Source organism: Diplotaxodon limnothrissa, linkage group LG20 (assembly GCF_057381915.1).
Source record: "Diplotaxodon limnothrissa isolate DT_005_m linkage group LG20, D_limnothrissa_male_GT1.1, whole genome shotgun sequence".
In the NCBI taxonomy this organism is placed as follows: Eukaryota; Metazoa; Chordata; class Actinopteri; order Cichliformes; family Cichlidae; genus Diplotaxodon; species Diplotaxodon limnothrissa.
In genome coordinates, this window is record NC_140615.1 from 17,500,321 (window position 1) to 17,554,247 (window position 53,927).

The window sequence follows — 53,927 nt, forward strand, 5'->3', positions numbered from 1 at the left end:
TCCCTTATAGTAACTGGCGATACCTCAGCATCTGGATGCGATACACAAAGCCCCGTTACCTTTTCTGGTATTAACGGTGCCACGGTTCTGGGTAACTGACGGGACAATTTCAAAGAGTTAAAGTGTCAGGAAGGTTTGTGTCACTGCTTGGAAAAACTCAGGCTTCCTGTTCACATAGTGTTGGGTTTTTTTCCTCCTCCGGTCTTTTCCTGAGGTGGAGTCTTCCCTTGGATGTGGGAGGAGACGGGGGAGAGTCTTATAGCTTGAAGAGCAGAGACTCCCTCCAGGTTAGTGTTCATTTGGCTCATACACAAGTACTGGCTCACTGGCAACTCGCAGCAGCTGAGAACAGCTTTGCACGCTCGGAGCTGCTGCCTGCTTCCTTCAGCCTGACACGTTCAGTATTTCTTTTTGGGTTTCCTAGAGCCGGCTAACAGCTTAAAGAACGTAAGTAAACTTTGCTTTTTCTCCTGTTTGAGCACAGTCAGCAGTGTGTACACGTGGGGGTTGTTTATCTAAACGGAGGGGAGGGCTTGTTCCTCTGGCAGGTATCCACAGGACAGGTCACGCTTCAAAGTTGTCAGTTTATGGAACGATTTGGTTTTCTTTTCCCTGTTTTATTAAAATGACATTCAGTTCTGGATGAAATCCTGCATTATCACAGCGGGTGCTATTGTCTGTTTCTCTGTCGCTGCCGGTACTTCCTTGTCCTTGAGTTGGGTGCCAAACCTAAAAATACTGGTCTTGATTATAACTTTTGGCAGCTCTGCTCCAGGACTAATTTCATTCTCTCAGCTGTAAGGGGCTGCGAAGCTTCACGTGTACTGGCAGAGCCAACAATATACCCTCCCTAAAACTGAATTTAAATTCTTGTTGTAGAGCAACGTGTTGTGCTGACTGTTGTCACTCCAGAGGTGCTTCATTTTATCTCCCACATAATATCTCTCTTTAAACAAGTTGACTTTTCCCCACTCTTTTTTTTTTTTTTCATGAATGATTTTTAGGCTTTCAGCACCAGTGTGAGAGCTAATCAAGGATTACACAAAGGGTTAAAGGCAGAAGAATGTGTCCTGTGTGAGTGTGTCTGTACATGTATGAGTAAAACACTCCTTGTATCCAAGCCAACTCTGAGGCCTAGCCACTGAGGCGACTCCAGTGACCGCTCTCCCTCCTGTGTGTGTGTGTGTGTGTGTGTGTGTGTGTGTGTGTGTGTGTGTGTGTGTGTGTGTGTGTTCTTTATCTGACTAAGGACAGCGATGGGTGATTGTGTCTGGAATGTGTTCATCACCGTGTTGAAGGGGGGATATTTTCTCCTCCCTTTTCTTCTTGTTTTATTTTATTTATTTATTTTCGGTTGCTTTCAGGCTCTCCCATTACAGCAGAGGTGTGTGTGTGTGTGTGTGTGTGTGTGTGTGTGTCTCTTTTTATGGCAGCAGATGACTGTGCTTAACACAGCTGCATACTAAAAGGACATAACTACCATGTAATTGCAATAGTAGGTATATTTACTTTAATGCTTTAATACCCCAAGGTGTGAGTGTGCGTTGTCTAATAGATTAGCTCCAGCTGACTGAGGTGGGAGTAGTTGCCCCCAGCCACTGATGCAAACTCCGATCAGATGGGGGGTGGGTATATCATAGTGGATTCTGTAATCAGCAAAAAATCTTTGCTGGATCAGAGTTATTTTTATCATGCAGCAATGGCAGAATGTCTTCAGGCATTGTAAAGTCAGTGAGTGGTAGTCCTGCATGTTAGTACCCAGAATAGGAGGGAAAAGAATTGTCCAAGTTCTTACAGTTTGTTATATTTCTGGGGGGAAAATTATAATAAAAATGACAGTGCTGAATCTTTTTTCTGCATCATAAATTTAAGCCTTCACAGGCATATAAAGGTTGGCAGTGGGCACTTGTATAGGCTATGTTGTAGACCAGGGGTCCCCAATCCCGGTCCACGAGGGCCAGTGTCCCTGCAGGTTTTAGGTGTCCTTGATCCATCACAGCTGATTCAAATGGATAAATGACCTCCTCACATGTCTTGAAGTTCTCCAGAGGCCTGGAGGCCTGGTAATGAACTAATCATGGGTGTGTTGACCCAGGGTGAGATCTAAAACCTACTGGGACACCGGCCCTCGTGGACTGGGGACCCCTGTTGTACACCCTACATACATTCTGTACAGAAGTCTGAAGTGGCTGTGGTGAGACTCATTGCACATGTAAAGGAAATCAAGGGTCATTATAAATTCTGATGCTCTACCTCAAGCGGTTACAGTGTGCTTAAACTATATAAATCTCACAGATATTTAACATTTCGTGACGATTGGAGGGTGGCGCTCTGAGATTACAATTGAGCCGTGTAACTCTAATGAGCTCTAAAGTGAAAATAGAAGCACAGCACACAAGTAATTTACATACCACTGAAGGGTGTGAGCCTCATGGGACCCTCCTGAGGGGGGGTCATAGGTATAGTTTACCCCCCACTCAAGAGAGTCACACCAATAAGTGTGAAGTGCCTCTTGACAATATGTAGTTTAGGATCACAGTTGTTAACAAAATATGCATTTTCTATCAGTGGTTGAAAGGGTGAAAAATGGCTAATGATATGCAAATATCATGCAGTCTAATTTATATACCTACGTACCTTTTGCACTCGAGCTCAGGAATAGTTCTTAGTTTTAAAACCTAAACTTCATGGGTATCAGACCTTTAGCAAAAATACACTAGAACTCAGGCAGCAATTTTAATTACACTCTAATGAACTAATTGTGGTCAGAACTAGCTAAATCAATAAATCCATAAACTCAACAGTCTTGTTTGCACTGCTGCCTGCTAACGTCCGCCACCTCTGTTCAAATCAAATCAAATCACTTTTATTGTCACATCACATGTGCAGGTACATTGGTACAGCACATGTGAGTGAAATTCTTGTGTGCGAGCTTCACAAGCAACAGAGTTGTGCAAAATACAATAATGTAAACAAGCAAAATACAAGAATGGCTACATCTGAAACTAATAAATATATGTACAATATATAATAGTATATGCATTTCTGGATGTGTATACTAAATATTTTTCTGTGTGTGTGTGTGTGTGTGTACACATATTTTACAAATTAAATAGAGTAAACAATAAATAAAATATATAAAATATACAGAGTTGAGACATGTTCACCATATTACAGTGCAAATTCGGGTTAAGAGTTGAATTAGCTAAATTGTTATAATGCCTTAACTAACTTGGTTGTGTTGCTAACCTGACTCACTATAAGAATCTGTTTATGTTAATGTTGTGTCTGTATGCACTGTTTATGTAGTCTTCTATGTCTGGCACATCTTAACTTGATGTCAGCTTAAAAGGAAGTTGGAGTAAAAGGCAGATGTTTCATTTATATACCCGTTAGATGTTCTTATCATCTTCTTTGCATACACTTTACACACTGTTCTTACTACTTACTGCACTCAAATGATCCCTATATCTATTTTTTCCCTTTATTTTACAAATGTGGACACATCACAGATGTTCTGTATTTGTCTTCACAGCTTGGCTTAGTTTTCCCAAGGGAGGACTCAGCCACCTGCTCTCCTGTGATTACCTACTCAGTCAAAACTCTCTTCCTGACGTGAACACACAAGCACACAGACACAAGAGTTCATTGGTTTGACCTCCATTTTCCCCCCTCTGGTGTAATTGTACATGGATGTGTGCGTTTCCTGGGGCCACAGACACAGACAGATATGGGCAGAGGTGGAGGAGGGGGTTTAAGGGGAGACGGACGGATGGATTGACAGAAGCGGGGAGATCCAGGGGAAAAAAGACGAGCTGGGTGCTATAATAACTGTCGGTTTATGGTTCAGTGGTTGTTTTTGCAGTCGACTCGACTTCTGTCCGTATAAAAACAGTTGCATAACCTTGTCCAGACACTTCAGTCATGCATGTCAGTCCATCCAGCCAGGAGCAGTTCTTCAGTTGGAAACAAGCAACGTGGCTGAAGCTGATAGCCGCTCAACAGAATAACAGCAAGGTCTGACGCTGTCACGACCAACTGTCTGTCTTCATTATCATTCTTTGGAGCTCCCTAAATCAGCCCTAAGGGGAGTGGTTGATAACTTTTTGAACCCTTCTTTTAAGCTCTCTATTGATTTTTAAAAACTGAGGCTGAGTGTCCCAGTGGGATAATGGGCAGGGGCTTGTGTTGCATTAGTTTCTGTCCAAGCTTGGTCTGATTCTCATCAGGTTATCGTTCATCTGGAAGCCACAGGGAGGACACCAGCTGAACCCTGCACTGAGATGAGAGATTTGTTAATACGATCCATCTTGCTTACTGTCCCGTTTCTTGACCTTTTGTTGAACTGGGTTTTGGTACAGATAAATTCAGGTCTGGTCCAAATAGATAAACTATAACTCTGTAGACCTTCCTTTGGCTTAACTTGCAAACAGGTTTGCACAGCAGGTGAATGATTTAGTTATAACTAAATCAGGGATAAGTGCGCTCAGTCATCTACAGAGCTAGGAGCAGAAAAAAAACTGCCTGAGCAGTCTGAAGCATGTGACTTTTGGCTCACTAGATCACTTACCCACTCACTGACTTCATTATTTGTTTCTATGAGCATGGAGCATTGTTTGTTTTGCTTTTTTCTTTTTTCCCCCTTCCTGCACACTTTGGATTGTAGTGCAGCATTTCCATGTGGGCTTCCTTGCAGTTGACAGTCGGGTGTTCACAGGCTTCAGGAGCAAATCGGGAAACTCCAAGTGTCCAGAAATAGATGAGCTAAGTTCACCGCGAAACAGGGTCAACCTGCGGGAATTGCCCACAGCCGAGGACGTTTGTTTGGTTTTCTCTTTCCCACTCACGTTCTGTTGTGAAATAAATCCCGGCTTCCTGCTCATCCCTCCAGTGGGTGAAGCAGCTGAGTAGTCACTGTTGATGAACTCACCACCTCTTTCCTTCCATGCTGGGGTAAAGCTGACAGGCTCAAAAACTGAAGGATTTGAATGGTATCGCATGGAGCTGCACTCTGGCTTTGAGTCAGCATCAGGAACTGTTTAAGACTCAGTATGATTCATTCTTATTGTGAGGCTCACCCTGGATGGGAGGTTGACACTATCTCTCTTAGTTGGGCTTTCTCTTGTTTTCTCTGCTATTATATATTTTCTAATCTTGCCTATTCTCACCTTTTCCTTTTTCCTCCTCCCCCACCCTCCTACTGCAACCCGTTTCCTCACGAGCTGCTACTTATTCAGTAACTTGCTAGAAAATATTGGCGAAGCAAATTGCTCCCATTCATGGGCTCTCTCTGTAATTACACTTAAGCCGGCGGCACGGTCAAGTCAGCTGTGGTAAAATGCCAGTCACTGTTTCCTTTCAGCTGCTTTACAACATTTGTGCGCGCAGACATTTTGGGCTTCTCTCTTTGATTTCAAACATTCTGTTATTCACCCCCCACAGTCACTCACACGCCATGAAACGCAGTCTCTCTCTCTCTCATGCAGACATCATAAACCATGTTGTTGGCCACTTATATGGTGGTTAGAAAACTGAACGTAAAAACAGTCCGATTCATAACAACTCAGCGGTTTGCATAGTTTTGTGATGATAATCACAATGCGCAAGTTTCCATTGAGGAATAGGAATATCATTCCTCGGCCCTTTGCCTTTTTGGAGACATCATCAACTGCAGTTACAGAACATGAACGGAAACCAAGAGGCAGAAAAGTTAAGAGAAACGAGACTGAGCGCTGCTGCAACGCTCAACTCGTGGACCGGTGGGGACGAGAGGCTTAATGGTGCCGTTTGCACACACATTAGTCCCATTAGCAGAGCGGCTTTTAGCCATCTGACCCCTTTCACTGGAGAAGATGAATGACAATAGCTGCTGTTTTTAAAGTAGTGACTATCCAGGCTCACAGTATTTGCATGTGGACGACTCTTCTCATTGGCAGGCTCAAAGGAAGGAGGGTAACTGGGTTAACATTTACATAGTTAAAGCAAATCTAATCTCCATGAAGAGGGAATTCATTTAGCAGCTTGACGATAATTGTTGTCAGTTGTTGGAACTCGTTCTCCTTCACTAACAATATCAATGCACAAACTGTTGAGCGCAGAATGATAACAAAAAGACTGAATAAAGGGTGGATCAGGGGATTAGAGTTATCAGCAGAGGTGGGTTTATGCTGGTGTGACAGGGATCTCCTGCCCCCTTTGTGTCTGTGGGATTTGTTCACACCAGTAATTGTGTATAAGTGTATGTTAGTCATTAGGAGTGATAGAAATCAATAACCACGCTTTAAAAAGACAAAATGTGTAGACTTTGGATCACAAGCTGTTTGGCTGGACATTTTGGGACACAGTGAAATAGAACAAATACTCCAGCAAAGGTTGGCAGTTCTTACAGAAATTAGTGTTTTTAAAGACATGAAAAGACTCTAAATCTGGAGCAAAGGAGGTGTGTTTTTTCCTCCTCTTGGCAGAGGGCTGTGTAAGTGTAATGACAAGGCCACAGCATACTAAAACCGAGGTGGCTGAGGTTTCTGTGACCCAACGTTTGTCTTCACCGTTTCTGTTAAAGCATTTTCTCTAAGATGAGTTTCTTTGAGTAGATTCAGGGACAAGAAATTCTATAATTACCTGAAACCTTTTAACCTTTTAGCTGTTAAACTACTAGTTAGTTTGTCATGAGGATGATGAATGTAGGAAAACAACAATGTGAAAGAAAGAGATCCACATGCAGCAGCAGATCAGTGATGTTTTACATATGTTTTATGGCGAATTCCTCAACTTACACAGTCAGATGAAAGTGCTAATCAGCACAGTGACGGGGAGTGTGTGAGTGGCTCCAGGTGGGTTGTGGTCTTCAGTGTATTTACTGTTGTGCGCTGCAGGCATTTACATTAGCGGGTGGAGCGCCACCATGGTGTCACATAACTGGACGTGTTGTGCGTTAAAGCTTAACCGTGTTAAGTTGCATTGAGCGCTATGATAAGGATGAACATGTGGAAAAAATACAGTAGAGCTGCTTCCCTGCAGTGGTTTGAGCTTTTTTAGGACACCAAGACAAGTCTGTGCTGACGTCATCTCGTGACTTTGTCCGCTAATCCACCTCTCCTTTCTTTTCCTACTTCAAGCTCACTTCAAGCTTTCTCTGTATTGTGTTTTTCATGAAAGACTCTTTATTTTATTATTATTTTTTGTTCCATCCCCTGAATGCATATATTCCCAAAGGCTTTGTGCAGAAGCTTCAGGTCGTCTCACTCATGCTTGGGAATCTTTTTTTTTTCTTTCTGTTTTTATTTTTGTGCTGCAAAAGTGTTTAGTTTGAGTAGTTTGAGGTAGGCTATTTTAAACTCTTCTTTGGTCTGTTACAAGATGAAAGCTAAGCGTGTGTGTGCGTTTTTCTTTTTAAGTGTAAGCTGTCAGTTTTTCTCTCTCGTCTGCTGCTGGTCTGCTGTTTGTGGATGTGAGCGTGAAGAGGGAGTCAGACGGGGCGAGATGTTGGGGGAAAAACAGGGTCACATGTTGAGGGAGACAGGGAAGGAAGACGGCTATAAAAAGATTAATTAAAAATGTGTGGATAGACGTGCTGGAGAAGAGGTGGAGGTGGGGGAGGGGACGCACCGTGCTGTCTATCTGGATGTGATGTAACCCTGGAGTGTAAGGCTGTAAATGATAACATGCAGCAGGGAAGAGGTGTGGAGGAGGGGGAGAGTGGGGTTGTTTTTTTTTTTTTTTTTTTTCTGTGGAATTGAAGGGGGAAATAAATGAACAGCATGTGTGTTAGCAGTGTTTTAAAGCCCTGAAACTGAGAGAAATAATCCACAAGTTAATTGTGCTCCGGCAGAGGAAAAACTTTGTCCCAGTTCTTTGTTTAAACTTTGTTCTTACACTATTTTTCTTTTCTTTCTTTCTTTTTTTTAAAAGCTGAATCAGGTTTGGTTTCGGTGATCTTCATCTACTTTGTCTTCATTAGGCTAAAATGCAAACACACAAACAGCCACACAAAGAGCTCAGCAGCAGGAACAGTTGTGCAGGCTTTCAGTGGTTTTTGTTTTGTTTTTTTTTTCACATGTTTTCATAGCACCCCACTGAGCTTGATGCAAGTCAATGTAAAAATTGCATCTGCGGTGCCCCTCTTTTCCCCCGCCGTCCCCTTTCTCTCCCCCCCTTTCTCCCTTTCAAAGAATTTTCATTTGAATGAAAGCCCTGCCTCAGTTTTGTTGTGCTTGAAAGGCAGGGGGAGGGGCCCAATTGGTCAGGATCTCCTTTGAGCCTAGCCAATGCGAGCACACCTCTCGCCTCCCAGCCCGCCCCTTGTACCCCTCCGAGTCTCCCGGCGACATGCGATTGGCTGGCTGGGAGGAGCCAGACTCTGTATTAAAGCCTGTCCCGTCTGCTCCACTTCAGTGTTAAAGAGAGTCCCCGTCTGTCAGCCAGAGAAGTGTGCGTGCATGTGTGAAAAAGAGAGAGTATGTGTGGATGCGTTATGGTATTAAGCGGTGGAAAGAAAGTGGAGGTTTATCTGACTTGGACTTGTTTCTTTCTAACCCTCTCCAGGACTACAGGGCGCTCCTGCTGAGTTGCCGGCCGGCTTTTTGGATCTGATCACAACTGGACAGGCGGGCTGGGGCTAAACAGAGGATTGTAAAGAGGATCAGAGAGACTGTGGTGTTGTCTGAGTAACTGGCGACTGATCTACAAGACTTGCCTTTTGGATTTAAAGAAACAAAAAAAAGAAAAAGACTGACCCTGACCCAGTCTCTCACTGTTCTGGATCACAGCTGAGTTAATAGAGGTGGTCTGCACAAGGCTGGTGTGGAGGATCTGACCCCAACTGACCCTGTCTCGCAAGTAGCCTTTCACTGAGCCCGGACTGGGAAAAGGGACAAATAAAAGTGCAAGAGAGGTGTCGTGGAGGACAGACGAAAGGCAGAGGAGCAGCACAGCGACCGGTAAGGAAGTTAAATGGGGTTCTGAGAGCACGGGTGTGAGAGGGGGAGGAGTGGGGAGAAAAAGAGTACAAAAGAGCCCTTTTTTTGTTTCCCTTAAGCTTAGAGAGGATGTGTGGGAGCTCTAAAAGGATGTTCACTGACCATTAAAGCCAGGTGTTTGCCTGCCTCTCCTCCTGTCAGCTAGTGTCTGACCATGAAGCTGTAAAACTGTTTTCACATACAAGTGAATTATTTTATGTTCCAATTACTTGTAACTCATGGAAAATCTCTATTTTCTCTGTCCAGCTCGTGCAGAATGCCAGTGGAGACCCTGCGGCCCTCAGATGGCCGTCTGGCCGGGGTCCCCTTTACCTCTGCCATGCCTTTCAGGATACTCAATAAGGGTCCGGATTATTTCCGCCGACAGGCTGAGCCCGGGGCCCGCAAACTGAGCGCCGTGGAGCGCCTGGAGGCCGACAAGGCCAAGTATGTTAAAAGCCAGCAGGTGGCACTCACCCGCCAGGCCCCCATCCAGCCTCCAATCATCCGCAAGCCCCTCGTCCCTTCGGGGATGATGATCAACACCCCTCCAGCCCGGAAAGTTAACCGATCGCCGGCTGAGGGGGAGAACACTGCAGGCAGGCAGGGAGCAGGAGACAGGAGACGACCTGCTCTAAACTTGGATATTCTAAATAACCTAATCAATGACGTATGTGATGGACCATCACATTGTTCCCAGTCCTCTTCCTCCACCTCCCCTTCCTCGTCATCTCCGTCATCGGGAGCTAAGAGCATCAGTAGCAGTCTTTCAGGAGAGCAGGAGAGGAGCAGCCGACTCTCCAACAACCTCAAACCTTTGAATCACGCCCTCGCCAACTCATCGTCCACCTCCTCCTGCACCTCCTCTCCACTCAACAATCATCTTCGGACGGCGGCAGCAGAAGTGACTCGACGTCCACCCCCTGTGCCAGCTCGCGCACCCCGCTTTGGCGTTCCAGTTCCCTACAGCTCCCCTAACTCGGTGACAGTACGCAGGGTGGACGTTCGGCCTCATGCTGAGATACGGAAGCCCCAGAGAGCTCAGCTGCAGCCACAGCTCAGGCCCAGACAGACACCCCAGGGCCAAGTCGCACACCCCCAAGTCCCACCCCCGTCACCCCCTCCCCCCTCCCAGAATCAACCGCAACCCCTCCCTCAGTCATCCCAAGCCATCCCCGCTCCATCAGCCTACCTGCCACCCAGTCCAATGCTAGTCCGAGCAGGCATGATCCCTCCAGCCTCACCCGCTTTCACCCGCATCTCAAACGCCAGCTCCAAAGGGTCTGCCCGCAAGCACCCATCACTGCACCGCTCCAAGTCGGACCTGAGCGACCGCTACTCCCGTGCCACAGCCGACCTGGAGCGTTTCTTTAACTACTGCGGGTTAGACCCCGAGGAGGTGGAGGGAATGGGCGGGGTGGAGCGCTTCACGAGGGCCAACTCAGACATTGTGTCAGTCTCCAAGCTCCGAAGCGTTAGCACGCCCAGCTCGGAGTGTGGGGACGACCGGGTCAGGGAGGACGAGGACGACGAAGACGACGGTCCGTCAAGGGCCAACGAGCGGGTCCCGTATGGCATCTCTGTCATCGAGAGGAACGCTCGAGTCATCAAGTGGCTGTATGGCATCCGACAGGCGAGAGATTCTAACAACGCCGTCTCTAACGTATAGACTCCTGTTTGTTCATCTTTTGCTGCCTTACGTTACAGATACGGATAATCCTGCAGTTGATGTGTTTCCTGTAAAGACTTTCTTTTTTGTTCTCGGAATTTCACATCGGATGTTTAGAACTGGGCTGCAAGTCAGTACTTGCAGCGGAAGATGCACCCCCCCCCCCCCCCTTTGTAGGTCTTGTATAACAATATTGGTATTGAAAGCAATAATAGTCAGAGAATGGTGAGGATGAAGGCAGAGGATGATTGCGATAGGGTCTCCTTATGTAAAGGTACTCTCTCTGTGTGTGTGTGTGTGTGTGTGTGTGTGTGTGTGTGTGTGTGTGTGTGTGTTTTGGCACAAAGGCAGACTGCCACTGAGCAAGCCAGGAAGAAAACCACGTTGATACTGTGAAACTTTTTCACACAAAAAGCTTCTACGATCATATTCCTGTTTTTTGTTTTTTTGTTTTCAAAAACCTTTTAGGCTGTTGGACTGTTATTATACACGTTTGTGTCAGCATGCAAGTGAATCATTTGTATACATTATATTTTAGGGTATGTCATCAAGCACACGTCTTCCTTGCACAGAAGTTCGCTGCACTGACTCACGTTCAGGTCAATTACAGTTAGTGCTGTCTGTATATCGGAGTGCAACGTCTTCTAATTGTGCGCATCCGCAACACTTTCTCACATTGTGGCTCACGCTGTGCTGGTGCAGCCCGAGAAATCAGTTTGCTGTGTATGTCCCTGCACGTATGAGAGCAAGTCATATGATGAAGGATGAGCTCACATGTAGACGGTTGAAGTAAGTGTAACATGACAAAGATATTTAGCCTCCAGGGTGGGAAAAAATTGGAGGGAAAAACGAAAAGATGGATGAAAGGAAGACTGAAAAGAGAATACTCATGGATCAAAAGAAAAGCTACCTTTGCTGTATGAATATGTCTGCGGCTCTGAAAGTGTCTCAGGAAGATGGCATACTAACAAAATGGACCAATATTTATTTGGAAAATGTAATTTAATGTATTTTTTAATATTGGATGACTTTGTGTACAGAATTCAATCTCTGTTCTTAAGTGCAATCTGATGGTGTTTACTAGAATCACAGTATATGTAGGATGACAGTTAAATCCAGGAAGGAGACAAATGCAAAGTGTGAATGTTGCACCTGTCTCTCTGTGGGGAGCACAGAAAGTGAGACTGTTGTGTATTTATTCAACTTCCTGTTTGTCTGGGAACAAGAGGTCTGTCTCCTCCCTCAACCTGTGTGAGTTCTCTCGAGTTCTTCTCTGCATCTACTGCCTTCGTAAGTTATCCAGCAGTGTGAGTGGCGGCCACGTTTCCTCAGACGAGAGGGCCGGAGAACACATGCAGTATGCTGTTGAGTCCATCACTCAATGCCCAAAGAATCTTCAAGAGATGAGAGATGGAAAATGCTTTACCATGGTGTATTCTGAGCAGTTAATAAAAAAAACAAAATGTTCAATTACGTTACTCTTTGTGGTTTTTCTTTATTTCTCTCTAAATATTAAGGCAGATGGTGGTGCTTCCAGCGTATGGCTCCAAACAGTCACTCCTCTGATTTATTTGGTGTTTATGATAGGCTGCTGCCGAGTCCAGCTCAGTTCATTTGAAGCAGGTCTGCTTTAAATTATATTTCAACATGAATAATTGACACATGGCAATCTGACATCAGCACAAAATTGCTGAGCAAGTTGTAATCAGTAACACCAGGTTAGGAGCTACTGTTATGTTTTTACTCAAAAGTACTGAAACGGATATTTAGTGAGACGGAACAAACTGCAGTGTAGATAAAGTCCGACTTTCCTTCACTGTGCCATTTGTGACACCTTTTTCAGAGATCTGGACCTTTTAGGTCTTTAAACTGCTTTATTTAAGGGGAGGCAGTGTGAAAGGGGCCCATTTCTAGCAGCAGCTTTGCAATCAAAAGCTGAAACTCCATCTAACTCCAGAATCTCTGCTTTTGGGGTTTGGAAGGTGACCGAAAAGCTTAGTGCTTTATGGATCAAAGGACACGTGCAGAGAAGTGGCTCATGCTGGAGTAGCCTGAAACACAGTGATTCTGTTATTGTTTGATTCCACTGCAACTGACTTGAAATAAACATGCATGTGGTGCAAGATGTATGTTCTCGAGAGTTGTGCGCTTTAAAGACTAAGAACTCAGTTGTGGACTTGTTAGGGTATTTGTAATTGATAGATTTATTTTATCACATAAGTGTTTGATCCTAAAGCTGCAGAGAGAGTTTCCAGAACATATTAAATATACTCAACAATTCAGGCAAGATGCAGTGTCAAAGCCCTCAAGTGTAAGAATATTTTGTACTAATGATGAATAAACTTGCTTTAATATGTTTTGTAAGGAATAACATTTAGTTTCAACTCAACCATCCTGGGTTTTTGAACAGTCTGGGATCCAGTTCACTGTAAACTATAATTTCATCACCCCTCCAGACCAACTCTTCAGATCAAACACCACTTCAGATGAGTAGTTCTGGTTTCTTATGTCTGTGTTATGGCATTTTCAAACAGCTGGACTGAGGTTCTTGTTTCATGCCTGAAACCAGTCCTTTCAAACCCTGGTATGGTCTCATTCATTATGTCTGCCAAAACATAGCTTTGATTGACATTCTCTTGACTGGTTTTTAGTGTGTGGGTGGCTAGAGAGTTGAAGTGTGATGAAGTGGGGAACTTTGTTGCAAATGATAAATATTGCTGCCTGGAACCTGGGTTTGGGCATCACGACAGCAGCCTGCTTCATTTCCCAAGCAGCTCTGATGAACAGCAAGCAACACTGAGCTGGAAGGAGAGAAGTAGAAAATCTAACTGACCAATGGATCGCAAAAGTCAAGGGCTCAGAGATAGAAGAGCACCACAGAGAAGCCTGTGAATGGAGCTAAATAACAAGAAAGAAAATTGGGGTAAAGACTTGTGCGAGAATTGAATGGACTTCTGAGCATACGGTAACTTGGTCAAAACAGCTGGGTATTCCTTTAAATCGCAGTAAGTTAACTTACAATGGAAATGTTACTACCGAGGAATCGGGTAACGTTTCCAGCAACTAGTCATGTGTGTCATTATAGTGTAGAAGAAAGGTGAGCACCAACCAAATATGAAATGCAATCATAAAAACCTTTATTTTTTTGCTGAATGACCAGAAGTGTTTTTGCAGAACTTTGGGAACCATATCATTGGATATAATGTCAACACTTGTTTGACATCTGCTTGAAATTCTGTTATTATTTGAGTCTTCATTTTGTAAGTATTTGGTTGTATCAGATGTTCTGTGATCTTATTTTCTGAAATAAGAGTGGGGCAAGTCTTAACTTAAACCGACTTTGACCTTTGAACAACAAATTCTGATCGGTTTATCTTGAATCCAGGTGATCATTCATGCTAAATTAGAGAAAACTAGCCCGAGGCTAACTTAGTCTACATTTGGTCAGCACATTGTTAGTTTTCAACAACCAGCTCTTTAAAATGAAAAACAAACCCATTGACCAATTGCTGTTGATACTGTATGACAGGCTTAGTTGACACCATCAGAATGTAATTATTTCAGTTGAACAGACATCTGAAATAAAAAATAAGATAGCCGATAGCCTTAATTAATGATGTGCCTAATGTTACAGAATGCCTATAAACACTGAAGTAATGCCACATTGTTACAAATGCTTCTTCCATCCCAATAATGTTAGTTATTTTAGCTAGTTATGCTAGCTTGGTTATGGTTTGCCCAGCTACTTTGTTGCTACTTACTTACAATATTAGCTAATAGTACTTTCAGTGATATAATATTAGCAAAATACAACTTGGTTTGTAGATGCCACAGGTCCAGTACGTACATCATATTCTGAAGAGGTGACATTCCATGTGCCAATTGCCAGTGTTGGTAGCCGGGGTTCGGTCTGCCAGGGCCTCCACTCCTGGTCGCCGCCCGGCTCACAATGCTGGTGGTGGGCCTGCAGGAGGATGAGCCCATGTCCCGTATTTGGGGACATGGGCTCATCCTCCCCGGGCCTGGCTCCAAGGCAGGGCCCAGTAACCCTATCCAGGGTGAACTGCTCCCCTGGTGTTCTGCTCATAGGGGGTCTTCTGAGTCGCTCTTTGTCTGGTCCCTCACCCAGGACCCCTCCACATCGAAAGGAGCCAGTCGAGGTGGTTTGGGCATCTGACAAGATGCCTCGTGGGCAACTCCTTGGCGAGGTGTACCGAGCATGTCCCACCGAGAGGAGGCCCTGGAGCAGACATAGGACATGCTGGAGAGATTATATCTCACTGCTGGCCTGGGAACGCCTTGATGATCCCCTGGACAAGCTGGAGGAGGAGGCTGGGAGAGCGAGATCTGGGCTTCTCTGCTTAAGCTGCTGCCCCTGCGACCTGGCCCCTGATAACCAGAAGATGGATGGATGGATCTTCTGAAGAGTAGGGACAGGATTACTGGGAGGTGGATGTTACTGGATTGCATTTGTCATCCAAATTCAGTGCTAATTTTAGCCAAATTTTGATCAAATCAACAGAGAGTAATGTGATTGAGCATGCTTTTCTGCCCTCTACATTCACAAGGATATTAGCAGTTGGTCGGTTTGTCAAGCTAGTGCTGCTAATTTCTCTATGTGGTGCCATTATAGCATTGTGAAAGAAGAACTAAGTCATTTCTGTAACTTTAATCTGTTCTTCTGCTAAATTGACTTTTAGGTCACACGTGAGTGCCACTCTAAGTCTGTTTTACTTTATTTTTCAAAATTAGTTGTCACTGTGTTTGCACTTTTTTATGAGAAGAGATAGATAAAAGATCTGAAAAGTTAACTACACTGATTAATTTTCTTTAATAAAAAGGACAACAGGGCAGCAGCCCTGGGTTTTTGACAAATATAGAGAAAGAAAGACAGAGGTCACAGGTTGACTTCAGCTGCCAGGAAGTATTCCAAGCTGCTCATCTTGCATCACATCTTCTGGGCCTTACATAACAAGCCCCTCAGTCTGGCACAACAATTCCCTTGTTTTCATTCCATAATAGAGTAGTTACATAACCAAGAGCGGACACCTCTGACCTGTTCCTCTGGGTGAGGTAGGGTTTGGTGGTATGGGCTGATGTAAAGAGTCCAAAAAGGCTAAGCACTTCAGCTTTGGGAGAGCAACACATGTCTCGAGAGGATAAGATGTCTCCCCCTGCTGTGGTCTCCCCACAGACAAATGAAAACACACGAAGAACCATCTCTGTGTCATCCTCATACTACCTCTCTCCCCACTCTGGCTGACCATATGTCCATATTTACTGAGAGATCAGCTGGGCTTTGGCACTATGTCAGAATACACAAGCACACGCACAGAGTTTGTATTTGTGTGAGTGCGTTAGCATGTTTGATGACTTTTGTGGCGCTTACACACAGATGATGTTTTCAATCCTTTTGGGATCCATGTTTTCATTGCACGCATACTTAAGGCCAAATGAATGCACAACTGTGCTGGACTTGTGTGACTGCGTGTGTGACTACGTGTGTGACGTGAGGAGTATTGCAGTGAGGATTGTATATCGCTTGATCCCTGTAGTACCGCTAATGTATGTCAGAGCTTGATATAGTCGTTCTGAATGGCCCTGGGAGTGATAAGCTGATTAAAACGCTGGGGCAGATGGGATCTCTGTGTTTTTGACTATATTTGTGTGTGTGTGTGTGTCTTTCAGTGGGACCTACTGTACATCCCGTGGGAAAGCAAAACTGGGCTGTCTGTGTTAGCTTTACATGTTGTTGCAGAGTGCTGCGCTGCTTCCCTTATCTCTCGACACCCATCTCCCAATTTTCCATGCTCCGTCTAAAGACTCTGAGCATTTATCTGTTCATCTAAATCATACCAGCCTCTGGATGCTTCCTAATCACATGGAGCATTATGCTTTGTTTACATTCCTCTATACATATGGACACGAAGCAGCTTTTGTCATTCAGCTGGCCTCAGACAGACCTGATACTTAGTTCCTGCTGTGGTTTGACTATTTGGCATATTAAACTGTGAATATGCTGGAAAAGTGCATTGAAAAACAGTCCAAAATATTTGAATATCCACTAGAACCGATATTCAAATCTTATTTATTCCGAGCAAAGAATTCACTGCAGGTTGTCTTCAAGACATGAGACTGTGGTGACAGATTTTTTTCCTCTGAAAATGGAGCTGTTCAGCACTCCTATGTAGCGTAAGAGAGTCTAAACAGCAACTAACACCAATGCGGTGACCAGAACGATCACTGACAGTCAATTCAGCAACTTCAAGTAATCACAGATCAAATAACTGCTGGTGAGGCGAATCATAACAACAGTCATCTCAATTCAATGTATACTGTAAGGTAAAGACCCTACTATAATAGACTGCAACAATCACATGACCCACTGAGCAAACACTTGGTAACAGTGGGAAGGAAAAACTCTCAGGGAGCAGCAGTGATCTACTGCAACTCGTTATTCATCATTTTTAATTTTTTTTAGCTTTTATCCAATAGAGACAGTAAAGCAGGAAGAGAGAGAGGGGAGAAGGCATGCAGCAAAGGGCTCCAGACTCAAACTCAGGCCTACTCCTCTCTGCTCATATGGCTCATCCCACTGAGCTAAACCAGGATTCGGTTGTCCATCTTTTATACTGTCTATGGTGCCATGTACAGTAGTCAGCGTTGATTACAGTCCAGGATTGGGTGGCTATTTATATCAGTCACAAAGAAAAGTCCTTTTCTTCAGATTGGGAGTCCTTTGTTGGCTCCATGGAGCAAATAAATAATCACAAGGTGACATTTTTTATGTTGTGCTCACAAATAATTAGAATGAATTAAAATTTTAATTAAAATAAAAGATTAGCAATCTTTTTTTCAGCGTAAATTTACACTTATATGTAATGTGTTATCCTAGATAGAAAAACCTTAGTAAGGGGCAACATCATAATGTTCGACGTGGCAACAATGTTATAGAGCAGGGGTAGGCAACTCTAGGCCTCCAGTGCTGATGTCCTGCAGGTTTTAGATGCGTCCTTGGTCCAACACAGCTGATTCAAATTGTTAAATGACCTCCTCAACACGTCTTGAAGTTATCCAGAGGCCTGGTAATGAACTAATCATTTGATTCAGGTGTGTTGAGCCAGGGTGAGATCCAAAACCTGCAGGACACCGGCCCTTGAGGCCTGGAGTCGCCTACCCCTGTTATAGTCTACCTTACAATATAAACCACCTTGAGGCAACTGCTGTTGTGATTTGGCGCCATATAAATGAGATTTAATTGAATGCTGAATTTCAACTGACAAGAATTCGTCATTTTACTTTTAATTACCTGCTGATTTGTAATCTTGCTGACTGGGCTGCATCAAACTTTTTCAAATGTAATTACCAAGTTTAATGATTCAGTATTTAAATTTAGCAACATCAGTATCAGCGTGTTTAGTCATAGTTACTGTGATAGTCACAATGTTGCTCATATGAGGCTGCTTGTGTTTCACAAAGCATGTTTAATGTAATGTATAAATAGCACATTTCTAGTCTCACTGACTGCGCAAAGCACTTTAGACTACGTCGCATTTTTACTATACAACCATCCATTTTTGTCTGCATCACATCCATGGCCACTGTAGAATCATCAATAAGCCTTACATGCATGTTTTTGAGCAGAAGCTGGAGTATCATGAAGAAACCTAAACAGGCACAGGGAGAACATGGAAACACTCCACACAGAGAGGCCCCAGCAAGGGTTTGAGCTAGGAACCTTCTTGCTGCGAAGCAATGGTGCTGACCACTGCCACCCAAGCTTACAGCATCTAGTATTCACAGGCTGTCTCCCAGCCAACTACTAACCAGACCTGCCCATGCGTAGCTTATGAGATCAGCTGTGCTCAGGGTGGTATGGCCATAAGCCATAAGTATTTGAACAGCATTAGTGCTAGCAAAAACAGCGGCAGGTGTTATTTTGAATGAAATGGTTTAAAAAATGTTTTATGAACTAGAATGATGAAGGATTTGGTAGTGATTGAGAGCTTCACTGGGGAATTATGGTAGAAATGAAAACTTTGTAAATATAATGTGTCTAGACACCACAATTGCTTGTTACATGGTTGCAGTGCCATTGTGTGTTTGCTACCACCGCCTGTTTGATTTTAACATAACTACAGACATAACTACAGCTATTTCAAGAAAAAGATGTAGTAATAGTTAGGTTGGCAACAGGTCATTAACACGACTGGGTCTAAGAAGAGCATCTAGACAGGCAGAGTTTCTTACAAGTAAAGATGGACAGAGGCTCAGAAAGCTGAACACAATGTCTACAAAGTGTGGTAAAATTTCAGAATAATGATCCTTAACATAAAATTGTGTCGACCTTGAATATTTAATTATCTATTGTACATGACATCATCAAGAGTTTATGAGAATCTGGAGAATCTGTACTCAAATGATAAGGCTCAAAATCAATACTGAACTTTGGACCTTGAGGTGGCACTGCATTAAAAATAGAAATCACCACATGTTCACTTTCAGAAATCTGCCTGTGAACACAGTTCAGTGTGGCATCCACAAATGCAGTTTAAAGCTCCACCATGCAAAGAAGAATCCATATGTGAACATAGTCCAGAAACACTGCAGTCTTATTTAAAATGGACAAAAGTAAAGTATAAAACTGCTCTGTGATCAGACAAGAGAACATTTTAATGCTTTTCTGATAACATGTGTGCTGTGTCCACCAGCAGGCTAAACAGGAGTTTGTTATCAGGATTCAGTGCAATGTTTTCTGAAGGTATGGGAGGGCTTCTGAAATTAGCAGCTTAAACATCTCAAACATCAATGCTAAAAGCAACATATGCTTCCATCCAGACTATCTAAGAAATGTTTCATCAAGACAATGTTATGACAGTATCTATGTCTGTCTGTATATAATGATGTTCTTAGTTGACCTTTCACCAACTGAGAACATTTGGTGCATTATGAAATGAAAATGATCACAAAGAAGACCAGCAACCAGTCCCTTCAGTTCCCAAATGTTTATGGACTGCTGCTAAAAGACGAGTGGATGCTACATTTTGGTAAACATGGTCCTGTCCCAACTTTCTGGAAACATGTTGCTGCCATCACATTTCAAGTGAACGAATATTTTTCTTAAAATGGTAGACTAAGAAACTTAAAAAGAAGGTGACTGGACATCTTTATGTTTGCTCTAGACGCTACTCCTCTCTTCCAAACGCCTGCTTTAGTTGAACTTTTCATGAACTCCAGTTGCCTTTTTAAGCTCCTACGTCTACCATGACCTGGATGACTAAGAATCTACATAAAAATGGTGCATTTTAGGCAAACACAAGTCCAGCACAGTCATGTATTCATTTTGGCTTTAGGCTTTGGACTTTCAGTTTAAACATTTGATTTGTTTTCTGTGTTATACTCTGTATAAAATACGCCATCCATCCATTCGGGTCAAGGGGGCAGCAGCCTAAGAAGAGAAGCCAAGACCTCCCTCTCCCCAGCCACCTTCTCTAGCTTATCTGGGGGAACACCAAGGTGTTCCCACGCCAGCCAAGAGATATAATCTCTCCAGCATGTCCTGGGTCTTCCCCGGGGCCTCCTCCCGGTGGGACATGACTGGAACACCTCACCCAGCAGGTGCCCAGGACACATCCTTGTCAGATGCCCAAACCACCTAAATTGCCTCCTTTCGATGTGGAGGAGCAGCGGCTCTAGTCTGAGCCCCTCCCGGATGGATGAACTTCTCACCCTATCTCTAAGAGAGAGGCCAGCCACCCTTCGGAGGAAGTCAATTTCTGCCACTTGTATCTGCAATGTCCTTCTTTCGGTCACTACACACAGCTCATGACCATAGGGTTAGGGTAGGGATGTAGATCGACCGGTAAATTGAGAGCTTCGCTTTTACACTTAGCTCTCTCTTCACCACAACAGACCGGTGTTGTGTCTACATCACTGTAGCCACAGCACCAATCTGTCTGTCGATCTCCCGCTCCCTTCTCCTGTCATTTGTGAACAAGACCCCGAGATACTTAAACTTCCACTTGGGGCAGGAACTCATCCCTGACCCAGAGTGGGCACTCCACCCTTTTCATGGCCTCGGATTTGGAGGTGCCAAGTCTCATTCCCACCACTTCACACTTGGCTGCCAACCATTCCAATGTGAGCAGGAGGCCATCACACGATGAAGCCAACAGAACCACATAATCAGCGAAAAGCAGAGACGAGATTCTGAGACCATCCAAGTGAAAGCCTTCCGCTACTTGGCTATGCATAGAAATTATGAACAGAATTGGTGACAAAGGGTAGCCCTGGTGGAGCCCATCACCCACCAGGAACGAGTCCGACGTATTGCCGGCTATGCGAACCAAGGATCGAATGGTCTGTAGCAATGGGCCAAACACCCCACACTCCCGGAGCAACCCCCACAGGGCATTCAGAAGGACACGGTCAAATATGCATTTATGAAATTTTCAAATGATTACAGTCTGCTTTTATTTATAATTTACACAGTGTTCCAGTGTTTTTGAGACTTTTGGGGGTTGTAGGTGTCATGTCATCTTTTGTAACTCTAACCGTAACCCTGGTCAAACCATAAAATGTAAATAAATAGAATTTTTATCACAATTTGGGTTGACAGTTATTTCTGGCCACCCTGAAATCACATATGATCACTAAAGATATTTTCTAAAACAGTAAAGAATGAGTGCCCTTCACCTAATGCCATCAGTAAGTCAAAGTTTTCATTTTTCCGACTAGAGATGAATTGGTGCGGCTGTGGTCATTTTCACTATCAGGTTTAAAGTACACATTTTTACCACATAGTTTAGCCCATTTTAACCATGAATAACTACAGTAATAGGTTAAAAATATAAGCACTTTACTACTAAGGTGAGGTAAGAATCACCCATAGTGATGTTACAGTGTGTCTGCATTGTGCAAGATAGGATTCCAAGTGTTTACTGACAGGCACAATTTTACTCCCATGTTTTCCCACTAGAAACAGAAGACGTGGGAGGCTGATCTAGAAAGCATGGTGTGATTAAGAGTGTGTTTAGGATGCGTGTGATTAAATGAGGTGGATTGTGGATATTTCATAATACTGACGCACTCACAGACCACAGCAAAGATCAGCAGTTTATAACACACACAAGACACACTCAGACGGGACAGCACAGAGTTGCAGAGCAGCAAAGCCACATCTGAAATACACACTCATGTCTGTACAAAGGGAAGATGCCAGTAATTAAGCTTGCTTATCAGGTGTTGTGTAAAAGCCTACATAAGTGATTATAAATAAATTGGTCTTAGTCTCACAGTTGTCGCGTTTTGAATTTAGTGTGATGGTATCTTTACCCTTATGTTCTTTACATTGTGTCATGATCCTGGGTCCTTTTGACCCAGCGTTTTGTGTTTTCTCTTCGCGATTTTGGTTCTGTTCTTCCTCTGGTTAGTGTTTACTCTGTTCTGCCCGTGTGTTCCTGTATCTAGTCCGCGTTTCTTAGTTTGTGTCCTTTCATGTGTAAGTTCCTGTTTTATTGTGAAGGTCTGTGTCTTATGTGAGTGTTTTCAGTTTGCCTCCCTAGTCTCGTCATGTTAATTACTCCCAGCTGTGTCCCCACCTGTATGTAATCCCCCTGTGTTCTCTGAGTGTATTTAAGTTGTGTCTTCTGTCATAGTTGTTGCTGGTTCGTCTGTGTTGTTTCCCCTCGGTCTCCCTGTATGTATTTCCCCGGACCTCCCTGCACCGTCATTCCTGGTTTGTGTTGTTAGTTTACCCAGTTTAGGTTTCGGTTTCATGTTCCTAGCGCCCTTGTTGTTTGCATTTTTGTTGTTAATAAACACTCACCTGCACCAGAGCTGCCGCCTTTTGGTCCAATATAATTCCACACGGCTTGCCCCCGCAAACCGTGACACATTGATTCAAGAAGTGCAGTTGTGAAAAGGAAAGTAAATTATGGGACATAATTAAAAATAGTCTAGTCTAGTAGGTTCTAATATTATTTATAGTGTTGTCAGCGTTAATCTCGTTAAAAGGACTTTAACGCCATAACCACATTATCGCAGCAAATCTCCGTTAGTGAGTTATCGTGGATTGCACCGTGTGTGGGTCTGGACGGCGCTAATGTGTTAATGAGCTAACCACGCTAATGCGTTGACGCCGTGCAGGTCTGAGATTTGATTGGCCCATTGGACCAGCATGATTCTTTTCTTTTCATTCTGTTGTAGATTTGCTGCTCTTTGGGAACATTGACCTGTTAAATGACCCAGTTTCAACCACACTTCAGATGCCTCACATTTGTATACAGAGGCATTCCGGTCCTGCAGTTGGAATCATCACCTCTCCACCACCGTGCTTGACAGCTGGTATGAGATGTTTCATGTTTTCAAGTTCATTCGCATGAACCTTAATATTTAACATGCTAACTGGTAGAGTCTGATATGTAGCTCCTGGGTTTTTTGCAGTTTCTGTGAGTATCACACAGTCTAAGGTGAATTTGCTGGGAGGTCTACTCCACTTGTCGATAATCTTTCTCATTGTAGAAGGATGGCCTTCAAGTTGTTTGGAAATGGGTTTCCCAAATTGACTGGCAGAAACAATTGCTTCTTTCTCACATATTTGCTGATATATTTCCTCCCGATACCTGAATGCTCCAGACTAGCAAACTGCCAAAACCTCTTGTTTTATAGAGATGCTCACACTTGCTGATAATCAGTTAGTCAAGTCCATTTGATTCACATTGCCTAGTAGCTATATGGTTCTGCATTGCGCTGCCATAAAAACCTAATGGTTACGTGAACTTTGTTGATCTACACGTGTTCCTCTACAGGGCCAGCAATGTTGTAGTAACAATGTATATAGTTTTTACCACCACTGTTCCACAAGCATACCTGCCAAGTATAAACGTCATGTGATATATATTTACAGGCATGTCAGAATTAGATTGTTTCAAATACTCAAATGGTTGTCTGGACGGTCTGTCGTTATAAGTAAACAAGGATTATGTGGCTGGAGCCTTAGGAGTCTTGGCTGGACATGTCGGAGACAGATGTGGAAAGTTTGAAAACAGTCTGAAACACCTTGCCAGAGTTAAAGGAAACAAAGGACAATCTGAAAAGTACCTAATTTTTCCAATGGAGCTGTAAAGGTAGTGAGGGAACCAAATAGAAAAGGTCAAATTTGAAGTATTGAACATGAAAAGTACCCATATAAATGCCTCGATTGTTTCATTACAGTTTCAAAAAAAATGTCTTGACGCCCGTATTTTCTCTTTTTTCCTCTGTTATCTGTTTAATCTTTCTCTTTCTGTCAATGTTATTCCTTGCCCTGGCATTTTTATGACTCATGCCTCTTGGATTTTATGTGCTGACATTCCGACAAGAATTTGGACTGACCTGAGGTCTCAGACTCAGCCAAGTAATCTGTGAACAAATCTGCTGAGCTTTAAGACAACAACATGCAAACACCAAACAGACGTGGATTTGGATCCTTTGCAGTCATTTTGCTCTCATGTAAATTATCTTTCGTACAGCAGCCAGTGCCTTAGAGGGAGGACACAGTTAACAAATAACTGTACTCCTAAAAGAACATTCAAAGAAAAGAGCAAAGTACAACCAAGGAAACTTTGATTTGAATATACGTCATTGCAAAGCTTAAAAGCACTGTGACAATTTTTTTTTTTTTAATAATTGGACAGAATTTTTTCCTGCAGCCAAAACAAAATCTCTCTTCCTTTTCCCCTCAGCAGTAATCAGCGGATGCATGGAGTGTACCCGCCTCTGAAAAACTGCCAGACGCACACAAATGTGCCTGGCAAGTGTGTGTGAGGCAAAGAGAAAGTAGGCTGATCTCCAGAGGCTTAATGTTTACCTAACCTCTGACTGAATGAAAAATCCCAGTTTTTGACACAACTGCATTATAGTTAATTTTCCAACTTGCTGTTACTTCAACTGTTCAGGTCTTCCGCTGTGGGTGGCAAATTAAACAATTAATAGTAACAATTAAGAAAATATGTTTGCTGGCTACCCTCTTTCCAGTTCAGGGTCACAGGAGAGCTGAAAACTGTCCCAGGTGTCATAGTGCGAGAAGCAGGGTACATCCTGGTCACTTGACCCTGCAGGGCTAACACGAAGAAACAGACAACCACTCATTCTCACATGCACAACAAAGGCCAATTTAGAATTAATTGTGGGATTGAGGGAGGAAGACAGAGCACCTGCAGAGAACCCATTTATTAATGGATGAACATGCAAATCCAAAACAGAGAGGCTTGTTGCAGGGCCAGATGTGTACGTGGAAACTATTCTGTGATGACATTCTGAGATATTAATAGACCATATATATATACATATAAATACAAAATATGAGTAACTGTATTCCGTTACAGTTACCGTTTAAAAAGGTGGTATTCAGAATACAGTTACTTTGTTGAAATAAATGGATTACATGGCAGTTTTTCCCTGTTTTAAATGTTTGGCTATGCCCTCTTTTGGTAATTCGGGTGGAAACCCAAATAAAACACCCATTAAGAGGCTCTACTGAGGGGTGAAATTTCCAGGGGCGTTAGAGGGGTTATGACCCCCCCCCCCAAAATAATCACTCCCAACCAATATCGATGTCAGAGGAATTGGTGCACAAATTATCATCACTCACAGATCGGTGCTGTCGCTCTCTATACACAGTTCGCACGATTGCAAAGTGAAAGCAAAAAAACAAGCGCAAATTCAAACGCGACTTCAATATGTCACATATTGACAGTGGCTCACCGATGCCAATGACATAATTACCCAGCTACATTTCCGAAAGAATGCAAAAGCATTGACACATATTTTTCCTACAATAGCCCGACGGGCAGGGAAGAGATAGATTTTGGTAGCCTGACTGGAAAAATCGCTAGCTCCGGGACGTCGGGCTAGCGATATTGCAAGCCCTGTATCTGATTGAGGAATCACTCTTCTTTGGAAAAGAGAGTTTATTACAGAGAAATGGCTCTTTCCAAAATAAAAGCTATACTATCCGCTTCTTCTGGGCTATATTCTCAGCAGCATAAGGAGAATCATGTGCTAACAGCTGTCTAAATGACTCGGCTAAAGTTAGTAGCATGCTTGCTTTTTTTTGTCTGCTTCCACTTGTCTTTGCACTAGGATGATGTCGGCGTAAATGTGCAGTCATATTCGTTGTGTTCCCACTAGTGCTTTCAGGTTAATCTCGTTGAAATGACCTTAATGCCACAACATGGCAAATCTCCGTTAACGAGCTACCGCCGATCGCTCCGTGCATGGGGCTAGACGGCCAACACGTTAACGAGCTAACTGCGCTAACACACTAGTTCACACCAATGTAATTGAGCATTGCATGGCACATTCAACATACTGTTTTACTTTAGTCCATGACTCGCTTACCTTCAGGGTCATACGTCACATGAAAACCAAAATAATTCCAAACGCCAGATCTGAATGACGTTCAATTTGCCTGTTGCAAGGAGAGCTTAACTTCTGTCTCACTAGCTTGCCCTGCGCTCTTCCTTCTGACTATGCTGTCTGTGTTGAGCGCTCAGTGGATCTGCGCTCGACAGTGCAGCCTAGGCGGAGTAGTCGAACACAGATTCACTGAGCGCTCAACACAGACAGCATCGTCAGAAGGAAAATTGATAAAATAAATTACAAATGTTGTATTGTTCGATACATATGCGTACCGAACCGAAAGCACTGTATCGAACGGTTCAATATCGATACGAATATCGTTGCACCCCTAATATATATATATATATATATATATATATATATATATATATATATATATATATATATATATATATAATGATTCATTAATGACCTCCTTTTAGTACTGGTTGGATTCTGTCACCAAACTTCTATGTTCAGTTTTCTGCATTTTGTTTTGGACAATGCCTAATCTGAACTAAAATAACATGAGACGATGATTCCTGTTACACACACACACACACACACACACACACACACACACACACACACACACACACACACACACACACACACACACTCTCTCTCTCTCTCTCTCACACACACACACACTCTCTCTCTCACACACACAAACACACACACACACACACACACACACACACGCACACACACACACACACACACACACACGCACACACACACACACACACACACGCTTTTCTTTCCAAGCTCCTTAGACTTCGGTGACCTGGATAACTGAGAACCTTCACAGACAGGAGAATTAACCAACTGTTTTCCACTGAACCATCCAAAGTCTACTCCCAGTGGCAGAGCAACAATCTGAAAACACCCCTACCATGGCTGGAAACAGAGCAATACTGAAAGAGCATATGGAAGAAGGACACAACTCATAACAACAATGGTCAGCGGCTACTGGAGCTACTTGCAGACCATAGAAACCTCCCTGAAAATCCATGAAAGAGTCTCAAGTATGAAGAGTTGGACAGCACTAAGTCCTGACATGATTCATGCCTACTGGCTAAAGAAGCTCCATCAGTGCCTGGAGCTTTCCTATGAACCATAGGGACTACAGAATGGAGAAATTGTCAGTCACCTCCTCTACATGGATGACGTTGAGCTGGAGTGAACAAGACATTGACTTACTCATCCACACCACAAGGATCTACAGCAGTGATATTCAAATGTCAAGCAGACTGCATAAGTGTAGTCAGATAGTAACTAAGAGAGGGAAAGCAATCAGAACTGAGGGGATTGCACTACCATTGCAGCCATTGGGGATAGCTACAAGTACCTTGGGATCCCACAGGAAAATGGGAACAATGAAGAGGCTGCTAGGAAAGCCACAAGCACCAAATACCTGCAGAGAGTAATGCATGTCCTGAGGAGTCAGGTGAAGAGTAAGAACAAGATCCAGGCAGTCAACACCTCGCCAGACTACCAGATACCCTGCTGGGATACTACACTGGCCAATAAGGAAATAGAAGCCACTGACATCAAACTAGATAGCGTTTCACTCCAAGCTCAGCACCCTAATAGAAAGGAAGGAGGCTGGGGACTACTAAGAGTCAGAACCACTATCCGGGATGAAACAAAAAAGATCCATGAGTACACCAGGAAGATGGCCATGACTGATCATGTGCTTATAGTGAAAACCTCAGGTAGCAGCAACCAGAGGAAGAGGAGCAAGAAAAGAATTCATCATGGAAGGGGAGGCCCCTCTACGGCATGTATCACCGGCAGATAGAAAAAGTGACTGATATCAAAAAATCCTATCAATGGATGGAGAAAACTGGAGTACAGAGGAACTAATCATGGCAGCACAGGAACACGCTCTAAGAACAAGAGCGATAGAGCACAGCCAGTGCAGGCTGTGCAAAAATGCCTCTCAGACAATCCAGCACATAACAGCTGGGTGCAGATGCTAGCAGCCAGGGCATATATGGAATGCCATAAACATCTGTGACTAGTATGACCTGGAAATCCCAAGGTCAAAATGCGATGATCACCTAGGTTAATTGAGAATGACCAAGCTAAGATCCTCTAGGTTATGTTTTTAGAATTTTCTAAACTGCCTCGTTTAGTTCATTCTTGCTATCACCCAGCCCTGGGTGTCTCCATCCATGCCTGCCACACAGCTGTATGTGACATGATGTAGCTATACCAAGTGAAAGCAACATCAGGAAGAAGGATCATGAAAAGCTCACAAAAATCTCAAGTCCATTAATCCAGCCTTAATAAAAGTTTTGTTTTCATGTGTCCGCACTTGGATACTCCTCCTCACGCCAGACAGTCTGCTTCTGCCAGATTGTGACAGCAGCGGAGGTTGATCAATCTTGAAAGCTGGTGCTACTAATTCCTGCAGGTGTTCCATCTTTTCTGGATTACGTACAACCCCCTCTGTCGGCATAAAAGCAGTGTTGGAACACACTGTTGTACCATACCCTCATGAGCATCACTTGAACAGTATTGCACTGCAGAAAGTAGTGTGTTGCTACAAAAATGGCGAGAAAATGGCAATTAACAATGGAAAAGAGTAAGACCATCCTAACATTTAAAAATGTATTTCTTTCCTACAGGGAAATTGCAAAAAAAGTCAAGGTGTCAATGAGTACAGTTTCCTTCACCATCAAAAGCCACTCAAGAACTGGGGAAAACACTGAAAGGACGAGGTCTGTGCTTCTGCAGACGCAAAGGCACAACTGAATCAGAGGACAAGTTTCTGAGAGTTAACAGCTTGTGTGATAGGTGGCTCACAGGACGACACCTTTAAGCACAGCTTAATAGTGGTCATAGTAAGCAAGTTTCTGTTTCAACTGTGAAGAGAAGGCTTCGAGCTGCAGGTTTGACGGGACAAGTTGCAGCAAGAAAGCCATTACTAAGACGCTAGAATAAGACAAAGAGCCTTGCCTTGGCCACACCACCATTGGACTACAGAAGACTGAAGGTTTTATAGACTGATGAATTAAAATTGTAAATCTTTGATCCATCATGTAGGATCTTTGTAGGTGTAAGTGAAATCTCGAGTAGGTGAAAGGGTGGTTCCACAGTGTGTGGCATCAACTGTCAAACATGGAGGAAGTGTGATGGTCTGGGGTGGTTTTACTGGATCCAGGGTCAGTAACTTGTACAGAGTGAGAGGCACCCTGAACCAAAAAGGCTACCACAGCATTCTGCAGCGCCATGGAGTACCCTCTGATATGCGCCTAGTTGGTCAGGGGTTCATCCTACAGCAAGATAATGACCCAAAACATAAGTCCAAGCTATGTTAGAGCTACCTGAGGAAAAAAGAACAAGACTGTAAGCTTGAAAACATGGAGTGGCAGCACAGTCTCCAGACTTAAACCCCATCTAACTTGTTTGGGATGAAATGGACAGAAGCAAAGCAACCTACAAGTGCCACATGTTCATGGGAACTTCTGCAAACAGATATGGGAAGAACTTTCTGAAGAATATTTGATTTCTATTGTAGAAAGAATAAAACTCCAATTGCTTAGTTGTGATATGCTTTCATTTCATAATGCAATTAGACATTAAATTTCATAATATTCAATAAAGTATTTTAGGTTACTTCATACCAAAATAATTTATATTCATAACTTATATTTCACATATTAAAACACTAATGTTCTTCATAATATTTAACATGTATTTAAATATAATCCAACATTTGCATGAATGCCAAGTTCCAAAGTTTTACTAGATTGCACTGTACAAGATGATCAGCGTTCTTCACTTCGAGGTCAGAGGTTTTTAATATTGTGGTTATATGCATGGGATTTACTCAGAATGCTATCTTCAGGAGGCACCGAACTCCTCTATGAGTCTTCACAGACTCTATAATGTCGTGGAACATCAGTATTGCTGCTCATGTTTATTATGTAAGTTTTTTGCAAGGTCTTCAATAGTCTTGGCATTTAGGGACTTCCTCATCAGTGATAAAGGAGTGTTGTTGTGAGTCAGAAAATGAGTAAAAATGTGTAAAAATATGGCGAGTGGGGTTCCTGACTAAGCATCAGTTTGTGACGAGTTGGAAGTGATAATGCGTTACTTGAGCAGGGTTGTTTTTTGAGATATCTGTGCCAGTGCTTGACAGGTGTGCCTCCAGAGACTCCTTGTGTGCTACTAGAATCATTATGGTGATTGGTTATGGGGCCTTCATGGCCACAGGAAATGTATATCTGCATGCCAGCTGTCTTTGACCGTTGGATCACAGCTGGTATTCAGCAATACAGTAAATCGCCCATGTGCAGCTGTCATTTGAACTCAACTATGGGAAAGCATTTAATAAAGAGGATCGCCAGCCAAGTCTTCTTTGCCAAGTGTGTTTATGCCAGCTATGATGTTGTGGATTAGAAAATCCTACTTAAGGATGTTGCGTCTGTATTAAAATGCAAAAACTTTATATGTGATGTGGATAAAAAAACACTTGTGCTGATAAAACCAGCTTGATGGCTTCATCTCAACTTTAAGCAATGTCCCCCCAGGGGAGCTTTTCCCAGTGGGTAAAAATATTCAAGTTGATCTGGGTGCCGTTTCCCTGCCGAGACATTAAAGTGTCTGGAAACCTCTCAAGGATCAAACTGCGATTTCACAAATTGACCAGAATTTGTAATCCAGCGAGCTTGAATTGTTCCCTCTATCTGAGAACAGCTGGGACCAAAAAAGCCAGACAGGAAGAGCCTGGAGCATAGACGCACACGTGTTCAAACCATGTAAATAATGCACACACACACATACAAACAGTGACAGCTTTTTATTTCACTTCTTTCAGCTGTGTTTTCATCCTTTGAGAAGACAAAGCAAAAACCCTCTTCTAGTTACACATGCACAAGCTAACCCACTTTTGACTATGTTTGAGTTTATGTCTGTAAAACCGCCTGCATGAGGCTGCACAGCTTATACTAGGCTGCACAATGAAGCTAAATCTCTTTTGTTTCACTTAAGCGTGCAGAACATCGGACAAACACATTAGCTTTTTCTCCTGCAGTCTAATTTCATGTGTCTTACATCAAACGCATATACCCAATGCACCTGGACACTAAACCCTTTTATTACACATGTATAAAAATATCTCTGATGGTGCAGAAACACACAACAAAATGCTTTGATGATGATGGAGCATTTGAAGCAGAGAATGAAGGATTTTGTGGTGAATGAAACACAGTACGAGCAGCAGCATCCTATCATGTACGGTTTCACATCCAAGCTGTGCGTGGTGACCTAGAGCTGCAGTAACACACACTGCAGTGGCTCCAGATATTCAGGATTCAGTTTCATCAAATGTCAGTTCACCAGCATTACAAACTGATTAAAAAGGAGCAGTCATAGCAGTTTGTCACACAGGTTTTATTCTATTTTAATGCTTCTTTTCTCCTTCCAAGTCAGCATTACACAGCCAAAAGACTGCTGCTAAATTATCACAGAGCTGTGGAAGACAGTAAAATAACTGGAGCGATTTAATGTGACGTAACCCGGTGAACCAGCATGATATGTAGGTTACTGTTGAATGTTGTTTCTCGTCTCGTCGGCTCATCTAACTGAGGAAGAGTCTGCCTGTGAACCCAGATTAATATTTCACTATTGTTGTACAATGGATTTGTGTGTGTGTGTTTGAGAATGAGTACTCATCTCATGTGTGTATGCGTGCATTTAGATCTGTATGTGCAGGGGCTTAACTCTATGTGCGTGCGTGTATGCTTGCAGTTTCATCAGAGCAAGGTGGCTGCATCTAAAATACTGTGTGCTTCAGTGAATTTCTTCAGTGCACTTGTGTGGGTGTGTGCTCAAGTGTGGATGCAATGTATGTTTGCTATCATCAGTTTCTCAGGCCAAAGGTTATCATTATGTCCTTTCTGGTTAATAACCACTGCAGTACATGTCCCTTCACTAGACCTAGGCACTGCATATTCTACAGGCCACATGAGCCCTGTTTGTTTCCCCTGAGCGACCTGCGTGAGATGTAAATAAATATAAACCTTACAGTTTGCCCCAGTTCAGTGACCAAACAATCTTTGATAAACTGTCCATCAGAGAATGGCTTACTACACAGTACAAGTTTGTTGCTTTGATTTAATACAGCTTCGAATACATCTTCCCCGTAAATGTTGGAACACACGTTTAGGAGAGATGTTTGTTTGCTAGCCACAAACGATTTTTACCTCACATGACAAAAATAAAAACTGATGTAGAATGTAGAGTTTTTAACAAGACATTAACTTCTAAGTATTTATTTACTGAAGTCAGACTTAATGTCATGTGCTTGGTTTTAGAGCAGATTTCTACCTTTAAGGATTAAAACTGGAATTGCTATTACATGTCTAAACATGCAGGAAAAAACACGAACTGGATTGATGCAAAGCTGCAAAAGCAACAAGGACCGAGCTTTACACAACTGGAGGTGTGGGTGTTGGGGGGGTAGTCAAGACCAGCTTTGTGACTTCCCACAACATTGCAAAAAAACCCAAACAGTTCTTTGAAGGGCTGTTTATCTAAGAGTGTTTGGTGGACCCTGTAGCACTAATATGCCCCAAGAAAAACAAGCACTGGAGTATGTGCCCGTCTCTTACTAGTTAAGTTTAGGTACTTTGACCTACTTGGTTTGGTTTAGGAATCCATGCTTTTAGTTAGGATGCACCCGGTTACAACAATAACTGTGCCACAATGAACAATTTGGTTAATTCTCTAAGGTCTAAGTCATTATTGTCTTGACCTATGCTATCAGAATATATAATTTTTGTTTTGTTGTTTTAAAATTGTTCTCCCAAGTGCTGCAATCAGGGGATAAAGAAAGTAATAGAAAACTGACACACATTAAAAAGTATTCATATGTGTCAACAGAGTATTATTTTCTTGTCTCCAAAACAAGCAGGTCTCATGCCCTAATTATACTCTGATTGCAGACACAGACAGGGACAGCTGGAGACCCGACAGCTGAGTAGTCATTCATGTTGTACTTCTTTGAAGTCCACTGGTGCATTGTGATGTAAATTATCTGTGAATAAATCCTCATGGTCACAAACAAAAGGCAGGCATGCGGACATCCACACAGACCTCTGCACACTCTCTGATGATGAAATTTACATCAGTCAGACCAACCAATGAGAGCCTCTGTGTAAAAATCTGGCATAATCACACATAACCCTTACTTTTACATCACTGAGGATAGAAACCGACAGTCAAACACAATCAGGCTAGCAAACGTTGACTTTAACTGTGAGTGTTTAATACTTGCAGGATCATCTAGTAAAATAATTCATGATAATAAAATTTGCAGCTCCCAAGTCTGTTAATATTTAGCTAACACACTTAAAGAATGGTCACTAGTTTGGCCACTAGCAGCCATCTAGAACCAACTGTCTGTCAGGGTCCCTGTCACAATGGCCTCAGGCTGATAGCTAAACTGGACTCAAACGCAGATAAACACAACAGAGACGGCTCGTATATTTACATTTATTAGGTCAGCAGGTGAATTTGTGGCAAAGTGTTGCTAATGGTGTGGCCATGGGTCAGTGGGGTGAACGGGGAATTGGCAGGTAGCGACGGGGATGGAGCGGGTGCGTGGGTAGTCGGGGTGAACTTGGCTTTGAGGGAGAGGCGGTGAGGATCCAGGTGAGTAGTGGCAAAGGCTGGCTGACCTGAGTTCCGCTGTGTCCGAGGTGGTGAGTGGTGGCTGGAGGGCAGGCAGGTGAGGTCCTTTGTATTGTTCTGGAATGCGAGGATAATCCAAGGAGAGTAAATTACAAACCAAGTAGCAAGAGCATGAAAAAACCTTAGAGCCGATACCAACGTGAGGTCGTTGACGAACTGGTGGTGAAGGAGAGTCTCAGTGGAGCTTAAATCTTCAACGTGATTACCCAGAATCAGCCTCAAGTGTGCAGGACTGTAGAAGAGGTGATGGCTCCGCCCAGGGGTGAAGACCGAGGAACTCAGGTGCCTGATGGAACTTTCCAGTCAAACCTCCAGATCCTGACAGTACCCCTCCCTCAACGGATGCCTCCAGGCGACCGACCAGGCTGTAGACTCCGTTGCGACCTGTAGAAATCAGAAATCAGAGCGGGATCAAGAATAAAAGAGCGAGGAACCCATGAGCGCTCCTTGGGACCGTAGCCCTCCCAGTCGACCAGGCACTGGCGACCTCTACCACACTGGCACACATTAATGATCCTCCCGACAGTGTGAGCTGGGTGACCATCGATGAGCCGGGCAGCTGGAGGAGGGTCAGAAGGTGGGCACAAAGGACTAGAGTGGACCGCTCGAATCTGGGAAACATGAAAAACTGGATGTATCCGTAGAGATGCCGGGAGAGTGAGTTTGACAGCGCTGGGAGAGATAATGGAGTAAATGGTGTACGGTCCTATGAACCATGGTGCCAGTTTGCAAGACGACACCTTGAGAGCAATGTCCTTACCTGCCAACCATACCTTCTGCCCCGGGGTGTATCTGGGTGCTGGAGTTCAAAGGCGGTCCTCGTATTGGCAGTGGCAGGCGGATGCCTTTTTCAGGGCTTCACGTGTTCGGGTCCACACATTCCGGCAGTGCTGGTGTTGGACCGAGGGCACAGCCAATTCGGCTTCCTCAGTAGGAAACAGTGGAGATTGGTAACCTAGGGAAGCCTCAAATGGGGACAGAGCAGTTGAAGCTGAGACATGAGAATTGTGTGCATACTCCACCCATGATAGGTGTGCAGACCAGGTGGCTGGGTGACACAATGGAGAGTGGATTCCAATTCCTGGTTGAGTCTCTCTGTTTGACCATTGGTTTGTGGGTGGTAACCGGAACTGAGATTGACTTGAGCACCTATGGCAGAGCAAAACAATCTCCAGACCTGAGAAGTGAACTGAGGTCCCCTGTCTGATGTGATTTCTACAGGGATTCCATGAAGCCGGAAAACATGATCAACCATTAGCTTAGCAGTTTCTGTGGCGGTGGGAAGTTTGTTTAGAGCAATGAAGTGTGCGGCCTTGGAAAATCTGTCTATTACAGAAAGCACAACAGTTTTACCTGCGGATGGGGGCAACCCAGTCACGAAGTCCAAAGAGATGTGTGACCAGGAGCGAGAAGGTATGGCAAGAGGTTGTAGGAGTCCAGAGGGTCGCTGAGTCCGGGTCTTGCTTCGGGCACAGATTTCACATGCGGCAACATACTCCCTCACATCCCGTTCCAAGGTCTTCCACTAAAAATGGAGCTTAAGGAGAGCAATGCTGCGACCTGTTCCAGGGTGACAAGAGAAACGAGAAGCATGGGCCCACCTGATCACTGCTGAGCGAGCAGCTGCAGGGATGACACGACGATCCGGGGGTCCCGTTCCTGGGTCGGGCTCTGTCTCCAGGGCCTGCTGAATGGTCTCTTCCACACTCCAAGACAGGAAGCCCACCTGGCAGGAAGCAGGCAGCACCAGAGCCGGTTCATGATGTTCCTCATCTGGACTGTATTGCTGGGAGAGGGCGTCGGTCTTTGTGTTCTTGGAGCCTGGACGGAAAGAGATTGAGAATCTGAATCAAAAAACAAGGACCACCTGGGGGGCGTTCAGTTGTTTTGCTGTCTTAAGGTAGGTAATGTTCTTGTAGTCGGTGAAGATAGTGAATGGGTACTCCACTCCCTCTAATAGGTGACGCCATTCTTCCAGAGCAAGTTTGGTGGGCTGGAGACCAAGGAACTCAGGTGCCTGATGGAACTTTCCAGTCAAACCTCCAGATCCTGACAAGTCCCTGTGTCTACCCGGTCGGCTCAGTGTGGCTACATGTATTTTTGTTTTGATTTTTGTAACAATCACTGTGATGTGCATGTAATTTTACTGTGTCATGTTTTGGTGTGGCCAAGCGATAACCCGACGAGACTTGAAGCTCGTTTTTACTTTCAAAAGTAATTTTCCAAAGGAGTAATGACTGTTAGATTGTGGTTGTTTCCGTAAGGTTATAAAGAAAAATGGTTTTTGAATGCTTATTGTCTAATATGTGCTGAATAAAGTCAGAGCAGTTCTACTATGCAAAGAAGTTACTCCTAACGCCTCTTTATCTATGGTAGCATTGATTGCATATTTGTGGGTATAAAATTAGACACAATAGTGTGCGGCTAACCACTCTGGCACTCATCATATCATATTTGTTACTCTCAAATGCTGACTTTTGCAACATATCAGGCGCTGGGGAAATTGCAGCGTATGAGTGTTGATAGTGAGAGTTAAAATGCAATAACACAATGACATAAGTGCATTTATCTGATACAGAAGCAGATAAATCAGCTAGTGTTTCCACACTGGATGATATGTCCAAATGTCCAAACCAGTGAGATTGGTGAATATTGTGTGAGTTTGTCGTTCGCTGAGAGAAAATACTGTACTCATTGTGTGTAACCTAGCACTTGAGAATATTTATTATTAAGTCATAAAAACTGATATGGCTAAGTGAATAGCGCACATTGCTTTTCCCTTCTGATTTGCCAGTTGGTAATTGAGCGGTTTCTCCTCCTCCGGCTCTATAATGGGCTTGTCATGCTGTGCTGCTCAATGCATCTTCAAAAGGAACCAAGTCTCTGTGGCTCAGAGGCGAGGGCTGTAAACTAGGTCGCCAGAATGAGCCAAGGAATTTTTGCAAGACAGAAAAGAAAGTTTGTGTGTATTGTATGTGCATGGATATGTGGAAGGGGGCTAAAACAGTGCATTATTAAGGTGTTTTGGCTGTGGCCTGACTGCATGATTCTGGTTTATTCGGGAAACACCATCAAAATGTGGCTGCTGGAAAAATGCTGTAATGGGATTCTTTTTTCCCTTGCCACTTTTTTGGGAATTTTTTGTGCAGATTTGAGGGTAAATGGGGATTAAAACATGGCAAGAAAAGAGGATGGACAGATTATGGGTATGCCTTTAACCTAAGTGGTCTTGTGCCATAGCATTCGATCGCACAGCTGCCTCCTGTGAAGACGAGGTGGAATGACTGAATGTTACCTTGCCCCCCACTATATCTCTTTTTGTCTGATCGATGTGTCCTGTTGGCAAAAGGTGTCAAAATTTTGAGGCTCTTTCCTTTTTTCCCTTAACTGTGGCTTTTAAGGGGACTAAAAGTATGCATGTGTGTCTAATGCTAATGCTATGAAACAGCAGGGGTTCTTGCATGTGAAGATAACAGTCTTGTTAAGTGCCAGACCTGAGAAGCTTTTACATCTGACGAGGTAAGGTCCCATGAGCCTTTCAGTATCTTACTATCAATCAGACAACATAATATATGCATGGCTTTTTGGCTGTTTTTTTTTCTCAGCATGTGATCTCTGAAACATGCCACCTTTGGGCTCATAATTTAGCAGCATTTCTCTTTAAGACACACTCTTGCACAGCAAACTCATGAAATATGTAAACAGAGATGCCGTAAGCAGTTTGGTTGTAACCCTGGCCCTCGGTGTGAGTCTGTGCATCTGGATAGGTGTGGAAGTGTTTCTTCAGACATGCATGGGTGTGTTTGGATGCATGTGTGGATGAATTATGGATGCACCAGCTTTTAGAAGAGTAGCAACTGTAGCAGCAGCTGATGAACATTGTTTACATTCTTTGACCTGACTGTGCATGCATGCTGAGGGACTGTGACACACTAATATAGTTGTTAATACACAGTGCATTCCCTTAGCAAGATCGAGCTCTCCCATGACTTTAGAACAGAAACTGGTTGTTCAGATTTGGCATATTAACTGAGTAAATGCATGTAGGTTTTCTGCAGAATTCACTAGTAGAGGGACAAGTATGTACCCCATTAGTATGATTTTCCCACATGGCCTTACATGTGGCTGAGGGGATCAAAAAAGCAGAAAATGGCAAATTTGGTTGCTCATAAAAAAGATTCTCATGTGAAAAGTAGACGCCTCAAATAGTACTGGTTAATAAAAAATCTTGGATGTCAGCTCACATTTCAGCTGTTTAGCTGATGCATGAAAGTGGTGGAAAATGAAAGCATTAAAGGCACTTGGAAGAGATAGTGGGGTGGGAATGTGCTTCTATGAAACTCAGTATATTATTTCTTTGTATTTTTTAGTATTTTCTTCATTCACTGGGGTGACCTGCCTGTCTGAAAAATGGTAGGTGTAGCAGTAGAATAACCACATCTCAGTGAATTCTCATAAGTAAACATCTCCAAGGTCTCAAGTAATGAGGTCAGTGCCCCCGTGAACCAAAACTCAAGCTTCAGATTAAATATCTAGTTTCAGACAGTTTTTGTCTACTTTTAGATTTCAAACCTTCTGTTTCTAAGGAATTAGGCGCTGAAACAGCTTATTTCAGACTCAAGAATCAAAATATAGAGCTGAAAGTGAGTGATGGATCCTCTAAAAAATATGTTGAAAATATTTATTAGTTGACTACTTATTCTCTCCCACAAGGGAAGGAGAATGTAATCAGTTCTGTTTGTCTGTCTGTAAATACCAATAACAACTCGAGCTGATTTAACTTAGTGAAACTCAATTAGTCCTTGGGGACATTAGTACCTAGGTACCTTGTTTGGCTAAGAAACTGACCTTGACCTTTAAGCTGATGTCATTATATTGTAATAAAAACAGGCTGATGTCAGCATGTTGTAATAAAAATGTTATAAACCATCAAATATTTAGTATAGCCCTTGCTATGTACAGTGCTATCCAGTATCAAAGTTTGCTATGTGCCTCAGTTTTGGACACACAGTTTAGCATCTCTTCCATCCAACACTGTTGTGATTGTCAGGGGGATTGATCACAACAGTAAGCAAAGAACTGGTGCAGCAACTAATACACAAAGAATTATTAGGGGTGGCATTCTGTCAGGAAGGGCAAGCAAGAGAAGCACTGCTTACCCAGTGTGCTATGTTGTCATAAACAGAAATTTATCGAGAACTGGCTAACAGGACTTGTTGAACCAAGACAAAAACATAAAAAATCACATCCTAAACTACACCTCATGTACTGGATTGTTATGAATTCACATACCAGTACACCTGTAGCTGGGATGTTTTGCCATATGTTCACTGTGCTGTCTGCAACTACATACATTTACTGTAATGATGCTTTTTCTCCATTTTATTATGATTTCTTTGTGTGGTAAGCAAGCTCTGTGTTTCTACTTTCAAAATATCTGACAGCCTTCCTACATAGTATAATGGAGCAATATTTTAAGATGCTCGGTGGGTGGTGAAGAATGTAAATATAACTCTCAATAACCATGGGAAATATCCACTGCTGTGACTGAAATGCAATGAACTGGCATTTAGATCCACTGTTTAAATATTTAAACTTTACAACTTTACAACACAAATCACTTTCTGTGTGTGAGGGATTTATCTCACATCATCACTGATTTTCTCAATGTGCATGTATTTGGACAGTGGGAGGCAAAAAAAGCACCCATAAGGAGCCAGGTAAAATGGTTTTTCCATCCTTCTAGGTGACCTCTGGTATCCCTCTAAATAAAGTGAAGGAGATGGCTGGGAAGAGGACATCTTTGCTTAGACTATTTCCCCTCTAACACAATAGAAAATCAATAGATTAACAAATGAGTAACACAAAATAAAACAACACTTTTCTAATGTAAAGGATAAACTGAGCAACAGACAAGGCAAAGGAAAGAGCAAAAAAACCAAGCATGCACTGCTCAGGTAAAAAAAAGATTCTTGAATATTACCACTATCAGCTTCAGAAGTGGCAAAAAAAGATAGAGAGATAAAACTGTGGGTGTGAAAGGCAAAGAGGGTCAAACAAGAGGGGATCACAGAGAAAAAGAAAAGGACATGTGTCCCATGTGGAAGGATTTTATGAGAATGTGAATTTCTTTGCGCTACATGAAAATAGAAAGTCAAGCCTTTGGAGGACTGCGATTTTATCAGTCAAAGGGTTTAGCCCAAACATTTTTCTAGAAATTGAAGGTTGTGAAAATGAAAAGAAGTTTGAACAATATCAGAGAATAAGCATAAAAGAAATATATCTGCTAATGCATAACATGTCAGATGGGGGAAGGCTTTAATGTACTGTATATGCCTGTGTGAGGGTGTAGCAGTTTTGAGGAGTGAAAGAAAGATGCTACAAGATGAAATTCCAAGTCCAGACAGAAGCTCTGCAGCTTTCAACATCAACACAGAGCTTCAGTCTGTGGGGACAGCAGCAAAACACACACTCATCTACATCTCCTTTGAATTACAGAAAAGCTTGATTTGTTGACAAGATGAGACCCACTTTCATTTACTAGCTGTCACTTCAAATGCTTACAAGTATGTGGAATTGGAATAGAAATTTGAATCATTTTTACTCGTTATTACATTTTTTTTTGTCTGCAAAGCAGTTCTTTGATATTAAAAATGGAAATCCATATTTTTACTGGCAAAAATGACATTAAAACACTGAACCCATTTGCATGTGCATTTGTTAAACATGGCACTACAGGCAGGAGCTGATCAGCTTAGCATAGCATAAGGACTCTGCAGGACCTGTACACCTCCAGGACTCTGGGGCGTGCAGCTCGGTTCACAGCTGACCCTTCTCACCCTGGACACAGTCTGTTTGACCTGCTCCCCTCAGGCAGGAGGCTCCGCTCCATTCGCACCAGAACCTCTCGCCATAAGAACAGTTTCTTCCCCTCTGCTGTTGGACTCATGAACAATAACCATGTGACTGTTCGCATCACAAACACATGACCCTACACTGTGTTCACTGCATCATTCCATTTTTGCACTGATCACCACCTGCACTCATGTATATATCTATCTACTTAGCACTTTTAATTTTAATTTTTATGTTTATTTAAGTGTTGTCTGACAGTATGTTTTGCACTAAGTACCGCAGCAATTTCCTGATGTTGTAAACCTGCTCAACATTTGGCAATAAAACCCTTTCTGATTCTGATTCTGATAAAGCTTCAAAGCAGGTGTAATACTAAAGAAATGTAGTAGGTGGATTGTTGAAGTCTGGACCGAGTCGGCTAGTTGACTCTTAACTCTAGCAACTTTATTAGCCTATGCAGCTAAGGCAGGCTATTAGCATAGACAAGTGAAAAAAAGCAACTGGTGGACTTGAAAATGTTGTGAGTTGCCACTGAGGTATGTCTTCTTATTTATTTGTTTTAGTGAGAAATTCTTAAACACAAGCATTCTCCTAGTAGGAAGGCTAACAACGAGGTGACATTTAATACAGTTAGATCCATAAATATTTGGACAGAGACAGTGTTTTTCTCATTTTGTTTCTGTACCAATGAATTTTAAACGAAACATCTCAGATGCAGTGGAGGTGCCGGTTTTCAGCTTTAATTCAGAGTGTTGAACAAATTGATTGGATATAAACATGAGGAACTAAAGCATTTTTAACACATTCCTTTCATTTCAGGGGCCCAAAAGTAATTGGCCAAGTAAAAAAAATAATAAACTAAAATGTTCATTTCAAGCACTTCGTTAAAAACCCTTTGCTGGCAATGAAAGCCTGAAGTTAGCTGCTTAATTGATAATGACACAACGAAGGAATTGCCCATACTTGCCCATGAAATAGCCTTTGAGTCAATTGCCCAATTACCTTTGATCCCTTTAAAAAGAGGGTGGCACATGCTAAGGAGCTGAAACTCCTAAACCCTTCATCCAATTTAAATGTGGATACCTGCAAATGAAAGTGTACACATTATGTCCATGTCCAGTACACAACTATAACTGCAATACGTTTCAGTAAACAGGTAAAAAAGACAAAACGTGTCAGTATCTAAATATATATGGACCTAACTGTAAGTAACTCGAACTGAAGTCACAACACTGAAGCTATTTTTCAACCATGACTAGACTTTGAGAAAAGACTGCCAGCCAAAAGTTATCCATTGTTCAAATGCTTGCTGGAGTCTATGGGCAAACAGCCCCTGGCCCTGACCTCAGTAAACAATTTCTTGATGTCTGTACAGGCTCAGTCACTCATTTCGGGTTGTACTAAATAAAACACAAGGTTAATTTTATACATTTTGGAGCCAGAAAGGAGGATTATCCATATTATGTTCACTGGCTAATGACTTGTGATGGACGAGCCATTAACCAATGAGTGCGGAGTTGCACTGTAAGAACCACCCCTCTCTCATCACATTCAGTTTTAAAACAACAAAGATAAGGGACAGGACATCTCGAGGTTTTCAGACCAGAGTTCACAAACAAGTGAAATCTTTATGCTGTGTGATTATGTCTCTGTGACTGTTTTGTGTCTCTTTTTGGTCATTTTGAATCCCTGTTCAGCTGTTTTGTGTTTCTTTAAGTTAGCTTTCAGTCACACTATGAACAATGATGCCGTTTGGTGTTATTTTGATCATCTGAACTTGTTTTGTTTGGGGGGGGTGTTGTGTCTTAGTGGTCATTTTGCACCTGTTTATTTTTGATCAAACCTCTTTATCTAATCAAACCTATCTCAGCCCTGTGTGTTTTTCTAGTTGTCCACGGTTTCTTTCATAAGTCTTTTACTTTTTACTTTTTCTTCCTTCTTGTTCTTTGTGTCCATGAAGGTGTTTCCACCCCATCATCTGTCTTTGCCTTGGTGTTTTTGTTTTTGGCAGCTTATATTTGGTCTCCCATTCAGTTTACTTCCTGCTTTATGTTGAAAGTTAGTTTCTCCAGTGGCTTTCTAGTTTTACTTGCCTCCTTTGTACTTCCCCCACCTTTTATAGTATCTAATTTAGTTCAGCTGTACCCTATTACATGTCTCTGTCTGGTGTGCATTTTGTCTGTTTTTATTCCCTCAGTCTTTGGTATTTTTATTTTATTTTTGAGACATAGTTTAATACAATGAAGAAAGCACTGTTTTATTTCTTTCTTTCTCTCTGTTTTTTTATTTTTGCATTATAATGAGAATATGAAAAGCAGAACAAATAATTCTACCCTTCAAGATGTTGTCATGTTATTATTACACTCTGCAAACACTGCCATTTCTCTAGTTTAAAACCTCGATAGTGGTGCTTTTTATGTTATGGATTAAACTCCAGGGATTCTATTTGTCAATGCCTATCTTGAACAGTTCAGCTTACAAAGGCTTCTGCCTGATGACCTACAATTTTCCTCATTATACTGAAGAGAAATGGGGGTACTCAGAGGGGAAAGGGTGATTAGAGTAATGATTATAGTAAACCTCTTTCATATTGTCTGCTGGGCACACCAGAGAACTGTGGGGGTTGGGGGGTACAGGGGTTAAACGGAGTATTGGATAGGAGAAAGAAGGAGATTTAGGAGACAGGAGATGAAGACCACGGAGGTTACAGAGAACGAAGAGTGATAGAACATATGTTATGATAAACCAACGATTATATTCTTTGCAAAACTCTTTTAGTGTAATGTGAGGGCAAGAAGACGAATTTGTTGGTCGAGGAAGAGATGAAGGCAGATTATGATAAACTGTTGTTGACTCCTGGCTTACAGCTGGTTTATTGTTCATCTGTTTGTTTCCCCCACAGACTAAAGGACACATGACCAATCCTCTTACAAGTACTCAACCTGCAGTCGTCTAATCCCTGTCCTCTTATTCAGTAGCACAAAGTCATGGAACGCTGCAGCAGTTCTCCACCCTGCACTGGCTGTCACCGACTGACGCTCCACTGTAATCCTTTACACTACCTGTCACAGGGGAAAGTAATGATACAAATTATTCACTTGATGTGAGTGCAGCATGTGCTGTCCTTTTTGCTGTGTTTTGGTTATTCGTCTAATCAGAAAGTAAAAAATTATATTTCTCATAGTTGGACCGTCTTCTAGTGCTGTAGTCGACTAAAAGAGATGGAGGGGTGATTAAATTAAATAAACTGGTCACAGCACACTGAGTGATCTTTGCATACCAGCCTTATTACCTGGAAATATTTTCAGCACATTAAAACATCTTAACTTCCTGTTTTATATTGAAAAAAAAGTATGTGCACATCATTTCCATCCTTTTCTCAAAGTCCGCTGCTAATGGTCCTTCTGCATTTCTCCCCTTAAAATCCTACCTACCCAACACCTGCTCATCACCTTTGTTCCCTTCATCTTCTGCACATGTCTGTTAAAGTCTGCTTCAATCACCGTCTCTCACCCCTGTGGACATACTCTACCGGTTCATCCATCTTACTTCAGAATTCCTCTTTCTCTTCCAACTGACATCCAACCTACGGGGCATGCACTGACAGCATTCAGCATCATCTCTTTGATTTCAAGCTTCACACTCATGATCCTGTTTCATACTCTCTTCACCTTCACACTATTCACATGCTCTTCCTTAAAGATTACCCCAACTCCATTTTTCTTCCTTATCTCCACCATGGTAGAACAACTTCAGTCCACTGACCTGCTGCTGACCTTGCTTCCCTTCCTTCTGGTGTCCTGCACAAACAAAATATCTACCTTCCTTCTCTCCATCATATCAGTCAGCTTTCTTCCTCTACCAGTCAAAGTCCCTACATTTAAAGTTTCTACTCTCACCTCCACCCTCTTCCCATTCCTTCTCTCTCACTGCCTCCTAACATACCTTCCCCCTCTCCTCTTCCTTAATCTTTGGGAACAGTAGCTGTCTGATCTGATAAGTAAATCTCTTTCATGATTATCTGCTTGTCTGATTTGGCAGAAATGTTACACTAGATGCCCTTTCTGACACAACCCTTCCCATTTATCTGGATTTGGGGCTGGTTTTAGGAGTACACTGGGATACCTGCTATTATAAAAAGCGATGTAGAAATGCCAGTTTATAAATTTTAAACATTGAATATTTAGTATTTACTGCTGTTTACACTTAGCTAGATTAATGCGATGGTGTTGTGTTTAGTATGTTGCTTTGTTTTTTTTTTCTGCTTGTTTTCTATTCTTCTCTCAACAGGTGATCCAGGAGATTTTTATTTTTTTTCTCCCCCCCTTTCTCACTGTCCCTCTCCCCTTCTGTTTTTCCTTTCCTTCCTCTTTCTTTCTCCCTTTCCTATCCCTCACTCATGTCTGTCCCGTCTGTAACATCTGAAAATAAAATATAATAAATAATAAAAACAAAGATCGACCAAATGGACCAATACGGCAATGCCACGATGATCCATTTGGCAAAGTAAATCCATTGGGTATCCTTGTTGGTCTTCAGACAACAATTCTGATGGCTAAAGAACCAAATGGGACAGGCAAAAAAAATAAAAAAATAAAAAAATTTAAACTTCAAAATGCAGTCACTATAACAACTTCCTGGACTTGGTGTGCCTTTTCTAAGCCAGTTCTCAGAAAATGGTCTGGTTTATAAGTAGCTCGTTTCTACTCAAGTTGAGCACTGGACTCGCCTCATTCACCCAAGCACTTACTAACATTCTCACACCGATGAATGCGTCAGATAGAAACTTGGCATTAGAATTTTGTCTGAGAATACTTTGGCATGCAGACCAACCTTCTGATTAGTAAATGACCTGCTCTACCTCATGAGCTACGCAAACATGTTCCATAAATCTGCACTTGAATACTAGACCAAGCAGCTGGCACTACATTGGGTGAGTTCAAAATTGGGTGGAAAAAGGCAGAGAAAAACACACATTATATGTAGGACTTATATGTTAGGCTACTCATGTAGCACATTTTATCCTCATTACAGGGACACCAGCAACTGGAGAATAAAAATAGGGTCATAGAAGACATCCACCAGCTGTCAGCCAGTCGACAAGTGAACCAGTGGCACTGTGCACACTGGTCTTTAAGTTTGTCTAAATCTGAGTAAAACGTTTTCTGTAATATTATACATAATAGCTTCCTGCTGCAGCAAAACCAAAGCCACTTAGAGCTCAGAGATTGAACCAAGACTGCTGGCAGGCACAAGCTCAGCTCAGAAACTTCTCAGTTTGATGTCCACATAAAAACATTGATAAATGTATATAATATTCCACCACTGGACTGCTTTGACTCAAATGACTTGAGCTGCACTGATTTAAATTACACCTTGTGAACATCTGCGATTCAGGAACCGATTTACAAAAATATAATTTAAAGTTGAAATATATCAAGCAGCAGTCTCCGCAGAAGGTCTGCTCTTTAGCACGTCTGCTTTCAACTGTTAACTCCTTCACCACATGGTACACATGGCTTAATGTAAACCCCAAACACTGTCCATTGATTCATAGCAGCATTTCCACACAGGTATATTGTGGAATGTCCTGTGAGTCATCAGTGGTACCTTTCCCACATTCCCACTTCTCTGTGAGCGAGCATGAGACGTATGACGTCTCAGTTTCTGTAAATACTATTTTACATCACTGCTTCTTCACATACTCTGTTTCCTGACTGAACTGGTAAAAACTCACCTAAAAATATGACACATGCCAACGTACTAAGCATGTAAAGGCCCGATTGATTTTAGAGATAAGCCCTGGCACTCTTTATGAGCATACATTCAAGTCTCTGCTAAAGAAATGAGAGTGTGTTCTTGTGAAGAATTTAGTAATACTCAGATTGGAATGAACGAAATGTAACCATTCTCTATAGTTACACCATGTCATTGTCTGCTTTGCTACTTTGTCAAGTAAGAAAGCAGGAAGCAGGAAGCAAGGGGCTGAGAGACAGTCTCTGTGAGACAGACAGAGTGGGACTCTTGTGCTGTGTTCACACCGCCAGTGTCAAAGTTACAAATCAGCCTGTCATGACGCATTACATTGTTGCTGAGTCACTGTTGCAGTGTTCCTTAATGGGTTTGGTCGTGTTTGAAAACATGGAAGCATATGATGACTTTACACTTCACTGTTTAGGCCAGCTCAGCTATAATACTTAACGTGTGACATAGCATATGATGTCTGTCCAGCAGCCAAAGATAGTGCGTTTGAGTTTGTTTGGTTGTTGTTTTCCATTTAAAAATTACTCGTAGCCATTTCCTTTTTCACTGGTATTGTAAACACAGCCTAACATCCAGCAGGCTGCTAGTGAAGAGTTTATGGTAAACAGAGGGATTAGGTTAACATCTCACTGTGTGTAACATTTTTTGACTATTTGAAACAATGAAATAAGTAAAGCTCATGAGAGAAGAACTATAAGCCCAAAACAACTGTTAGTTTTTAAAAATGTTCTCTTAGTCAAAACACAACCAAACACTACTAAATCAGATATTGTATCTGTATATTTCATATTCTGAAATTATTTTAAAAACCAAAGATGATAATACCATGTTGTTCAAGGTTTTTATTGGACAGTGAGTGCAGGATAAACTGGGCAGTTTGCAGTATTGTGGTAGTCAAAGGAGCTTGGAAAGAAAACCATCTGGACTTCTTTGAGTTACTTGAAGACGTTTCACCTCTCATCCGAGAAGCTTCTTCAGTTCTAAGGTCAAATGGTGGAGAGTCCCAGATTTAAACCCAGGGGGAGTAACCCCCCAAAGAGGGACAAAGGACCCCCTGATGATCCTCTACCTAATCACATGACTGAGAACCTTCACAGACAGTTTTGTGGTAGGATTTACTGTGGTAATCTATTAACTATTAATTTTAGATCTGTGATTTGTCAATTAGAATTTCAGCTAATGATTTTCTTTGGTAATGTAAAATTCCACCTTTATACAGACTGTGGGTTGGCAAGCAGCCCTAATGGATCATGTAACATGGGCCTACACAGTGCTTTCAAAAAAAGGTATATGCAATGTTCCTGCTTTCTTTCTTTCTTTCTTTCTTTCTTTCTTTCTTTCTTTCTTTCTTTCTTTCTTTTTGCTCTTTTTTCTTTTTTTGCATATTCTTTCCCACTTAAATGTTTCAGATCATCAAACTAATTTTAATATTAGACAAACATAGATCGAGTAAATACAAAAGGTAGTTTTTAAATTATGATTTCATTTATTAGGGAAAAAGGCGATCCAAACGTACCTGGGCTGGTGTGAAAAAGGAATTATCTCCTAAACCTAATAACTGGTTGCACCACGCTTGGCAGCCAGAACTGCAATCAAGTGTCTGCATAACTGACAATAAGTCTCTGACATCGCTGTGGAGGAATTTTGGCCCACTTGTCTTTGCAGAATTGATTCTACTATAGACTTTCGTAAGATGCAGGGATAAACTTCATAGTGGGAAATAATTTAGCAGAGGTAGGAAAATGCATACAAGGATCAGGTAGCAATATTACCTAAGTAAGCTGAAACCCAAGTTTCAACTGACACAGAATGGCTAAAAGAGGTTAGATTGTGAGAATAAAGCAATACAGGCAACTGTCAGTTAAAGATTAAGATGAATGTGGCTGAAACACTGGCTGACATGTAACCACTGAAAGCTGATTACTGGAAATGTTAAAAAGCAGTGGTAAAAATATAAACAGTTGAAATGGCACTTAAAAAAAAAAAAAAAAAGACATCTCAGTTAGAAGGAGATGACATTTTGTTTAAGATGCAACAGCCTCAGAGATGGCTAATATTCACTTGGTCCCTATATGCTCACTCACACAAGTGTAACTCCGTGTGAATGCTGAAGGGTAGCTACTCTATGCGTAACCTCGATCTTTCACCACACGGCCAGGTATTACGAACAGTAAGAGATGAAAATGCCTGAAATGTCGTTGGAAGACTGAAGCATTGATTGCACTCGTGGACAGCTACCAATTTGCATAGAGATGACAAGCAGGGACAAGCGGGCGTATTCCACACGAGCAGGAACCTCCAGGTCCGGAGAACGAAGCTATAGAAAGTGTCAAAAACTGCTTTTCTTTTAATGTTCTTTAGAGGCAGCCTCCAAAAGTAGACTCCCTTGTTAAAGTACCCAACTTTACTGCATTCAAAAGCAAGTTGACACCAACTGTATGAAGACTGAACCTGTTTGGATTTTGTTCAATTTGACGTGACACTACAGTAGTGTTGACAGTCTGCTAGCTGGAGTCACTGACCTGGACGTCTCGACTGTGTTTGTGCTGTTGGTGCCCTCTGAAGCACATGACTTGCTGTGTGATGCAGCCCATCTAAGAAGTCTGTCCTTCAGTTTTGTTTAGTGAAGTTCCAGTGTACCATCAGTCTGTTGCCTATCACTAAATGATACGTATATTTGTGTGTGCATTGCACCTATACAGATTATGGATGCAGCCTGCTAGTGTTCGCTGATTACTAAGTAACCTCTTTTCCAAATATCATTATTTCTATCACCAAAAAAACAAGATGGCAGTAGCAAAAATGTTAACATTAAGTTTTGACATGAGTTCATGACCTCACAGTGTCTCCATGTTTGCAAAATCCTCAACAGAAGGAGCCCTTTTTTGCTTTTTTGTTCCATTCAAAAAATACACAAAAATCTGAAGCAAACCAAGGAAGGGGACTAAAGTGAAAGCAGCTGACAGGAGCCGGTGTGCCAATGATGAATACAAGGTTTGGCCTGAATCTCCACACGTGTAGTCGTGGAAATTTTTTCACCCCTGAAGCATTAGTGTATTACAAACAAAACATTTCTTCTCTCTGCTTGTTAAAACACTCCAGCAGGAACATTTCTATCGCTGACTTGTTTTTCTAAGGCACCTTATCAGTTGAATGGCTGCTGTTCATACACCACAGTGTAACCTGAGGCAGCACACAGGCCTAGTGTGGAATTTCACTGGAGACGGTGTGCATGTCTGTATGTGTGGGTGTGGGTGTGTGTGGCTGACTGCTTTCTGTGTATATATGTGTGTGTCTGGGTTTGAGACAGGGTTCTCTCATGGTCACCTCCAGGCCAAAAGGAGCTAAAGACTTAATGGATGTTATGACGGCCATGTTGTCATCTTCTCCACACTGCAAGGCCTTGTTCCTTCTGCTGCCTCCACGTCAATAAAGCCTTGAAGGACAAGTAGCTGTTTGTTTTGGAGCCAAACATCTGCTTTCTGCCTTGTCTTTTTACCTCGATGTTGTCTCTGAAGCTGGTCTTGTCTCTGGTTTTTCATAGGAAAACTGACTTCAGTATTGAGGTCAGAGGTCTGGTTCAGCCTCAGCATCCCTTGCAAAATGTTTTCCCCACTGTGCACAAAGTGGTGTTTGGTGTCAATCCTCTAACACACCAGCTTCAGTAATATCAGCCGCTGAGAGATAACGGTCTCATTTCTGAGGTTTATGTAATCTATATAAGGTAGATGGAGGGGTGAGGGTGGTATAAGTTGCAGCTTTATGATCCAGGAGACTTTTTTGTTTGGCAAAGTGATGATTTCCTGTGCAGATTTGTTTCATGTTTGCCTTAGTCTTTCACTTATACTGCTACGTTTAGTCACTGAAAACTCCTTGGTTTAGTTGAGACACTAAAAAAGTACAATACCGTGCAAAAGTCTTGAGCTTTGACTCATTTCTTAGGAGTGTGTGATATAGGTTTATTGAAACATGGAAACGTGGAAATAGTATCAGTACACTTCTAACAAGCTTGATAGTCCATATTTGGTATGACGACCTTTACTTTTCAACACAGCCTGAGCTCTCTTGGGCAAGCGTGCTTGTAATTTATTCAAGTAGTGTTCAGGAATTGTTCTTCGGGTTTCATAAAGGACATTCAAAAGCTCTACTTTGGATATTGGCTGCATTTGTTCCAGTCCCACACTACTTTCAAAATGTTGAGGTCTCAGGTCTGGGAAGGTCAACCCATGACTGATAATCCTCCAGTGTATGTTTTTTCTACCCAGATATACTTTACTGCATCAGTGGTGTGTTTGTCTTTGCTGGATTTTTTCCCTATTTCTTAAGAACTTGTTCATCTGCTATAAACCTTTTTAATGCTTGACACTTATTTTGTCCTCTACCTGTGCAGTTCCTCAATTTTGTTAAGGATGCAATGCACACGGGGTTGAAATGGGCCAAAAAAAGTGAAATTGGTTCTTTGCTAAGTTGTCTGTTATATGTAGACACAACACTGGTTCATCCTTTGAGTTGGGTCCCTTTTTGTGCTTGAATGATTCATAGGTCAGTGGTAAGTGTCTTAATAAAAAAGAAGAAGAAAATATTTCTTTGAAAATGGTCAGGGGCAATGACTGTACTGAATGTTTAAAATATTGTCTGTCAAAAAAGGCTCAGGACGGCTGGGTTAGATCATTGAGGTTCAGGGGTTGCAGCAGTAACATTAACCTTGTTTAAAGAAGACGAGTTGGGAGTGACAACCTTGTCTCACTGATAATGTAACCCAGTGCATCAAGGCCACACCAGCAGTTAACATTAATTAACATGCTCGGGATAAGAATGGGCAAGTCACTTTTAATCACAGAACTGGAATGATAGAGACGTCAGATGTCCTGTCTTCAAGGTGGTGTTGTGGTCTGCGAGTCTACATTGTGACCTATAAAAATAGGCCAAAGTGGCTCCAGAAAAGCTCAAAGTGTAATACAGATGATGAATTGCTTTTGTTATAGATGTTACTCTAAGCTTTCGCTTTTCATCTTTTCATCCTAACTGTGCTGTCAACTACTTTAAATCCTCTCCAGTTCCACCCTCCTCCCACCTCCCACCCTCTCAAAAAACACTTTACGCTTCAACACACACACACACACACACACACACACACACACACACACACACACACACACACACACACACACACACACACACACACTTTCTCACAAATGACTCCGAGGCTGAGTCACCTGTTGCAATCGCTTAGACGTCAGCTGAAGGGTGCGAGAACTGAGCGCACGCAGAACAAGAGCGTGCGAGCTCTCTGCACACTCACACATGCACCTATACAGAAAAACAACCCCTCCAGCTAACAGGGAGTGTGCCTCAGGTTGTCGGACCTAAATCACTCAGCATCTCTGATGCCAGACAGCAAACACACAACAGATGCAACGTTTGTGCAACTTCTGAAAACCCTAAAAGCTTCCTGTTTTTGTACACAGATGTTCCTCCCTGTTTTTCTCCCTGTGTTTGCTCTTTTACTTCCCATTTTTAACTGTCATTCACTATGATTAACACACAGATATGTCATTCTGTCTTGGTATCAGTGCACTGTGTTTTTCTGTCTGTCCAAATAGGCTTGTTCATGTTTTTGTTGTATTGAGCTGCTTGCCAGTGGGGCAGGTGTAAATCTGCTTTTGCAAGAACTGAATGATGGAGGTTATCCAAATGATCAAATACCAAGAATCAACAGTATACTGTGGCATCAGTCCTCCATATGTGTCAGCAATGAGCTGTATGTGATCAGCATTGTGGTAGCACTCAGATCTCAACGCAAAACTCACTGAACCAAGGCATATGAAATGCAGAGAGATGGACTTAAAGGATAAACATATACAATGTATACATTTATGGGCATAGAGCACATATATAATGTAAGCATGTGTAGACAGCTGAAAAATGCAGTTCCTCTTAACCTTTTCGTAACAACAAGCGTAACAACTACACAAAAATACAACTATTACAGTATGAAGAAGAGGAAATGCAGACGAGAGCATATTTCTCCCATATTAGTTTCATTTCATTGGGAGAAATGAGTCTTCAGCTTTCAGCCCCCCCTCTTCTAAACCAGCTTTCAGTTTGGGTTCAGGAGACAGAAACACTACTTTTTGGATAAAGTTTATAGTTAGTGCTGGATCAGGTGATCTTGAATCCTCCCTTAGTTGTGCTGTAATAGGTCTAGGCTGCTGGGGGATTCCCATGATGCACTGAGTGTTTTTGCTTTACTCACCTCTTCTCACTCTCTGTGTATACACACCTCTCAGCATTTAATCATTAGTTATTATTGACTTCTGGCTCTCTTCCACAGTGTACCTTTTGTCCTGTCTCCCTGTCCCAACCCCCCACCAGTCATGAGTAATGACTGTCCTTCCCTGCGCCTGGTTCTTCCAGTGGTTCATCCTGAGTAAAACCAAGGTGTTGCCAGCCCAGCCCAGAGATATAAGAGATATAGATCCAGTGAGAGCTGGAGGCCACCACCTGATGAAGCCAAACAGCCAGACCGAATGGTTCATAGCAACAGACCAGAAACCTCATACTGATCTTGTCCAAGTCCACAAAACATGTGTAAGTTGGTTGGGCAAACTCCAACACACCTTCAAATATCCTCAAGGCGTCCAAAGCTGCTCCAATTTTCTGTGACCAGGATGAAAAATGTATTGTTCCTCCTGGATCTGAGGTTCGACTCACAGATGGTGAGATTGTTATTTTGCTTGTAGCCTAATTATGTCATCTGCCTTGTTTTAGTTCTTTTTCTTGTTTAGTGAGAGAAATCCAGCCTGTTTTTTTTATTCTTCAACAAATGAAATGAAAATTAAAACAAGATGCAGTGTCTGAGGTGGAAATGTGAAGGAGGTCACGGAGAGGATTTACATCTGGAGATTATTTGTTCACATATGAAGGTAGAGACAAAGACATCTTCTGAGCATGTCTATGGAGGGGTTTTCTCTTGAGAGAAAAATATAATTCCAGCAGTGACACAACTGGAACTGCTCTGTCAGGAATGAATCAGAAGTGCAACAAACTGTCTGTGACTCAGTGCTCTTAACTATTTCAGTTAGAACATCAATCACATGGTTAATGTTTAGCACTGACTTACACAACACATTCTGGTGAATAATACAATACAAAAATACCAGCTTCTGTTTAGTTCTTTTTAGTCTGATATTTTCCATGTCAGACCAATTTTTCATGTCAGGTTTGTGACTGAAAGTTGGGTATTTTGTGGCTGACGTTATGGGATACGTATTTGTAGGAGTTTCCCTTTCAGGAGGGGAACATTAAAATGAATCACTCAAATGTGATTTACTAAGATTTGCTGCTTGCAGTCAGCTGCAAGTTGTGCTCAATCTAATGCAATGTTTTTTGCCTGCTGTGATAGTTGCTTCTAACAATGTTTGTTTATTTGGCATAATAGGGAGAGATGTTATCAGAATGAGTGCTTAAGTGGTCCTTTGGTTGGATGGCTTTGGTTGCAATTTTCTGGCAAAAGAATGTGCACATTTATCCACATGACACAGTAAGAGTATTTTAATTAGCATAGAGATAAGAGTGGAAGATACATTTCATTA

General features: G+C 42.3%; 1 protein-coding gene across 1 annotated transcript; it reads left to right on the forward strand.

Moving 5' to 3' along the window:
* Nucleotides 1–305: 305 nt before the first annotated feature.
* LOC146610763 (protein FAM110A) lies at nt 306–10,626 on the forward strand. The gene is made up of 3 exons (XM_085345033.1): nt 306–447; nt 8,545–8,939; nt 9,225–10,626. The coding sequence occupies exon 3, from the start codon at nt 9,235–9,237 to the stop codon at nt 10,624–10,626; it is 1,392 nt and encodes a 463-aa protein (XP_085201159.1). The 5' UTR covers nt 306–447; nt 8,545–8,939; nt 9,225–9,234.
* Nucleotides 10,627–53,927: the final 43,301 nt, after the last annotated feature.

Excerpts from the sequence above, each read along its gene's own strand:
- LOC146610763 (XM_085345033.1), top strand. The coding sequence starts at position 9,235 with ATGCCAGTGGAGACCCTGCGGCCCTCAGATGGCCGTCTGGCCGGGGTC.